Source organism: Phyllobates terribilis, unplaced genomic scaffold, assembly GCF_046119375.1.
Source record: "Phyllobates terribilis strain yellow unplaced genomic scaffold, ASM4611937v1 Scaffold_3__8_contigs__length_932513732, whole genome shotgun sequence".
Lineage (NCBI taxonomy): Eukaryota > Metazoa > Chordata > Amphibia > Anura > Dendrobatidae > Phyllobates > Phyllobates terribilis.
Genome location: NW_027362763.1, coordinates 910,322,042 through 910,394,130, shown reverse-complemented (window position 1 = coordinate 910,394,130; position 72,089 = coordinate 910,322,042).

Here is a 72,089-nt window from a genome sequence, read left to right as displayed (position 1 = left end):
GCGCCCCGAAGAAGGCGATCACAAATGCAGTAGACAGTAGTGTTGCTTCAAATTGTGAGTGTAATGTTAATAGTGTTAGGGATATGATGTGAGAAATCAGTTTTAGTGACACGGGACGGGACATCTACACTCCTGACTTGGCTGACCCCTTTTCCACCCTTTTATGGATTGTCTGATGATGAATCTTTGTCACATCTCCCCAATTCAGTAGTTGGAAGTGAAATGCTACTCCGGTCAGACACCGCTGCGCTGACGCCCCTGATATGCCCCTCATCATTAGCTGGTGGAGAAATTCTATGGTGACTTGTGATCTGGCTTGTTCACATTAGCCAATCCATCTGCCTGCTAGTAGTCGAGTCCACTCTTCCCATGCCTTACCGTATGCTTGCCACGTCGACGGGGCAACTGACGCTCTGATTAATGGCATCAACTATTCGCCACTAGATCACATAGGGAGGGTGGGCAACTGTTGCCCGATGGGTGGTCGTTGGGGTAGAGCTCTGTGAAAATCTGCCAATTGAATTGTGATAAAGCGTTAGCAGCAGCTTTAGACCCCTCAGCATCGTGGCTAGCGCGGACCCATACATTGTGGTTTAGGCACAGGAATGCTAGCCTACGTAGTATGCCTAGCACTGGGAGAGACGATGATGCCATCTTATTAATGCAGTGCGCTAGGCTGGTGTTTTTTGTTATGAAGCGTATATTTTTGTTAGCCAGGCGCGCGCCCCATATTTCTATTGCTACCACTATTGGGAAGAAAAATTATTTTCAGGGCTAGATACAGCTAAAATTATTATTAATTTAAAAGCTGGTGGAGCTTGGTATAGATGGCCTAATACAATGAGTACCACACACTGCTACAAGCCCAAATATTTTTTCAGAGCTAGATGCAGATAAAAATTATATTGAATTTGCAACCTGGTAGAGGTTAGTATTGATGGACTAATAGAACAAGTCCCACACACTGCTACAAGCCGAAATATTTTTTCAGAGCTAGATGAAGAAAAAAATTATATTGAATTTGAAACCTGATGGAGGTCAGTATAGATGGACTAATAGAACAAGTCCCACACACAGCTAGAAGCCCAAGTATTTTTTCAGAGGTAGATGCAGAAAAAAATTATATTCAGTTTGCAACCTGATGGAGGTCAGTATAGATGGACTAATAGAACAAGTCCAACACACTGCTAGAAGCCCAAATATTTTTTCAGAGGTAGATGCAGAAAAAAATTATATTCAGTTTGCAACCTGATGGAGGTCAGTATAGATGGACTAATAGAACAAGTCCCACACACTGCTAGAAGGCCAAATAATTTTTCAGAGGTAGATGCAGAAAAAAATTATATTCAGTTTGCAACCTGACGGAGGTCAGTATAGATGGACTAATAGAACAAGTCCCACACACTGCTAGAAGCCCAAATATTGTTTCAGAGGTAGATGCAGAAAAAAATTATATTCAGTTTGCAACCTGATAGAGGTCAGTATAGATGGACTAATAGAACAAGTCCCACACACAGCTAGAAGCCTAAATATTTTTTCAGAGCTAGATGCAGAAAAATATTATATTCAATTTGCAACCTGATGGAGGTCAGTATAGATGGACTAATAGAACAAGTCCCACACACAGCTAGAAGCCCAAATATTTTTTCAGAGGTAGATGCAGAAAAAAATTATATTCAGTTTGCAACCTGATGGAGGTCAGTATAGATGGACTAATAGAACAAGTCCCACACACTGCTAGAAGGCCAAATATTTTTTCAGAGCTAGATGCATAAAAAAATTATATTCAGTTTGCAACCTGATGGAGGTCCGTATAGATGGACTAATAGAACAAGTCCCACACACTGCTAGAAGACCAAATATTTTTTCAGAGGTAGATGCAGAAAAAAATTATATTCAGTTTGCAACCTGATGGAGGTCAGTATAGATGGAGTAATAGAACAAGTCCCACACACAGCTAGAAGCCCAAATATTTTTTCAGAGCTAGATGCAGAAAAATATTATATTCAATTTGCAACCTGATGGAGGTCAGTATAGATGGACTAATAGAACAAGTCCCACACACAGCTAGATGCCCAAATATTTTTTCAGAGGTAGATGAAGAAAAAAATTATATTCAGTTTGCAACCTAATGGAGGTCAGTATAGATGGACTAATAGAACAAGTCCCACACACTGCTAGAAGCCCAAATATTTTTTCAGAGCTAGATGCAGAAAAATGTTATATTCAATTTGCAACCTGATGGAGGTCAGTATAGATGGACTAATAGAACAAGTCCCACACACAGCTCGAAGCCCAAATATTTTTTCAGAGGTAGATGCAGAAAAAAAATTATATTCAGTTTGCAACCTGATGGAGGTCAGTATAGATGGACTAAGAGAATAAGTCCCACACACTGCTAGAAGCCCAAATATTTTTTCAGAGGTAGATGCAGAAAAAAATTATATTCAGTTTGCAACCTGATGGAGGTCAGTATAGATGGACTAATAGAACAAGTCCCACACACTGCTAGAAGCCCAAATATTTTTTCAGAGCTAAATGCAGAAAATTATTATATTCAATTTGCAACCTGATGGAGGTCAGTATAGATGGACTAATAGAACAAGTCCCACACACAGCTCGAAGCCCAAATATTTTTTCAGAGCTAGATGCAGAAAAATATTATATTCAATTTGCAACCTGATGGAGGTCAGTATAGATGGACTAATAGAACAAGTCGCACACACAGCTAGAAGCCCAAATGTTTTTTCAGAGGTAGATGCAGAAAAAAATTATATTCAGTTTGCAACCTGATGGAGGTCAGTATAGATGGACTACTAGAACAAGTCCCACACACTGCTAGAAGCCCAAATATTTTTTCAGAGCTAGATGCAGAAAAATATTATATTCAATTTGCAACCTGATGGAGGTCAGTATAGATGGACTAATAGAACAAGTCCCACACACAGCTCGAAGCCCAAATATTTTTTCAGAGGTAGATGCAGAAAAAAATTATATTCAGTTTGCAACCTGATGGAGGTCAGTATTAGTGTTGAGCCACCCCCGTAGTGTTCGAGTTCGGTTCGGTTCGTCGAACACCCGTGTGTTCGCCGAACTGTTCGTCGAACTGTTCGTCGAACTGTTCGTCGAACACCTTCGAACACCGTTAAAACCAATGGCAGGCAAACAAAAACACATAGAAACACATAGAAAACACCTTCAAAGGTGTCCAAAAGCTGACAAACTGCTCAGAAGACATAACTAACACATGGAAAAGTGACAAGTACATATAGTCATGCGAAAATAAAAGAGGTGGAGGAGTAAAAGGAGGGGGAGACACAGATATAGGCATGTCATGCCCTTCTAAAATCCAAAAAGTGAGAAGCCGACACGGCCAGTCCGTTCCTTCCCGTGCCACCTCCGTGTCGCCGGGTTTGTGCCAGAGCCGCGGTGGACCCTGACGGCCAGCCCCCCTCTCCTAATACTGGTGCCTGTCCGCTGGTGGGTCGAGCCCCCCGCGGTCGGGGGGGAGTAACATCTGCAGAAGAAAGACCATCTTCCAGCCAAACTAACATGTCAACTTCTTTTCGTGGACAATGTGATACGATCCCTTTGTTGCGGACACGCCCATCGCTACAAATTCCAGATGAGGCACAAAAACAGCAGGTGCTTCAGTGGATATCAAGTGCTCCTTCAAGTGGGCTCTCTTCCACCTCAACTTCAACATCACAAATACTCCAGTCCTCAGAGGTGTCACCCCAATCGCACTTGCTTCCTCACAGCTCCCAAGTCTCCAGCTGCCCGTCTGAGTATGGGGTAACACAGATGGTTGAGTCTGCACAGCTGTTTACTCATACTATAGCCTGGGAAACGGAGGTCTGCTCCAGAGCTTCTGTTAATCCAGACGAGGAAATGATCTGCACTGATGCCCAGAATCTTTATAAGTCGGATCCAGGACCAGATGAAGAAGGTTCTGAGCATAATGTAGACCCTCGTTCCCAAACTGTAACTCCTGTTGGTGGAGACAATGATGAAGACGATGATGAGACTCAAATACCTGATTGGAGCGACAACTTGACTTTTCGGTCAGGGCAGGAAGAGGTTGGCTTTGAGGACGACGGGTGTGATAACACACAGGGTGATGATGACAAGGTTGGAGATCCCACTTACTGTCAACCCACAGTCAGCCAGTCGATGAGGTCACCCGGGCCTTTGCCTGGCCTTTGGGATGTCGCGGTGGTCGGCTCCCTGGCCCGTACCCTGGGGTCACTCTTTAAAAGGGTGGATAATTGTTAATTTTATAAGAGTTTGTGACACCACCTGTGGTATCTGGTGAGAAGCACCAGCGCTGCAGCAGTCCACTGAGGCCCGTGATAAGGCAGCTCGATGGTATAGCTCCCCACAGGTGGAGCTAGGTCTCAGGGCAGCGTATGCAGGGGGAATGCAGGACAGGCGAGACCCAGCTGGGTCAGAGCAAGAACGGAAACGGACACGGTAGTCACTTCAGTACCTTTTACTGGAGGAAATTCAGGCACATCCTGGAGCACTGTAGGGTGAAGGGTGCATATCAGGATCCTCCCCAATGAGCGGGTGTAGGGCCTCCTGTTTCTTACCTCTGCGCAGTAAGTTTCTGACCTGCCTGGAGCTAGGCCTAACTTTGTCTCTGTCCTGCGCTGGCTGACCTTGTGGTAGGGCCTTCTCTTGAAGTTCACGCTCCCAGAATGCGGGGCCTAAGCGTCTCCTGGCTCTGTTACGTATCAGCACCTTAGCGATCCTGGGACTTGTAGTTCTCCAGGGATTCCGGTTATGCCTTACTGGGTCATAGAGATCCCGGTAAGCTCGGATCCGGTGTCCGGTAAATGCTTCGGGGTGAGCTGGTTAAGCTCCTCTGCCCCTTATGTACTAACTCGCCACTCGCCTTCGGCCTACTCGGGCCCTCAATAGGCTATACACACTAAAGGCAGCTTGCCGCGCTTCACCGATCTTATGGCGCCGGCACACCTTAAGCTCTATCTGGGCTCCCTGAATCTAGCTAGCAGGAGCCTCGTGCTCCACTGCTGAACTATTAACTGAGTTCTCTAGACTAGACTGAGCTCCACTGCAGACTGACCTCTCTTAGGTTTCTCTACTGCACTAACTCTTCAGAGGAACTGAACTGCCTAGCTCCACCTTCCCTATTTATATCCCTAATGGGCTCCCTCTGCTGGTCTGAGGTGGAAGGTGGAGATGTGTGAATGTTTATGGGGGCCTCTTGTGGAGGATTCCATCAATACACTCTTCTAGGATCTGTGATACCAAGCGCAGCGGGGCGTCACAGATGCTATTGACGACGAGGTTAGGTTGCGCCTTCCTGGACAGAGACGGAGTACTGGAAGCATGTCAACAACTGCATCCTCAACCACAACTCCGCCTCTGACCACAAGTCGTAGTGGCTCTTCAGGTCGCATGGGCTCTAAGCCTTGCATAGCCTGCGCATTTATTCAGATCGATAAGGATGACCCAACTCGTGTTATCTGTAATATTTGTCACCAAAAGCTAAGTAGATGCCAAAAAATCCATAGTTTGAGTACTTCATGCATGTACCGTCACATGGATATGAAGCATAAGTTGCAGTGGGAAGCTCACTGTGCTACAATGCGGCCTAGCAGGCTGGGCCAACCACCGTCTGCCCCATCTTGTGCATCCGCGGCCTCTTCATCCTCTGTGACTGGGGGGACAGCAGTCACACATGTTTTTGGACGCAGACCTGCCACCTCTTTACCTGCAACAGCCAGTGTGATTGGCAGGTCGTCAGTTCATTGGGAAGTGGAAACACCTGCTGGTGTTGAGAGCTCTCTGACATCGAGAGCACCACCTTTGGATCAAGGCAACCTAACATGTCCGCCTGCATCTTCCTCACAGACCGGCAGTTTGCCAGGGACACCCTACTCAACCCCGTCAAAGCACAACAGCCAGCCCTCGGTCCCTCAGATGTGGACAAGTTAAAGACCATTTCCTCCTAGCCATGAGAAAGCTAAGAGGTTGAATTTCACCATCTGCAAGCTGTTGGCTACAGAAATGCTGCCTTTCCGCCTGGAGGACACAGTGGATTTTTGAGACCTTATGTCCGTCGCAGTGCCCCAGTACCAGATGCCCAGTCGGCACTACTTCTCAAAGAAAGGTGTGCCTGCGCTCCACCAGCATGTCGCACACAACATCACCGCTTCTTTGAGAAACTCTGTGTGTGACAGGGTGCATTTCACCACAGACACTTGGACGAGTAGGCATGGACAGGGGCGTTACATGTCGCTGACAGGGCACTGGGTAACTATGGTGACAGCAGGACAAGGGGCTGCTGTCCAAGTCTTGCCGTCCCCGCGAGTTGTACGTCAATCCTCTTTATCTAGAAGTTCCTCCACTGCTTCTGCCTCCTCAACCTCCTCTCGGTCCTCCACCTGCACCCAAAGCCTGTCTGGTAATGCCACCTGCTTTCTAACTGCGCACCTCCTTACTATGCTGGCAGCAGGGCTCAACGGCATCAGTGTTTACTTTGAAATGTCCTGGAAATGTGAGTCACACAGCTGAGGACTTGTGGTCAGCTCTGGAGACCCAGTTTCATGAATGGTTGACTCCACTGGACCTGCAACCAGGGAAGGCCGTGTGCGACAATGCTGCAAACCTGGGTGCGGCCCTTCGCCAGGGCAATGTTACACACGTGCCTTGTATGGCTCACGTGTTGAACCTGGTTGTCCATAAATTTTTAGCCCACTATCCCGGACTAGATGGCCTTCTGCAGAGGGCACGGTCGCTGTGTGCTCACTTCCGCCGTTCGCATCCCGCAGCTCAACGACTTACATCTCTACAGAAGTCGTTGGGCCTGCCAGTTCACCGGCTGAAATGCGATGTGCCGACACGGTGGAATTCAACTCTGCACATGTTGCAGTGACTGTGGCAGCACCGACAAGCCCTGGTGCAATAGTTTCTGACGTATAGCCTGGGCCAGCGAGATCCAGAGGTGGGGCAAATCACACAGCAGGAGTGGTCTCAGATCAGGGACCTATGAAGTTGATGCGCCCCCTGGGCCGTGGGGTACCCGGAGCCGGGCCGGTAGACGCTGGGGGTTGTAGTCACTGTGGCGGTGACCCGGTCCGTGAGCCAGGGCGGTCAATCCAATGGTAATTTGTATATATGGATTTTATAATGTCCGACTACGCCACCTGTGGAGTGCGGCCAAAGGGGCCGCCGCTGCGGAACAGTCCTCTGAAGCTGGTGGTTTTGCTGCAATGGTATTATTACTCAACACAGGAAGAGTGTAGCTTCAGGGCAGTGTGGGTGGATGATGGTGGTTGTAGTGCAGGGAGTCAGTAATGAACACAGAGTCCGTGTGATGCAGTCCCAAGATCTTTACTCACAGTTGTTGCAGTCCAGATTACAGGTACCAGAGCTATCTCACCCGTCGTGCTGTGCGTACTCAGTGAGGTGCTCAGTCCACCCCCAGATAGCTCCGGAGTACTTAGCAGGACCCCCTTCTGTGTGTCCTTTCTCTGGCCTTCTCCCTGCACCTCACACCCAGTGACACTTCTATCCGGTATCCTCGGGCCTTGGCGGGCGACTTGTTTCCGTCCCCTGGGTCCTATGTGGCTACCTTCTTAGTGAGACTGGTGTGGACTTTTGCCTGCAGTACATGAAATGCTGCAGCCTCCGGTTTCTAGTTGAGCCTTGCTGTTTCTCCTCTAGATGAGGGACCGGTTCCCCTTATCTGGCCTGACCCCTCTACCTCCTGGTAGCAGCGGGAGTACAGGTGGCCTTCTGCACGGCCCGTAGCCCTAGGGTCCCTTCGGTTCCTGGAGCCTTCCTGCTCCCACTCCTCTCTTCTCTCCTTCAGTCCTGGGCCTCCCAGGCTAGGCCCGCCTCCGGAGCAGAGCTCATGCCGAGCCTCTGCTCCTGTCACTTTTCCTCCTCTGACTGGCTTGCTCTTTCTAAGATGGCTTCCTATTTATACTCTCCCTGTCATGTGCTCCCCTAAGCTGCTCCCCTAAGCACCCACTACATAGGATCCTCCCACCAGCTAGGGACCTGGGACTGTGCTCTCCCTTAGGACCAATCTCGCCCTAACCCCACTGCGGGTGTGTTGGATGCAGGTGTTAGGGTCCCGAGCCATACGCCTTCCTTACCTGAGGGTGAGATACCACACCTCTGGGTGAGATGCAGTAACTCTGTGGTGACTGCACCCTCAGGGGTGCCACACACCTTTCTGCACAGTTTTGAAATGGCGACGAAGATGTTTAGTGCTGACGACGATGCCATTATCAGCATAACTATTCCGGTGATTTACATGCTGGAGCACACATTAAACAGAATTCAGAGTCAGGTGGTCGGACAAGAGGAGGTGGAGGAAATAGAGGAGGAGTCGTATGCGGAAGGGATAACATCTCCAAGGTCCAGACGGTTGGCAGCACCAAGGAGGCAGGCATGGGAGGGTGGGGGAGAGGGATTAAACAGGGCGCATGGTAGCAGCCAAACTGTTGAGGAAGGTGCAGGAGCCAAGGAAGAAGTGGAGGATGAACTGGCGATGGGCATGGAAGACTCATCAGATGAGGGAGACCTTGATCACATTTCTGTTGTGCGAGGTTGGGGGGAGAGGGCAGAGGAAAGAAGCATGATTCTTACCTCGCTACCAACACAACAAGGACTTGGTCCTCCTGGATGCGCAAGACACATGAGTGCCTTCTTGCTGCACTACCTGCAACATGACCCTCAGATTGCAGAATTCGAAGTAATCTCGACTACTGGGTTGCCACACTCTTAGATCCCCGGTACAAAAGTAAATTTGCCGAAATAATTCCTGCCATAAAAAGGGATTGACGCATGCAGGAGTATCTGCAGACGCTGTTGCAGAATCTTACATGTGCTTTTTCACAAAACACCAGTGGTGCACGAAGTGAATCTCACAGTTCTAACTTGCCAACCGCGGGACTGTCGAGTCTTCATCACTCAAACCGTAACAGTAACACAGTATCTGCTGGTAACAGCAATTTTGTGAAATCGTTTCACCACTTTTTTAGACCAACCTTTGCAAGGCCACAGGAGACAAGAAGTCTGACACATAGTCAATGCCTAGAGAGGATGGTGCAGGAGTATCTCCAAGTGAACATCGAAGCCATGACTGTGTCACTGGACCCTTGCTCATTTTGGTATTCCAATCTGGAAAAATGGCCGGAGCTCGCCACTCACGCCTTGGAGATCTTGTCATGCCCTGCAGCCAGTGTTCTCTCTGAACGTGTGTTCAGCGCTGCTGATGGTGTGCTGACAGATAAGCGCACGCGGCTGTCCACTGAGAATGTAGACAGACTCACGTTCATAAAGATGAACAAATCATGGATTCGCAAGGACTTTTCTAATCCTGTGTTATCCTTGGGAGGCTAAAAGCTTGAGGATTTGGTAATATCACCTCACCAACCGTTTAAAGCAACTGTGGGGCAATTGATGCCACTTAACCCTAGAACGCATGACCATAAACATCTACACTTTCATATACCTGGGGCCTTTTAGGCCCGTGTGCAAATAACATTGAATAACTCAAACTCAAATGACAAACAACTATATACATGAAGAATACCTAGAGTTTCAAAATTCTAACTAAAGTAATCTTGCAGAAAATAGAAAACAATTAACAGGGCGGGACTGCGAGGCCCCAGGTATGCGTTCTAGGGTTAAGTGGTGTCTGTGCCACAATTTTGGGAAAAAATGGAAACTCTTTTTGGGGTCCCCTTGCTGTGTCTTACGTGACGTTGGCATCGTCAATTCCAGGTGGGTTGGGTCGCTCCCCCCCCCCTTTTAACTGTAAGAAACTACATACACTATGGCTTGGGGTAACACAGATGATTGAGTCTGAAGAGCTGTTTACTCAGAGGTCTGCTCCAAATCTTCAGTGTCTGCTAGTCAGCGTAGAATTTTTAACTGCATCTAGCCTAGGCAATACTTTGGGTGTAGTAGCCCAGCTGCGAAGCAAGCTGCACCGCCTGTGTATCTAATAAGAATTTTTAAATGCATCTAGCCTAGGCAGACTGTGGGGACCCCCAACCAAACCCAGACGCTCAGCCCCCCTACCGCCCCCCTTTCCTTGACAATACAATAATGTAACTCTTACAACTGGATGGGTGAGGATCGGTCACAGCTTTATTAACTCTTTATACTCATTCCATTAGATAGACATTTTATTTCTAAAATAATTCAGCTTGTTGCAGCATGCCCTGGGTCTCCACTCCGGCAACTTGGCCAACAAGTGTAACTCTCCAACATGTCCTTTCTATTTCCAGGCCACGGAGGATCCTGCGTACTCGTATGCAGGACTCTGACCCCCACACATCACTCTTAACGCTTTTTCCACTCCATCCTGGAGTCCTGACAGGAATATGTCCAGTCCAATATCCATTAAGTGAACACCGTCGGGCCGTATGAGGCCTGCTTTACCTCCTTCCAGTTGTCGGTGTCGTACCACTACACCGCCTCTGTCTCTTCTAAATTTTGCCATCCGAATATTTATTACCCGCCTTGTCCGTTCGATGGCCGTGATGTCTCGCGCACCTTGCCATACCGCTATCGGCACAATCTCTGACCATACTATAGCTAGTTTTGTGAAAAATTCTCTGAAGCGCTCAGTGTCTAGTTTCATTATTGCCATTAGTTATGCGCTCTTGTGATGACCTAGGTTGTTTCCCCCGGCCTGTATAACTAAGATGACCAGACATCTTGCCTCTCTCCCTACCTTGATTAACTCCATTAGTACCTGTGGCCATAGCAGGCCTCTAATACCTCTCCAGTTGAAATATGTGTTATGAAACTCTAATTTCCTCCCGCCTGGGCGGACTTTCGCCCTTTAATCTGCCCAATATATATACGAGTGGCCTATCACCCACACTGTTGGCTTAGCGTCACCTGTAAAAGAAACAAACCACGTTAGGATAACAAGTCCGGTCTTATGTATCTTGCCAAACACGTGGATCACCATCTCTCTATCCTCTGAACTTCCGTTTCTGACAGTCCTGCTCTTGCTGCTTCTGTGGCCGAGCCTATGCGGAATGAGTGTGTCCCGTAATCTTTGGGGTGGTTCCCTGCCGATGTTATTCATTTATTAAATATAGCTTGGAACTGGTATCTTGATAATGGCGTCCCATCAATGTGTGATAGGAACAAATTACTTTGTGATCTGATGGTTAGATATGGTTTTACTATTGTTACCCGACTCAGTGTACCGTTTGTGGGTTGTAGAAGTACCCAAGTCCCCCTGCCCGCTGGAACCATTTTCGATTTGTGTATGCGTAGACGTATTGCATTATTGCCTATGACTACGTCCTGGTGTAATAAGCCTCCACTGGTGCTAATTTTGGATTGAGGGACTAATTCGCTTATGCATAGCTCCCCGAAGAAGGCGATCACAAATGCAGTAGACAGTAGTGTTGCTTCAAATTGTGAGTGTCATGTTAATGGTGTTAGGGATATGATGTGAGAAATCAGTTTTAGTGACACGGGACGGGACGTCTACACTCCTGACTTGGCTGACCCATTTTCCACCCTTTTATGGATTGTCTGATGATGAATCTTTGTCACATCTCCCCAATTCAGTAGTTGGAAGTGAAATGCTACTCCGGTCAGATACCGCTGCGCTGACGCCCCTGATATGCCCCTCATCATTAGCTGGTGGAGAAATTCTATGGTGACTTGTGATCTGGCTTGTTCACATTGGTCAACCCGTCTGCCTGCTACTAGTCGTGTCCACTCTTCCCATGCCTTACCGTATGCTTGCCACGTCGACGGGGCAACTGACGCTCTGATTAATGGCATCAACTATTCGCCACTAGATCCCATAGGGAAGGTGGGCAACTGTTGTCCCGATGGGTGGGCATTGTGGAAGAGCTCTGTGAAAATCTGCCAATTGAATTGTTATAAAGCGTTAGCAGCAGCTTTAGACCCCTCAGCATAGTGGCTAGCGCGGACCCATACATTGTGTTTTAGGCACAGGAATGCTAGCCTGGGTAGTAGGCCTAGCACTGGGAGAGACGATGATGCCATCTTATTAATGCAGTGCGCTAAGCTGGTGTTTTTTGTTATGAAGCGTATATTTTTGTAAGCCAGGAGCGCGCCCCATATTTCTATTGCTACCACTATTGGGAAGAAAAATTATTTTCAGGGCTAGATGCAGCGAAAAATTATTATTAATTGAAAAGCTGGTGGAGCTTGGTATAGATGGCCTAATACAATGAGACCCACACACTGCTAGAAGGCCAAATATTTTTTCAGAGTTAGATGCAGAAAAAAATTATATTCAGTTTGCAACCTGATGGAGGTCAGTATAGATGGACTAATAGAACAAGTCCCACACACTGCTAGAAGGCCAAATAATTTTTCAGAGGTAGATGCAGACAAAAAATTATTTTGAATTTGCAACCTGATGGAGGTCAGTATAGATGACTAATAGAACAAGTCCCACACACTGCTAGAAGGCCAAATATTTTTTCAGTGCTAGATGCAGAAAAAAATTATATTCAGTTTGCAACCTTATGGAGGTCAGTATAGATGGACTAATAGAACAAGTCCCACACACTGCTAGAAGCCCAAATATTTTTTCAGAGGTAGATGCAGAAAAAAATTATATTCAGTTTGCAACCTGATGGAGGTCTGTATAGATGGATTAATAGAACAAGTCCCACACACAGCTAGAAGCCCAATATTTTTTCAGAGGTAGATGCAGAAAAAAATATATTCAGTTTGCAACCTGATGGAGGTCTGTATAGATGGATTAATAAAACAAGTCCCACACACAGCTAGAAGCCCAATATTTTTTCAGAGGTAGATGCAGAAAAAAAAATATTCAGTTTGCAACCAGATGGAGGTCTGTATAGATGGATTAATAGAACAAGTCCCACACACAGCTAGAAGCCCAATATTTTTTCAGAGGTAGATGCAGAAAAAAATATATTCAGTTTGCAACCTGATGGAGGTCAGTATAGATGGACTAATAGAACAAGTCCCACACACTGCTAGAAGGCCAAACATTTTTTCAGAGCTAGATGAAGAAAAATATTATATTCAATTTGCAACCTGATGGAGGTCAGTATAGATGGACTAATAGAACAAGTCCCACACACAGCTAGAAGGCCAAATATTTTTTCAGAGGTAGATGCAGAAAAAAATTATATTCAGTTTGCAACCTTATGGAGGTCAGTATAGATGGACTAATAGAACAAGTCTCACACACAGCTAGAAGCCCAAATATTTTTTCAGAGGTAGATGCAGAAAAAAATTATATTCAGTTTGATACCTGATGGAGGTCAGTATAGATGGACTAATAGAACAAGTCCCACACACTGCTAGAAGGCCAAACATTTTTTCAGAGCTAGATGCAGAAAAATATTATATTCAATTTGCAACCTGATGGAGGTCAGTATAGATGGACTAATAGAACAAGTCCCACACACAGCTAGAAGGCCAAATATTTTTTCAGAGGTAGATGCAGATAAAAATTATATTCAATTTGCAACCTTATGGAGGTCAGTATAGATGGACTAATAGAACAAGTCCCACACACAGCTAGAAGCCCAAATATTTTTTCAGAGGTAGATGCAGAAAAAAATTATATTCAGTTTGCAACCTGATGGAGGTCTGTATAGATGGATTAATAGAACAAGTCCCACACACAGCTAGAAGCCCAATATTTTTTCAGAGGTAGATGCAGAAAAAAATATATTCAGTTTGCAACCTGATGGAGGTCAGTATAGATGGACTAATAGAACAAGTCCCACACACTGCTAGAAGGCCAAACATTTTTTCAGAGCTAGATGCAGAAAAATATTATATTCAATTTGCAACCTGATGGAGGTCAGTATAGATGGACTAATAGAACAAGTCCCACACACAGCTAGAAGGCCAAATATTTTTTCAGAGGTAGATGCAGAAAAAAATTATATTCAGTTTGCAACCTTATGGAGGTCAGTATAGATGGACTAATAGAACAAGTCCCACACACAGCTAGAAGCCCAAATATTTTTTCAGAGGTAGATGCAGAAAAAAATTATATTCAGTTTGATCCCTGATGGAGGTCAGTATAGATGGACTAATAGAACAAGTCCCACACACTGCTAGAAGGCCAAACATTTTTTCAGAGCTAGATGCAGAAAAATATTATATTCAATTTGCAACCTGATGGAGGTCAGTATAGATGGACTAATAGAACAAGTCCCACACACAGCTAGAAGGCCAAATATTTTTTCAGAGGTAGATGCAGAAAAAAATTATATTCAGTTTGCAACCTTATGGAGGTCAGTATAGATGGACTAATAGAACAAGTCCCACACACAGCTAGAAGTCCAAATATTTTTTCAGAGGTAGATGCAGAAAAAAATTATATTCAGTTTGCAACCTGATGGAGGTCTGTATAGATGGATTAATAGAACAAGTCCCACACACAGCTAGAAGCCCAATATTTTTTCAGAGGTAGATGCAGAAAAAAATATATTCAGTTTGCAACCTGATGGAGGTCTGTATAGATGGATTAATAGAACAAGTCCCACACACAGCTAGAAGCCCAATATTTTTTCAGAGGTAGATGCAGAAAAAAATATATTCAGTTTGCAACCTGATGGAGGTCTGTATAGATGGATTAATAGAACAAGTCCCACACACAGCTAGAAGCCCAATATTTTTTCAGAGGTAGATGCAGAAAAAAATATATTCAGTTTGCAACCTGATGGAGGTCAGTATAGATGGACTAATAGAACAATTCCCACACACTGCTAGAAGGCCAAACATTTTTTCAGAGCTAGATGCAGAAAAATATTATATTCAATTTGCAACCTGATGGAGGTCAGTATAGATGGACTAATAGAACAAGTCCCACACACAGCTAGAAGGCCAAATATTTTTTCAGAGGTAGAAGCAGAAAAAAATTATATTCAGTTTGCAACCTTAAGGAGGTCAGTATAGATGGACTAATAGAACAAGTCCCACACACAGCTAGAAGCCCAAATATTTTTTCAGAGGTAGATGCAGAAAAAAATTATATTCAGTTTGCAACCTGATGGAGGTCAGTATAGATGGACTAATAGAACAAGTCCCACACACTGCTAGAAGGCCAAACATTTTTTCAGAGCTAGATGCAGAAAAATATTATATTCAATTTGCAACCTGATGGAGGTCAGTATAGATGGACTAATAGAACAAGTCCCACACACAGCTAGAAGGCCAAATATTTTTTCAGAGGTAGATGCAGAAAAAAATTATATTCAGTTTGCAACCTTATGGAGGTCAGTATAGATGGACTAATAGAACAAGTCCCACACACAGCTAGAAGCCCAAATATTTTTTCAGAGGTAGATGCAGAAAAAAATTATATTCAGTTTGCAACCTGATGGAGGTCTGTATAGATGGATTAATAGAACAAGTCCCACACACAGCTAGAAGCCCAATATTTTTTCAGAGGTAGATGCAGAAAAAAATATATTCAGTTTGCAACCTGATGGAGGTCTGTATAGATGGATTAATAGAACAAGTCCCACACACAGCTAGAAGCCCAATATTTTTTCAGAGGTAGATGCAGAAAAAAATATATTCAGTTTGCAACCTGATGGACGTCTGTATAGATGGATTAATAGAACAAGTCCCACACACAGCTAGAGGCCCAATATTTTTTCAGAGGTAGATGCAGAAAAAAAAAATTCAGTTTGCAACCTGATGGAGGTCAGTATAGATGGACTAATACAACAAGTCCCACACACAGCTAGAAGCCCAATATTTTTTCAGAGGTAGATGCAGAAAAAAATATATTCAGTTTGCAACCTGATGGAGGTCAGTATAGATGGATTAATAGAACAAGTCCCACACACAGCTAGAAGCCCAATATTTTTTCAGAGGTAGATGCAGAAAAAAATATATTCAGTTTGCAACCTGATGGAGGTCTGTATAGATGGATTAATAGAACAAGTCCCACACACAGCTAGAAGCCCAATATTTTTTCAGAGGTAGATGCAGAAAAAAATATATTCAGTTTGCAACCTGATGGATGTCTGTATAGATGGATTAATAGAACAAGTCCCACACACAGCTAGAAGCCCAATATTTTTTCAGAGGTAGATGCAGAAAAAAATATATTCAGTTTGCAACCTGATGGAGGTCTGTATAGATGGATTAATAGAACAAGTCCCACACACAGCTAGAAGCCCAATATTTTTTCAGAGGTAGATGCAGAAAAAAATATATTCAGTTTGCAACCTGATGGAGGTCTGTATAGATGGATTAATAGAACAAGTCCCACACACAGCTAGAAGCCCAATATTTTTTCAGAGGTAGATGCAGAAAAAAATATATTCAGTTTGCAACCTGATGGAGGTCTGTATAGATGGATTAATAGAACAAGTCCCACACACAGCTAGAAGCCCAATATTTTTTCAGAGGTAGATGCAGAAAAAAATATATTCAGTTTGCAACCTGATGGAGGTCTGTATAGATGGATTAATAGAACAAGTCCCACACACAGCTAGAAGCCCAATATTTTTTCAGAGCTAGATGCAGAAAAAAATTATATTCAATTTGCAACCTGATGGAGGTCAGTATAGATGGACTAATAGAAAGATGCTATGCCCAAAAGATTTTACTGCACTAGGTGCAGTAAAAAAATTGGTATTCTATACACAGGTGGTATATCTTGCAACACAGATAGGCTACTCCACTGACTAACACACTCTGCAATAGGCCAAAAAGGATTAGCTTTGCTAGATTCAGCCAAATGCTGTGAAAAAAACTTGCACAGCACTGGCACAGACCTGCCTGGCAAAAACTGATAGGAACTGATGTAACTTAGTCCTGAAAAGGACTGCAATTACAATTAGTCTTTACTCCCACAACCTATCTATTTAAGAGCACAGACCTGCCTGATAAAAGTCACAGGAAATGCTGTAACCTAGTCCTTAAAAGGACTGCAATCACAACTATTTCCTACTCCCAAGCTATCTGTAGATTTGTGCAAAAATTGGCTTGAAATTAACAAGGTATAGCGCACACAGCAACAGGGGTGCCGTCTAACACGCAGCTGCAGCAGTGAGAAAATGGTGGCGACGGGGAAAATGGCTGGGTCTTATAGGGCAAGGACATGTGACATACACTGCCAATGACACATGCCCTTGCTTGTGTGAAAAAAAACACTTCGCTCCATGTGTGCGCTGCTGATAGGCTGACAGATTGCACCTCCCCACTGTAAATGCGGGAAAGAGAAAAAAAAAATGGAGATCTTCATTATTCCTGCAGAGATCCATCCCCTGCCCCATCCCCCCGCCCCGCTGTACACTCAAACTGCGTATTAACATTCATTTTCATCATTACTGAGAAAAAATCCAGTTATGATTTTGGTGCACGAACAGTTATCGAACATAACCTCGAACAGCCGAATTTTTTTCAAATCGTTCGTGTTCGCAGAACGGCTCGACCACAGCCCAAAACAGCTCGAATTTGAGATTGTCGAACAGTTTGAGTCGAACAACACTCATCTCTAGTCATGTTGCCTTACACTGAAGAGGATATGCCCTTGAAATGGGTGTTTCAACAAGACAACGACACTAAATACACCTGTAAATAAGCAAAATCTTGGTTGAAGTTCAACAAAATTGAGATTATGGAGTAGCCAGCCCAATCCCCGGACCTTAATCCGATAGAACACTTGTGGAGTGACATAAAAAATGTGGTGTCTGAGGCAAAGCCAACAAATGCCCAAAAATTGTGGGATGTAGTCAAAGCATACTGGGCTGGAATAACAGTTGACAGGTGCCAGAAGTTGGTTGACTCTATGCAACACAGATATGAAGCAGTTCTAAAAAACTGTGGGTTAACAACTAAATATTAGGTTAGTGATTCACAGGAATGCTAAATCCTCACAAAAAAGAGTACATATTGTGAGTTTGTAAAGACAAATGCAGACACTGCTATTTTTTAGAACAGCCCAATGTTAATTTTTTGTTGTTTTCTGTAAAGTAGTTAAAATTATATACATTTTTCTTTATGTTTTGAATTAAAAATAGTGTGCAATGTTCCTAATGCATGGAAATAAAAACTAGTATAAAGATTTTGTGCTTAACTCATGTTTTTGAACACGCTGCTATTATTTTGAACAATACGATAAATGCTTCAAATCACAAAACAAATTTAAATATTAGACCAAGATAACACATGTAAACATAAAATGCAGTTTAAGGTCTTGATTATTAAGGGAAAAAAATGCAAACCTACAGGGCCCTGTGTGAAAAACTGATTGCTCCCTAAACCTAATAACTGGTTGGGCCACCCTTAGTAACAACAACTGCAATCAAGCATTTGCGATAATTAGCAATGAGTCTTTTACAATGCTCTGGAGGAATTTTGGCCCACTTGTACTTGCAAAATTGTTGTAATTCTCGCCACATTGGAGGGTTTCCGAGCATGAACCACCATTGTTAGGTCATGCCACAGCATCTCAATTGGCTTAAGGTCAGGACTTTGACTAGGCCACTCCAAAGTCTTAATTTTTTGTTTTTCTTAAGCCATTCAGAGGCGGACATGCTGGTGTGTTTTGGATCATTGTCCCGCTGTATAACCCAAGTGCGCTTCAGCTTGAGTTCATGAACAGATGGCCGAACATTCTCCTTCAGGATTTTTTGGTAGACAGCAGAATTCATTGTTCCATTTACCACAGCAAGTCTTCCAGGTCCTGAAGTGGCAAAACAGACCCAAACCATCACACTACTACCACCACCGTATTTTACTGTTGATATGGCATTACTTTTCTGATAGATCTCAATTACATTTTTTTCATTTGTTCCTGAGTTTCTTTCGATCGCAGCATGATGTCTAGCTTTTGAGGATCTTTTGGTCTACTTCATTTTGTCAGGCAGGTCTTAAGTGATTTGTTGATTGAGAACAGGTGTGGCAGTAATCAGGCCTGTGTGTGGCTAGGTAAATTGAACTCCGCTTCCCAAAGATGTGATAAACCACAGTTAGTTTATGTTTTAATGGGGGGGAGGCAATTACTTTTTCACACAAGGCCCTGTATGTTTGGATTTTTTTTCCCTTAATAATAAAGACCTTCATTTAAAAACTGCATTTTGTGTTTACTTGTGTTATCTTTGTCTAATATTTAAATTTGTTTTGTGATCTGAAACTTTTAAGTGTGACAAGCATGGAAAAGAATAAGAAATCAGGAAGACAGCAAACACTTTTTCACACCACTGTCAATATGGTTTTGCTGTTATCGTACTGACCCGAAGAATAAAGCTGCCTTATCACTTTTTCCATATGGTGAACGGCATAAAGAATAAAAAAAAAACAATTCCTGAGCTGCTGGTTTTTGATCATTCTGCCTCCCAAAAATCAGAATAGAAAGCGATCAAAAAATCTTATGTGTAGTGTTGAGCCACCCCCTTAGTGTTCGAGTTCGGTTCGGTTCGTCGAACACCCGTGTGTTCGCCGAACTGTTCGTCGAACTGTTCGTCGAACACCTTCGAACACCGTTAAAACCAATGGCAGGCAAACAAAAACACATAGAAACACATAGAAAACACCTTCAAAGGTGTCCAAAAGCTGACAAACTGCTCAGAAGACACAACTAACACATGGAAAAGTGACAAGTACATATAGTCATGCGAAAAGAAAAGAGGTGGAGGAGTAAAAGGAGGGGGAGACACAGATATAGGCATGTCATGCCCTTCTAAAATCCAAAAAGTGAGAAGCCGACACGTTCAGTCCGCTCCTGCCTGTGCCACCTCCGTGTCGCCGGGTTTGTGCCAGAGCCGCGGTGAACCCTGACGGCCAGCCCCCCTCTCCCAATACTGGTGCCTGTCCGCTGGTGGGTCGAGCGAGCCCCCCTGTGGTGGAGGCAGCTCTAAGCTTTTTAATTTAAATTGTCTCTCTAATTTGAATGAATACACTTTAAATCCATTTACAAGGATCTATTGGAGGGCAAGTCTCATGCCAGCAGCCGCGTAATTCCAGCTCCAGTAGCGTCCACTAAAGCTGCTGCAGTTAAAAAGCTTTTATAAGGATCGAGCTCGGCTGTCCACCGCAAGGCATCCTACTGCCAGTCCCAGCCCCTATGCCTTGGGGTGCCTCCTGATGCTCTTCACTGAGTATCCCGTGGTCCCGAAGCATTTCCTTTGAAAAAATTAAGTGTCCAAACTACAGGTGGTGTAGCTTGCTTAACAGCCGGGATAATCCGCTGACTAGCAGACACTGCTACTAGGCACAAAGTATTTCCTGGGCTAGATGCAGTTAAAAATTTGTAATTAGATACTCTCGTTGGATGCTGAGAAAGCATTCCATAGAGTCTCCTGGCACGCCATATATGATTCTCTTAAAAAGCTTGGGGTAGGGGTCTAGGGGACCCTTTTATAGCCAAAATCATGGCCCTGTATCACAATACGTCACCTAGGCTGAAGATAAATGGAACTGTAGCACCCTAAGGGCTCGGTTGCTACAGAGGTATTGCACCTCACCCAGAGGTGTGATATCTCACTCTCAGGTAAGGATGGAGTGTGGATCAGGACCCGACACCTGCATGCATTACACCACATTGCCGTGGGGCAGAGCGACCAATATGCCCCTGAGATGGGCACGACAGTCCCTGTCCCTGGCTGGAGTGGGGGGAGGGAACACTGAGGAAGGGGAACCCTGTAGTGCAGGAGCAGGGAGGAAGCAGTTCCTGGGTGTATTGAGAAAGGAGTATAAAAGGTGGGCACCATCTTAGTTCAGTGCAGAGAAGTCTGAGCAGAAGTGGCAGGGAGCAGGGGCTCTGCATGAGCTCTGCTCCGGAGGCGGGCCTAGTAACAGAGGCCCAGGCCTGGAAGAGGGAGAAGGAAGGAAGAGGAGCGGAGAAGGCTCCAGGAACGAGGAATGAAGGGATCCCAGGGGTGCGGACGGGCAAGTCGCCACCGCACGCCCGAATCCACCTGCGTGGAGGGGTCAGGCCAAAGGGGGAGACCGGTCCCCGAAACTAGTGGAGGCAGGAAACGACCCTCAGCTAGAAACCGGAGGCTGTGACATTTTATGTGGCGCAGCCCCTCGCTACACCCGCTAGGAAGGCACCACATAGGGTCAGGGAAACTGGCGCCAAGTTTACCAAGAGGAGGCCCGAGGCAGCCGGACAGAAGGGTTGGTAAGAAAGGCCAGACAAAGGACACACAAAGGGGGTCCTGTGAAGTGCTCCAAAGTTATCTGGGAGTTGTCTGAGCCCCTCACCTGGTGAGCACAGTACGACGTGGGCAGCCGTTACCTGCAGACGTGGTCTGGATAATAAGAACTGTGAGTAAAGGCCCTGGACTGCATCACTGACTCCGTGTCGTTACTGCTGCTGCCCTGCACCATCACCCCCAACCTCCGCATACACTGCCCTGAGGCTATACTCCTCCCGTGGGGAGTTATGCTATGCTCTGCTGCACCCACAACACCAGCCTCAGCGGTCTGCCCTGCAGCGGCGGTTCACTCTGACCGCAATCCACGGGTGGCGTAGTCGGACATTTAAACATCAAAATCACATAAATAGTTCCGCCAATGGTTTGACCACCCTGAGCCACGGAACAGGGTCGCCGCCACGAAGACTACAACCACCAGCATCCACCAAAAAGGGTCCGGCTCCGGGTGTCCCAAGGCCCAGGGGGTGCATCAGAACATTTTCATCACCTTTCACAATCACCAATGGGACAAGGCAGGGATGTCCTCTGTCCCCTCTCTTATACATCCTAGTGACGGAGCACCTGCTCTCATCAATTCGCCATAACCCCAATATTAGGTGGATTGAGGTGGGAGGCACCGAGTACAAGTGCTCTCTATTTGCTGATGATGTCCTAGTATATATCACTCAATCACATATATCCATCCATGCTGTTATGGCTGAAATAGATCACTTTGTTACATGGTCAAATTTTAAAATCAATGCAGCGAAGTCTGAGGCCCTCGATGTCTCCCTCCCCAAATCCATATAGGATTCCATCCAGTCCAACTTTCCCTTTGCCTGGCCCTCACAGGGTATCAAATACTTAGGAATTCCTATTCATAGAGACCTTTCCCATCTATGTTATCTTAATTTTGGGCCCTTTATTGAACAACTCCATACAGACCACGGTTGGCAAGTTAGAACTGTAAGATTCACTACGTGAACCACTGGTGTTTTGTGGAAAAGCACATGTACACTGTGTTCCAAATTATTATGCAAAAAGTGTTTAGGAGTGATAAGGGAAGAATTTGTTTGTTTGTCAGTTAAACTCATTGATGGTGATGTGTGTCAGGGCTCTTTATATCACTGTAAGCAATTGCAGACACCTGTGCTAATTAGTTTGGCAGGTGTGTCCAATGAAAGGCAAGACTACTTAAGAAGGCTGCCTCACATTATTAAGCAGCCTACATTTTCTGCCAAAATAGGAAAGAAAAAGGATGTGTCGGCTGCTGAGAAGCAACAAATTGTGTAGTGTTTAGGTCAAGGCATGACTACAATCAACATTGTGCGATGATCAGGATGAAGTGTCTTGGCAATCAAGAAGTATGTAGCTGATTCACAGTACACACGTGTGCGTGCTGATAAGGGCAAATTGAGGACTCTTTCCTACAGGCAATTACGTCAGGTTAAAAGAGCAGCGTCAAAAAAGCCTTGTCATAGCAGCAGACAAGTTTTTGAAGCTGCTGGTGCCTCCAACGTCCCCCGAACAACAAGATGCAGGGTCCTTCAGAGGTTTGCAGCTGTGCGTACGCCATCCTGTCGACCTCCTCTATCCACTTCACACAAGCAGAAACGGCTCCAGTGGGCCAAACATTACATGAAGACTGATTTCAAAACTGTTTTGTTCACGGATGAGTGCCGTGCAGCGCTCGATGGTCCAGATGGATGGAGTGGAGGATGGCTGGTTGATGGACACCCCACGCAAACACGGCTACAGCGCCAACAAGGAGGAGGTGGAGTAATGTTTTGGGCTGGAATCATGGGGAGAGAGATTGTCAGCCCCTTTAGGATCCCTGAAGGCGCTAAAGATGAACTCCATAATGTATGTGGATTTTCTGAAACAGCACTTCCTGCTATGGTTCAAGAAGAAGAACCGTGTATTTCACAGCAAGATCATTTTTTTGCATGATAATGCACCATCTCATGCTGCACATAAAACATCTGCATCTCTGGCTGATATGGGCATAAAAGGGGACAAACTTATGGTGTGACCCCCATGCTCCCCTGACCTCTACCCCATTCAGAACCTCTGGAGCATCATCAAAAGGAGTGTCTATGATGGCAGGAGGCAGTTCACATCTAAGCAACAGCTCTGGGAGGGTATTCTGTCCTCATGCAAAACAATTGAAGCAGAAACCATCCAAAACCTGACAAATTCAATGGACGAGAGAGTTCAGAAGCTCCTTTCGAACAAGGGGTCCTATCTGAAAATGTAACATCACCTAGAATAAAGTTTTGAGTTGAAAACTGTTTGATTTCAGTTTCTAATAACCTGATAATGCTTATAATTTCAAAAATGACCATTTTTTTGGTCTTTATTAAAATGAAAAGGTTGATCGAAAAGTTTGGGGGATCTAAGAGTGTGGCAACCCAGTAGTCATGATTACTTCGAATTCTGACAATATGAGGGTCATGTTGCAGGTAGTGCAGCAAGAAGGCACTTATGTGTCTTGCGCATCTCGGAGCCCCAAAATTATTTTCCGGGCTAGATGCAGCTAAAAATTATTATTAATTTTAAATCTGGTGGAGCTTAGTATAGATGGCCTAATAGGATCAGTGCTGCACACTGCTACAAAGCCCAAATTATTTTCCAGTCAAGATACAGATAAACATGATTAGTAATTTTAAATCTGGTGGAGCTTATTATAGATGGCCTAATAGAATCAGTGCTGCACACTGCTACAAAGCCCAAATTATTTTCCAGCCGAGATACAGATAAACATGATTAGTAATTTGAAAGCTTAAAACGGTTGGTAGGGTGATTTTAACCAATCATCAAGCTTTGACTCTCCCCAGGATGACACAGGGGTAGAAAAGTCATTTCGGATCCATGATTTGTTCATCTTTATGAACGTGAGTCTGTCTACATTATCAGTGGAGAGCCGCGTGCGCTTATCTGTCAGCACACCACCAGCAGCTCTGAACACACGTTCAGACAGAACGCTGGCTGCGGGGCATGACAAGATCTCCAAGGCGTAAGTGGCTAGCTCTGGCCATTTATCCAGATTGGAAGCCCAAAAAGAGCAAGGGTCCAGTGACACAGTCATGGCTTCAATGTTTACTTGGAGATACTCCTGTACCATCGTCTCTAGGCGTTGACTATGTGTCAGACTTCTTGTCTCCTGTGGTCTTGCAAAGGATGGGCTAAAAAAGTGGTGAAATGATTCCGCAAAATTGATGTTACCAGCAGATACTGTGGTTCTGATACGGTTTGAGTGCTGAACACTTGACGGTCCCACAGTTGGCAAGTTGGAACTGTGAGATTCACTACGTGCACCACTGGTTTTTTGTGGAAAAGCACATGTAAGATTCTGCAACAGTCTCTGCTGATACTCCTGCATGCGTGCATCCCTTTCTAAGGCAGGAATAATTTCTGCAAATTTACTTTTGTACCAGGGATCTAACAGTGTGGCAACCCAGTAGATTATTTCTAATTCTCACAATTCAAGGGTCATGTTGCAGGTAGTGCAGCAAGAAGGCACTCATGTGTGTTGCGCATCCAGGAGCACCAAGTCCCTGTTGTGTTGGTGGCGAGGTAACAATCATGCTTCCTTCCTCTGTCCTCTCCCCCCAACCTCGCACAACAGAAATGTGATCAAGGTCTCCCTCATCTGATGAGTCTTCCATCAGTTCGTCCTCCACTTCTTCCTGGGCTCCTGCACCTTCCTCACTAGTTTGGCTGCTACCATGCGCCCTGGTAAAACCATCTCCCCCACCCTCACATGCCTGCCGCCTTGGTGCTGCCGACCGTCTGGACCTTGCAGATGTTAGCCCTTCCGCATACAACTCCTCCTCCTCTACTTCCTCCACCTCCTCTTGTGCCACCACCTGACTCCGAATTCTGTTTAACATGTGCTCCAGCATGTAAATCACCGGAATAGTCATGCTGATAATGGCATCGTCAGCACTAAACATCTTCGTCGCCATTTCAAAACTGTGCAGAAGGGTGCATGGGTCCCTGATCTGAGACCACTCCTCCAGCGTGATTTGCCCCACCTCTGGATCTCGTTGGCCCAGGCTATACGTCAGAACGTATTGCACCAGGGCTTGTCGGTGCTGCCACAGTCGCTGCAACATGTGCAGAGTTGAATTCCACCGGGTAGGCACATCGCATTTTAGCCGGTGAAGTGGCAGGCCCAACGACTTCTGTAGAGATGTAAGTCGCTGAGCTGCGGGATGCGAACGGCGGAAGTGAGCACACAGTGACCGTGCCCTCTGCAGAGGGCCATCTAGTCTGGGATAGTGGGCTAAAAATTGCTGGACAACCAGGTTCAACACGTGAGCCATACAAGGCACGTGTGTGACATTGCCCCGGCGAAGGGCCGCACCCAGGTTTGCAGCATTGTCGCACACGGCCTTCCCTGGTTTCAGGTCCAGTGGAGACAAACACTCATGAAATTGGTTCTCCAGAGCTGACCACAACTCCTCAGCTGTGTGACTCACATTTCCCAGACATTTCAAAGTAAAAACCGCCTGATGACGTTGAGCCCTACTGCCAGCATAGTAAGGAGGTGTGCAGGATCCCTTCTGCGCAGTTAGAAAGCTTGTGGCATGACCAGACAGGCTTTGGGTGCAGGTAGAAGACCGAGAGGAGGTTGAGGAGGCAGAAGCAGTGGAGGAACTTTGACATAAAGAGGATTGACGCACAACTCGTGGGGACGGCAAGACTTGGACAGCAGCCCCTTGTCCTGCTGTCACCATAGTTACCCAGTGCCCAGTCAGCCACATGTAACGCCCCTGTCCATGCCTTCTCGTCCAAGTGTCTGTAGTGAAATGCACCCTGTCACACACAGAGTTTCTCAAAGAAGTGGTGATGTTGTGTGGAGCTGTGAAGCTGGTGGAGCGCAGGCACACCTTTCTTTGAGAAGTAGTGCCGACTGGGCATCTGGTACTGGGGCACTGCGACGGACATAAGGTCTCGAAAATCCTCTGTGTCCACCAGGCGGAAAGGCAGCATTTCTGCAGCCAAGAGCTTGCAGATGGTGAAATTCAACCTCTTAGCTTTCTCATGGCTAGGAGGAAATGGTCTTTTACTTGTCCACATCTGAGGGACCGAGGGCTGGCTATTGTGCTTAGACGGGGTTGATAAGGGTGTCCCCGGCAAACTGCCGGTCTGTGAGGAAGATGCAGGCGGACATGTTAGGTTGCCTTGATCCAATCACATATGGTGCTATCGATGTCGGACAGCGCTCAATACCAGCTGGTGTTACCACCTCCAAAGAAAATGATGACCTGCCAATCACACTGGCTGTTGCGGGTAAAGAGGTGGCAGGTCTGCGCCCCAAAACAGGTGTGACTGCTGTCCCCCCAGTCACAGAGGATGACTAGGCCGCATTGTAGCACACTGAGCTTCCCACTGCATCTTATGCTTCATGTCCATGTGCCGGTTCATGCATGAAGTACTCAAACTATGTATTTTTTGGCCTCTACTTAGCTTTTGCTGACAAATGTTAATGATAACACGAGTTGGGTCATCTTTATCGATCTGAAAAAATGCCCAGGCTATGCAAGGCTTAGCACCCATGCGACCTGAAGAGCCACCACGACTTGTGGTGAGAGGCAGAGTTGTGTTTGAGGATGCAGTTGTTGACGTGCTTCCAGTACTACGTCTCTGTCCAGGAAGGCGCAACCTGACCTCGTCGTCTCTAGCATCTTCCTCCACCTCCTCTGCTGACCTCATCTCTTGGCTGACTGTGGGTTGACAGTAAGTGGGATCTCCAACCTCATCATCATCACCCTGTGTGTTATCACACCCGTCGTCCTCAGAGCCAACCTGTTCCTGCCCTGAAAAAAAACTAAAGTTGTCGCTCCAATCAGGTATTTGAGTCTCATCATCGTCTTCCTCATTGTCTCCACCAACAGGAGTTACAGTTTGGGAATGAGGGTCTACATTATGGTCAGAACCTTCTGCGTCTGGTCCTGGATCCGACTCATAAAGATTCTGGGCATCAGTGCAGATCATTTCCTCGTCTGGATTCACAGAAGCGCTGGAGTCGACCTCTGATTCCCAGGCTATAGTATGAGTAAACAGCTCTGCAGACTCAACCATCTGTTCTACCTCATACTCAGACGGGCAGCTGGAGATTTGGGAGCTGTGAGGAAGCAAGTGCGATTGGGGTGACACCTTTGAGGACTGGAATATTTGTGATGTTGAAGTTGATGTGGAGGAGAGCCCACTTAAAGGAGCACTTGATATCCGTTGAAGCACCTGCTGTTTTTGTGCCTCATCTGGAATTTGTAGCGATTGGCGTGGCCGTAAGAAAGGGATCTTATCACATTGTCCGCTAAAAGAAGTAGACATTTTAGTTTGGCTGGAAGATGGTCTTTCTTCTGCAGATGTTACTGTTGCTTTAACACCTACCCCACGGACACAACCTTTTTTCCCCTTCCCAACACGCCTATTCCCCTTTCCACCAGCAGCAGGCCTTTTTCCACTCATTTTGGTGGTTAATAGTGTTGAGCATTCCGATACTGAAATATCGGGTATCGGCCGATATTCGCGGTATCGGAATTCCGATACTTAATTCCGATACTATTGCAATATCGTATACCGGAATCGGAAGTTCCCATAATGCAATGAGACATTTTCATTTTATTCAGCCAATGAGGATCCTAAGAAGTGTGGGCACATCCTGTTAGGCATGTAGGCATCTTAACTAATGGCATGGCTGTGATTGGCTGCTGAAATGATGTCATGATGCACTATAAAAGCCACCGCCGCCATTTTGAGCTCACTCTGCTGTGAATTCAGTTAGGGATAGGACGCTGTTGTTCTGAGGGACAGTTTTAGCTACCTATTTGCTCTATACTGCTTTACCCAAGCTACTTTCTAAATCACTGTGCCTTGCAGTGCTAGTGCACAGTTCCCTGTGCTGTTCACCGCTATCTGCAAGGTCTGTGTGTGTGAGTGCAGCTCACCCTGTAGTGTGTGCTTCAGCCAAGTCTGGTTGTAGTGCACTCAGTGTGTGTCACTGCCTCATACATTGTCCTTTTTTGCCAATTCATAATTTTTCCTGATATCTCCTATTAGTGTGGTGGTTCCATCTGTATTCAGCTAAATTGGTTCCAAACACACTATATAGGAGTAGATAGAGAAATTTTTTTCCGTCTTGCAGCACTAGTGCACAGTGCTCTGCATCTGTACTGTTCACCGCTGTCTGCAAGGTCTGGTGTGTGAGTGCAGCTCACCCTGTAGTGTGTGCTTCAACCCCGTCTGGTTGTAGTGCACTCAGTGTGTGTCACTGCCTCATACATTGTCCTTTATTGCCAATTCATAATTTTTCCTGATATCTCCTATTAGTGTGGTGGTTCCATCTGTATTCAGCTAAATTGGTTCCAAACACACTATATAGGAGTAGATAGAGAATTTTTTTCCGTCTTGCAGCACTAGTGCACAGTGCTCTGCATCTGTACTGTTCACCGCTGTCTGCAAGGTCTGGTGTGTGAGTGCAGCTCACCCTGTAGTGTGTGCTTCAACCCCGTCTGGTTGTAGTGCACTCAGTGTGTGTCACTGCCTCATACATTGTCCTTTATTGCCAATTCATAATTTTTCCTGATATCTCCTATTAGTGTGGTGGTTCCATCCATATTCAGCTAAATTGATTCCAAACACACTATATAGGAGTAGATAGAGGAGCCTTTCTGCAGCATTGGGCCCTGCAGCCCCAGCCAGATTAGTATTAGCCTATTTTTTGCAGCCTCATCTATTGCATTGTAGGTTACCTTCCTACATTGTAATAGCTACAAAAAGTTTGTGATACTATCGTTATTACATCTTTAGGCACATCCAGTGTCTTTTTGTGACAAAAAAAACCTAAATAAAGTTCACCAAACACTCCACTTTACAGTTGTGTAGGCCACATTAGCTCATATTAAAGTCTAGTCCACACTTTATAAAATTAGTGTTTCTTATACCTGTTAGCAGCTGTTCAGGAATAAGCACACTAAGCCCTTAGTACTTTTCTGCCTATCTTTATCAGTCTACCAAGATGAAGAAGGCAGGGAGTAAGGCATGTGGTCGTGGTCGTGGGCGTGGGCGTGGAGTTTCTGCAGGGAGAGGACGTGAGGATTCTGTGCCTGCAGGGAGAGGACGTGGGGATTCTGTGCCTGCTGCGGGCACCAGTGACTCAGCATCCCCCAGTTTTACCAGGGAACAGTCCTTTATGCGCAGCTTTGTAGGAGCTAGCCGTACCCCACTGCTGCGCGAGGACCAAATTGAAGCCGTTGTCGGATGGATGGCAGCTAACGCATCGACTTCAATTAGTTCCAGATCCTCTCAGGTCCTGAGCACTGAAGAGCACCCATCTGTCTCTTCACCACCTGCCAAATTGCCCAGGCAGTCAGAGAGCCCTGGACAGGAGCCATCTCTACTTCTGTTCTCTGAATCTCTTGGCTTGGAAAGAGGGGGCCAGCCAAGCAGAATTCGAGAATTTGAAGAAGAGGTAGTATGCAGTGATGCGCAACCGTTTTGTCTCTCTGAATCTGAAGAGGCGGGTGGGCCAGTGCCTATGGTCAGCAGCACACCTCAGTACGCATCTGATGATGAGACTCAGGTGCCACTTTCTGGTGCGTACTGTGCTGTCGAGACTACCCAGGAGAAGCAGTTGTTTGAAGAGGGTGGTGTAGATGATGAGGTCCTTGACCCATCATGGCGTGAGGGACAGGAAGGTGGTGGGAGCAGCTCTGAGGAAGAGATTCCCCGAACGGCCCAAAAAGGAGGGAGAGGGAGGGGGCAGACTTGGTTGCCTGTAGCCTCCACTTCGGCACCCATTAGGAGCATGGCTCTTCCAAAATCCAAAGCGGGCGCTCCCAAGACTTGCAGTGCCTGGTCCTTTTTTGACACAGTTGCAGATGACATTTGCTTTGTCAAATGCAAGCTGTGTAATCAGAAGGTGAAAAGAGGGAAAAGTGTCAGCAACCTCAATACCACAAATATGTGGAAACATGTGCGGACCAAGCACGTGGTGGAGTTACACAAACACACTGAAGACCTAGGCCAACCTACAGCGCCACCTACCACCTCTTCAGCTCGTGTTGTAGCCTCTTCCTCCAGCTCACACACAGCTGGTTCGGCTTCCTCACAGGATCGCCATGGAAGAATCTCTGGCACTGTTGTACAGAGACACAGTGTAATTCCACCCACAGCACCACTTTCCCAGTCATCCTCACACTCCCAGGCCAGTCTACAGCCATCGTTAGCACAGGCATGGGAGAAAAGGCGCCCATACTCGGCAAACCACCCCCGAGCACAGGCTCTGAATGCTGGCATTGCTAAACTACTGGCCCTTGAAATGCTATCATTCAGGCTGGTGGAGACTGACACATTCCGTAACTTTATGGCATTGGCAGTCCCACAATACAACGTGCCCAGCCGCTTTTATTTCAGCAGGCAAGCCGTCCCTGCCCTGCAACATCATGTGGAGGGAAAAATTAAACATGCGCTACAAAACGCCGTCAGTAGCAAGGTCCACCTGACCACTGATGCGTGGACCAGTAAGCATGGACAGGGACGATACCTTTCCCTCACTGCCCATTGGGTAAATGTTGTGGAGCCGGGTACAGATCTTGAGAGTGGCGCTGTACGTGTTCTGCCAACTCCAAGGATTGCAGGAATCCAGTCTGTACACATTGACTCCTCCTCATACTCCAGTTCCTCTGAATCAGCGCTGCAGGAGCCGTCACGGTCTACCTCCACATCGACCCGTGAACGGTTACCTGTTATGATGACCGATATGAGCACAGCCGTGGCCAAACGTCAACAGGCCGTATTAAAATTAATTTCTTTGGGGAATCGAAGCCACACAGCGCAGGAGCTCTGGAATGCCATCAAGCAGCAGAGTGACGTGTGGTTTGTGCCAGCGAATCTCCAGCCAGGCATGGTAGTGTGTGACAATGGCCGAAATCTGGTGGCAGCTCTGGGCCTAGGCAACCTCACTCACATCCCATGTCTGGCACATGTGCTCAACTTGGTCGTGCAGAGTTTTTTGAGGGACTATCCGGATCTTGATGCACTGCTTCACAAGGTCCGCATAGAGTGCGCTCACTTGCGGCGTTCCAGCAATGCAAGATCACGCATTGCAGCTCTGCAGCGCCGATTATGTCTTCCGGAACATCGCATCATATGTGACCTACCCACCAGGTGGAATTCAACGTTACATATGTTGGAGAGGTTGTGTGAGCAGCAGGCAGCAGTAATGGAGTACCAGCTGCAGCAGGCGCAAACAAGTCGCAGTGCGCGCCGTTCACACTTCACCACCACTGAGTGGGCCTCTATGAAGGACATTTGCCACGTTTTGCGTGCCTTCGATTATTCCACGCGGATGGCGAGTGCAGATGATGCACTAGTCAGCATGACTATCCCCCTTATCTGCCTGCTTGAAAAAACACTGCAAGCACTAAGGGACGAGGTTTTGGAAGAGGTGGAGGATGAGGAGTCACAAATGCCATCTGCTTCTCTACAGTCTGCGCAACGTGGTTCCTCACAAAGGCCTAGGCAGGGGACACTTTGTGAGGAGGATGAGGAGGAGTCAATGGATGAGGAAGACATCTGTCCAGAGGAGGGAGGTACACAATGCTCTAGTAGTCAGTATCTAGAGCGAGGGTGGGGTGATGCAGAGCAGGCAGAGATCACGCCTCAAGCAGGGGACAGCGTTTCTTGGCCAGTTGGCAGTCTGCAGCACATGGTTGATTTCATGCTGCAGTGCCTCAGAAACGACCGCCGCATCGCCCACATTCTCAACACGGCTGATTATTGGGTGTCCACCCTCCTAGATCCTCGCTACCGGGACAACTTACAAAGCCTCATAACACCATTGAACCGGGAGCGTAAAATGCGGGAGTACCAAGACGCACTGGTGCATTCCATCATGTTCTCCATTCCAACCGAGAGCAGTGCTGCTAGTGCTTTACAAAGCAGCTCAGTGCGTCGAGGCAGTGGAGGAAGCTCTGCACAAAGAGGGAGCAGAAGCAGCGCCTCAGCACAAGGCAAGACCAGTATGGCCGAAATGTGGCAAAGTTTTGTGTCCCCGCCGCCACAAATGTCTACACCATCACAGACAGCTCCAGTCAGCAGGAGGCAACGTTTCCGTCAGATGGTGACAGACTACATGTCTTGCCCTCTTAGTGTACTCCCAGACGGCTCTTCTCCCTTCAAGTTTTGGGTCTGTAAGCTGGATACATGGCCAGAGCTTAGTCAGTATGCACTGGAGGTGCTAGCTTGCCCTGCTGCTAGTGTATTATCGGAACGCGTCTTTAGTGCCGCAGGTGGTGTACTAACAGACCGTCGCATGCGACTATCCTCCGATAACGTTGACCGGCTTACTTTTCTCAAAATGAACAAGGCCTGGATCTCTCATGAATTTGCCAGTCCTCTTCCAGAATAAATAATTGGTTGGCAACAGTATCCAGGTCTCCTGTTCTGTTCATGTTTCTACCACCTGAACTGTAATCCCTGAGCTCCAACACCGCCAGTTGGCGCTCGGAAGTGCCGTCTGCACAGTCAACACTTGCTGCCGTGTTATTGGGGTTCAGTAACGTCAGCTGTTCTCCTGCTGTGCGGACGGCAATTTCTCCTGATTTGTCCACATCCACTGTACTACACATTTTAAAGTTGCTCCAATTACTCCTCTGGCTCCTCTGTTTTCATTCTTATCCCTGGGCTCCAGCACCGCCAGTTGGCGCTCGGAAGTGCTGTCTGCACAGTCAACACTTGCTACCATGTTATTGGGGTTCAGTAACGTCAGCTGTTCCCCTGCTGTGCGGACGGCAATTTCTCCTGCTCTGTCCACATTCTCACTACTACAGATTTTAAAGTTGCTCCAATTACACCTCTGGCTCCTCTGTTTTCATTCTTATCCCTGGGCTCCAGCACCGCCAGTTGGCGCTCGGAAGTGCCGTCTGCACAGTCAACACTTGCTGCGGTGTTATTGGGGTTCGGTAACGTCAGCTGTTCCCCTGCTGTGTTCACGGCAATTTCTCCTGCTCTGTCCATATTCACTGTGCTACTTATTTAAAACTTGCTCCAATTACACCTCTGGCTCCTCCGTTTTTAGTATTTACCCTGGGCTCCAGCACCGCCAGTTGGCGCTCGGAAGTGCCGTCTGCACAGTCAACACTTGCTGCCGTGTTATTGGGGTTCAGTAACGTCAGCTGTTCTCCTGCTGTGCGGACGGCAATTTCTCCTGCTTTGTCCACATCCACTGTACTACACATTTTAAAGTTGCTCGAATTACACCTCTGGCTCCTCTGTTTTCATTCTTATCCCTGGGCTCCAGCACCGCCAGTTGGCGCTCAGAAGTGCCGTCTGCACAGTCAACACTTGCTACCATGTTATTGGGGTTCAGTAACGTCAGCTGTTCCCCTGCTGTGTTCACGGCAATTTCTCCTGCTCTGTCCATATTCACTGTGCTACTTATTTAAAACTTGCTCCAATTACACCTCTGGCTCCTCCGTTTTTAGTATTTACCCTGGGCTCCAACACCGCCAGTTGGCGCTCGGAAGTGCTGTCTGCACAGTCAACACTTGCTGCCGTGTTATTGGGGTTCAGTAACGTCAGCTGTTCCCCTGCTGTGCGGACGGCAATTTCTCCTGCTCTGTCCACATTCTCACTACTACAGATTTTAAAGTTGCTCCAATTACACCTCTGGCTCCTCTGTTTTCATTCTTATCCCTGGGCTCCAGCACCGCCAGTTGGCGCTCGGAAGTGCTGTCTGCACAGTCAACACTTGCTACCATGTTATTGGGGTTCAGTAACGTCAGCTGTTCCCCTGCTGTGCGGACGGCAATTTCTCCTGCTCTGTCCACATTCTCACTACTACAGATTTTAAAGTTGCTCCAATTACACCTCTGGCTCCTCTGTTTTCATTCTTATCCCTGGGCTCCAGCACCGCCAGTTGGCGCTCGGAAGTGCCGTCTGCACAGTCAACACTTGCTGCCGTGTTATTGGGGTTCAGTAACGTCAGCTGTTCTCCTGCTGTGCGGACGGCAATTTCTCCTGATTTGTCCACATCCACTGTACTACACATTTTAAAGTTGCTCCAATTACTCCTCTGGCTCCTCTGTTTTCATTCTTATCCCTGGGCTCCAGCACCGCCAGTTGGCGCTCGGAAGTGCTGTCTGCACAGTCAACACTTGCTACCATGTTATTGGGGTTCAGTAACGTCAGCTGTTCCCCTGCTGTGCGGACGGCAATTTCTCCTGCTCTGTCCACATTCTCACTACTACAGATTTTAAAGTTGCTCCAATTACACCTCTGGCTCCTCTGTTTTCATTCTTATCCCTGGGCTCCAGCACCGCCAGTTGGCGCTCGGAAGTGCCGTCTGCACAGTCAACACTTGCTACCATGTTATTGGGGTTCAGTAACGTCAGCTGTTCCCCTGCTGTGTTCACGGCAATTTCTCCTGCTCTGTCCATATTCACTGTGCTACTTATTTAAAACTTGCTCCAATTACACCTCTGGCTCCTCCGTTTTTAGTATTTACCCTGGGCTCCAACACCGCCAGTTGGCGCTCGGAAGTGCTGTCTGCACAGTCAACACTTGCTGCCGTGTTATTGGGGTTCAGTAACGTCAGCTGTTCCCCTGCTGTGCGGACGGCAATTTCTCCTGCTCTGTCCACATTCTCACTACTACAGATTTTAAAGTTGCTCCAATTACACCTCTGGCTCCTCTGTTTTCATTCTTATCCCTGGGCTCCAGCACCGCCAGTTGGCGCTCGGAAGTGCTGTCTGCACAGTCAACACTTGCTACCATGTTATTGGGGTTCAGTAACGTCAGCTGTTCCCCTGCTGTGCGGACGGCAATTTCTCCTGCTCTGTCCACATTCTCACTACTACAGATTTTAAAGTTGCTCGAATTACACCTCTGGCTCCTCTGTTTTCATTCTTATCCCTGGGCTCCAGCACCGCCAGTTGGCGCTCGGAAGTGCCGTCTGCACAGTCAACACTTGCTGCCGTGTTATTGGGGTTCAGTAACGTCAGCTGTTCTCCTGCTGTGCGGACGGCAATTTCTCCTGCTTTGTCCACATCCACTGTACTACACATTTTAAAGTTGCTCGAATTACACCTCTGGCTCCTCTGTTTTCATTCTTATCCCTGGGCTCCAGCACCGCCAGTTGGCGCTCGGAAGTGCCGTCTGCACAGTCAACACTTGCTACCATGTTATTGGGGTTCAGTAACGTCAGCTGTTCCCCTGCTGTGTTCACGGCAATTTCTCCTGCTCTGTCCATATTCACTGTGCTACTTATTTAAAACTTGCTCCAATTACACCTCTGGCTCCTCCGTTTTTAGTATTTACCCTGGGCTCCAACACCGCCAGTTGGCGCTCGGAAGTGCTGTCTGCACAGTCAACACTTGCTGCCGTGTTATTGGGGTTCAGTAACGTCAGCTGTTCCCCTGCTGTGCGGACGGCAATTTCTCCTGCTCTGTCCACATTCTCACTACTACAGATTTTAAAGTTGCTCCAATTACACCTCTGGCTCCTCTGTTTTCATTCTTATCCCTGGGCTCCAGCACCGCCAGTTGGCGCTCGGAAGTGCTGTCTGCACAGTCAACACTTGCTACCATGTTATTGGGGTTCAGTAACGTCAGCTGTTCCCCTGCTGTGCGGACGGCAATTTCTCCTGCTCTGTCCACATTCTCACTACTACAGATTTTAAAGTTGCTCCAATTACACCTCTGGCTCCTCTGTTTTCATTCTTATCCCTGGGCTCCAGCACCGCCAGTTGGCGCTCGGAAGTGCCGTCTGCACAGTCAACACTTGCTGCCGTGTTATTGGGGTTCAGTAACGTCAGCTGTTCTCCTGCTGTGCGGACGGCAATTTCTCCTGATTTGTCCACATCCACTGTACTACACATTTTAAAGTTGCTCCAATTACTCCTCTGGCTCCTCTGTTTTCATTCTTATCCCTGGGCTCCAGCACCGCCAGTTGGCGCTCGGAAGTGCTGTCTGCACAGTCAACACTTGCTACCATGTTATTGGGGTTCAGTAACGTCAGCTGTTCCCCTGCTGTGCGGACGGCAATTTCTCCTGCTCTGTCCACATTCTCACTACTACAGATTTTAAAGTTGCTCCAATTACACCTCTGGCTCCTCTGTTTTCATTCTTATCCCTGGGCTCCAGCACCGCCAGTTGGCGCTCGGAAGTGCCGTCTGCACAGTCAACACTTGCTGCGGTGTTATTGGGGTTCGGTAACGTCAGCTGTTCCCCTGCTGTGTTCACGGCAATTTCTCCTGCTCTGTCCATATTCACTGTGCTACTTATTTAAAACTTGCTCCAATTACACCTCTGGCTCCTCCGTTTTTAGTATTTACCCTGGGCTCCAATACCGCTAGTTGCTGCTCAGAAGTGCCGTCTGCACAGTCAACGCTTGCTCCAGTGTTATTGGGATTCAGTAACGTCAGCTGATCCCCAGCTGTGTGTCCGGCAAATTCTCCTGCTTTGTCCACATCCACTGTAGTACGGATTTAAAACCTCCTCCAAATACACCTCTGGCTCTTCTGTTTTTAGTATTTACCCTGGGCTCCAGCACCGCCAGCTGGTTCTCGGCAGTTCCATTGGCTCTTGTACCTTCTGCTACCCATCCGGGTTCCAGTACCGTCAGCTGGTTCTCGGCAGTGTCTTTGGCACGGGTACTCCCTCCTGCCCAGCCTGGTTCCAGCACGCCAGCTGTTTCCGGGTAGTGTCAACGTCACTTTGCCTCCAATGCGTTGTCCTGTCGTGTTGCGGTCGGGTTAGCCGACTCTATGGTGCCTGCAGTTTAGGTGACTCCTATGTGGGCTGCGGGATCTGGCAATGAAGGCTGGTTCCATAGTGCCAATAGGACAAGCACCCTCTGTAGGACTGTGGGTTTTGGTAACTGCGGCCGGCTCGCGGCCTTGAACTTTTTTTTTACATGGGTACCTTCTGCTACCCATCCGGGTTCCAGTACCGTCAGCTGGTTCTCGGCAGTGCCTTTGGATTAGGTGCCTCCTTCTCGGTATCCAAGTTCCACCAACGTCTGCTGGTCCTTGGTAGTGCTTTCTGGCACAGGTACCTCCTGCTTAGTAACCGAGTTCCAGTAACATCAGCTGGTCCTCGGTAGTTCCATTGGCTCTTGTACCTTCTGCTACCCATCCGGGTTCCAGTACCGTCAGCTGGTCCTCGGTAGTTCCATTTGCTCTTGTATCTTCTGCTACCCATCCGGGTTCCAGTACCGTCAGCTGGTCCTCGGTAGTTCCATTTGCTCTTGTATCTTCTGCTACCCATCCGGGTTCCAGTACCGTCAGCTGGTTCTCGGCAGTGCCTTTGGATTAGGTGCCTCCTTCTCGGTATCCAAGTTCCACCAACGTCTGCTGGTCCTTGGTAGTGCTTTCTGGCACAGGTACCTCCTGCTTAGTAACCGAGTTCCAGTAACATCAGCTGGTCCTCGGTAGTTCCATTGGCTCTTGTACCTTCTGCTACCCATCCGGGTTCCAGTAACATCAGCTGGTCCTCGGTAGTTCCATTGGCTCTTGTACCTTCTGCTACCCATCCGGGTTCCAGTACCGTCAGCTGGTTCTCGGCAGTGCCTTTGGATTAGGTGCCTCCTTCTCGGTATCCAAGTTCCACCAACGTCTGCTGGTCCTTGGTAGTGCTTTCTGGCACAGGTACCTCCTGCTTAGTAACCGAGTTCCAGTAACATCAGCTGGTCCTCGGTAGTTCCATTGGCTCTTGTACCTTCTGCTATCCATCCGGGTTCCAGTACCGTCAGCTGGTCCTCGGTAGTTCCTCAGCTTTCTTGTACCTTCTGCTACATTTCCAAGTTCAAGCTTTTTGAAATGGTTCTTGGTAATCACTCTGGATCTCCCTGACGAGGACCCTGAAGACGAGGACCCTGAAGACCAACCCTAAGAAGACGAGGACCCCGAAGACAATGACCCTGAAGACGAGGACCCTGAAGACCACCCCGAAGAAGACGAGGACCCTGAAGACCACCCCGAAGAAGACGAGGACCCTGAAGACCACCCCGAAGAAGACGAGGACCCCGAAGACGAGGACCCAGAAGACCAACCCGAAGAAGACGAGGACCCCGAAGACGAGGACCCCCGAAGACGACGACCCTGAAGACCACCCCGAAGAAGACCAAGAAGATGACCCTGAAGAAGTTGACCAAGAAGACAAAGAAGAGAAGACAAGCACCAAGATACAGAAAAACAAGAGACAGAAAACCAAGAAGCAGAAATACAAGAAGCTGCAGAACAAAAAGCGGAAGAACATTAAGCATAAGACTAAAAATCAGAGCAAAAGATAATATCTAAATTATAAGCAGAAGATGACTAAGCAGTGTATGGGGGTGAGTCCGTTCCTCCTCGTGGTGCCCCTGGAAAAGACCTGCTGCTGCAGGCCAAACTGAACGCGGACAAATCCTGTTGTAAATCTTTTGTGACGGGCAGAACGAAAGGTGTAATGTCCAACCTTTTATAGATAACAACTACAGGAATGCCTGTCACAAATAAGAATATGATGAAGAAGAAGAATATGAAGAAGATGAAGAAGTAGAATATGAAGAATGTAAAAAAAAGAATAATACGAAGAAGGTGAAGAAGAAGAAGGTGAAGAAGAAGTGGATGAAAAAGATGCTGAGGATGATGAAGGAGAAAGTGTGGGAGAAGTAAAAAAGAAGGTGAAGAGCATGGAAGTAGTGAAACATAAATATCTGACAAAATATAAAAATACTTAACATAGTTAATATTTCCGTAACTCAGAACATAATAAAAAAATATTAATTCCTGCTATTCCATTTGACTGGGCTAAACCTCTATGCCTTTATTGTCTCCCCCACCTCCCTCAATACATTCTACATTATTCTTAGTTGTTTTCCTTCATGTAGAAATAACCTACAAGGAAAGAAAGGGTTTATTTTAATTCCGATATTTATGTCCCATTGACTTGCATTGGTTTCCGGTATCGGAATCGGCGATATCCGATACTTTTTCGGTATCGGTCCGATCCAATCCGATCCGATATTTCCCGATATCGGAAGGTATCGCTCAACACTAGTGGTTAACTAATTCACAACTCTGGAGTTGTTTGCACAAAAAAACAATGGATGGGAACCGAGCAGAGCTGAGTGGCCAAACTGTGGTATTAAGCCAAAACTATTGGCTGGGTTAGATGCAGAAAAAAATTATATTCAATTTGCAACCTGATGGAGGTCAGTATAGATGGACTAATAGAACAAGTCCCACACACAGCTAGAAGCCCAAATATTTTTTCAGAGGTAGATGCAGAAAAAAATTGTATTCAGTTTGCAACCTGATGGAGGTCAGTATAGATGGACTAATAGAACAAGTCCTACACACAGCTAGAAGCCCAAATATTTTTTCAGAGGTAGATGCAGAAAAAAAATATATTCAGTTTGCAACCTGATGGAGGTCAGTATAGATGGACTAATAGAGAAAGTCCCACACACTGCTAGAAGGCCAAATATTTTTTCAGAGCTAGATGCAGACCAAAAATTATTTTTAATTTGCAACATGATGGAGGTCAGTATAGATGGACTAATAGAGAAAGTCCCACACACTGCTAGAAGGCCAAATATTTTTTCAGAGCTAGATGCAGACAAAAAATTATTTTTAATTTGCAACCTGATGGAGGTCAGTATAGATGGACTAATAGAGAAAGTCCCACACACTGCTCGAAGGCCAAATATTTTTTCAGAGCTAGATGCAGATAAAAATTATTTTTAATTTGCAACCTGATGGAGGTCAGTATAGATGGACTAATAGAGAAAGTCCCACACACTGCTAGAAGGCCAAATATTTTTTCAGAGGTAGATGCAGAAAAAAATTATATTCAGTTTGCAACCTGATGGAGGTCTGTATAGATGGATTAATAGAACAAGTCCCACACACAGCTAGAAGCCCAATATTTTTTCAGAGGTAGATGCAGAAAAAAAATATATTCAGTTTGCAACCTGATGGCGGTCAGTATAGATGGACTAATAGAGAAAGTCCCACACACTGCTAGAAGGCCAAATATTTTTTCAGAGCTAGATGCAGACAAAAAATTATTTTTAATTGCAACCTGATGGAGGTCAGTATAGATGGACTAATAGAGAAAGTCCCACACACTGCTAGAAGGCCAAATATTTTTTCAGAGCTAGATGCAGATAAAAATTATTTTTAATTTGCAACCTGATGGAGGTCAGTATAGATGGACTAATAGAGAAAGTCCCACACACTGCTAGAAGGCCAAATATTTTTTCAGAGCTAGATGTAGAAAAAAATTATATTCAGTTTTCAACCTGATGGAGGTCAGTATAGATGGACTAATAGAACAAGTCCCACACACAGCTAGAAGCCCAAATATTTTTTCAGAGGTAGATGCAGATAAAAATTATTTTTAATTTGCAACCTGATGGAGGTCAGTATAGATGGACTAATAGAGAAAGTCCCACACACTGCTAGAAGGCCAAATATTTTTTCAGAGCTACATGCAGACAAAAAATTATTTTGAATTTGCAGCGTGATGGAGGTCAGTATAGATGGACTAATAGAACAAGTCCCACACACTGCTAGAAGGCCAAATATTTTTTCAGAGCTAGATGCAGAAAAAAATTATATTCAGTTTGCAACCTGATGGAGGTCAGTATAGATGGACTAATAGAACATGTCCCACACACTGCTAGAAGCCCAAATATTTTTTCAGAGCTAGATGCAGAAAAAAATTATATTCAATTTGCAACCTGATGGAGGTCAGTATAGATGGACTAATAGAATGATGCTATGCCCAAAAGATTTTACTTCACTAGGTGCAGTAAAAAAATTGGTATTCTATACACAGGTGGTATATCTTGCAACACAGATAGGCTACTCCACTGACTAACACACTCTGCAATAGGCCAAAAAGGATTAGCTTTGCTAGATTCAGCCAAATGCTGTGAAAAAAACTTGCACAGCACTGGCACAGACCTGCCTGGCAAAAACTGATAGGAACTGATGTAACCTAGTCCTGAAAAGGACTGCAATTACAATTAGTCTTTACTCCCACAATCTATCTATTTAAGAGCACAGACCTGCCTGATAAAAGTCGTAGGAAATGCTGTAACCTAGTCCTTAAAAGGACTGCAATCACAACTATTCCCTACTCCCAAGCTATCTGTAGATTTGTGCGAAAATTGGCTTGAAATTAACAAGGTATAGCGCACACAGCAACAGCGGTGCCGTCTAACACGCAGCTGCAGCAGTGAGAAAATGGTGGCGACGGGGAAAATGGCTTGGTCTTATAGGGCAAGGACATGTGACATACACTGCCAATGACACATGCCCTTGCTTGTGTGAGAAAAAGCACTTCACTCCGTGTGTGCGCTGCTGATAGGCTGACAGATTGCACCTCCCCACTGTAAATGCGGGAAAGAGAAAAAAAAATGGAGATCTTCATTATTCCTGCAGAGATCCATCCCCTGCCCCTCCCCCCACCCCGCTGTACACTCAAACTGCGTATTAACATTAATTTTCATCATTACTGAGAAAAAATCCAGTTATGATTTTGGTGCACGAACAGTTATCGAACATAACCTCGAACAGCCGAATTTTTCTCAAATCGTTCGTGTTCGCCGAACGGCTCGAACACCGCCCAAAACAGCTCTAATTTGAGATTGGCGAACAGTTCGAGTCGAACAACGCTCATCTCTACTTATGTGCCAGAAAATGGTAGCAATAAAAAGTCAACTTGTCTGTAAAAAACAAGCCCATACATAACTTTGTCGGCAGAAATATAGAAAAATTGTAGCTCTCAAAATACGGTGATGCAAAAACTTGTTTTTGCAAAAAAAAAGGTGTTTTTTTTTTTTAAGCGTGTGACAACAGTCAAACATGAAAAAAAGATTTAAACCTTTTGTATCTTTGTAATTGCACCAGCCGGAAGAATAAAGTCGCCTTATCACTTATACTGCACAAGGAAAGGCGCAAAAAAATAAATAGAAGAACAAATTATTGACCTGCTGTTGATTTGTTCATTCTGCTTCCCAAAGATTTTAGCAAGGCTTGGCTCACATTTATCCTGCGCTCTACGCTGAGCCCTTACACCGGAGATTCTGTGTAAATCTCTGAAATATCTGATTCTGACAGAACCCCTGGCGACTGATTCCCTGTAATGAAGCAGATGGAGGCACTGTGGATACAGTCTGGCCTATGATCCGGCGGCGTCAGTCTTTTTAAACGTGCATAAATGCACAGTCAGTCACAGTTTTTTGTTCCTCTGAAAAGGACACTGCTTGTACAGAGGCCAGACGGAATGCAGGGTAATTCTGCTGCCTCCTAGGGAATAGGTCCCTTAGGGGTTTCATCTGAATCACGTCATTTGGAGATTTGGATGCATACCCTGATGTAAGTGCTCAGCATAGAGCATAGGGTAAATGTGATCCAAAATTTTATGTAAAATGTTCCCATTAAAAGCTTCAACTCCCACAAAAAAAGCAAGTCCCCACTCAGGTCCATCATCTGTCAATGGAAATATAGTGGGCTTCCATGTTACTGGTAGCACAAAGGCTCTGAGAAAGTGCTATGGCTCCTCCCTCTCTCAAAAGAAAGCCAGCAAATTCTGTACTCCCAAATCCAAATGCCCCCATCCCTTCTTAGGCCCACTGTGTATCTAAACCACATTTGGCATCTCTGATTACATGTATGGTATTCTCACACTCACTAGAAATTATACAACAAACTATAATGTCCATTTTGTCCTATTAGCCCTTATAAAAAATAAAAACTTGGGGCTAAAAAATATAATTTTTCTTTCTTCACTGGCCAATGGTATGCAATTCTGGGAGGCACATGTGATGTCAATATGCTTACTGCACCCCTAGATGAATTCATTGAGAAGTGTAGTTTGTAAAAATGGGGTCACTTATGGAGGGGCTTTACCAATATGACATGGCACCCTCAATCCATTCCAGCAAAATCTGAACTCCAATAAGGCGCTTCTTCCCTTTTGAGCTTTGCACTATGCCTCAAAAGTAGCTTTTGACCACATATGGGGTATTTGCGTACTCAGGAGAAATTGCATAACCAATTGTATGGTGCATTTTCTCCTATTATCCCTTCTGAAAATTGAAAACTTGGGGTTAAAGTAAAATTTTAGTGGAAAAATTGGTAATTTTCTATTGACCCAGCCCAATGTTATATAATTCTGTGAATCACCTGTAGGTTAAAAATGCTCACTACACCCTTAGATCAATTCCTCAAGAAGTGTCATTTCCAAAATGAGGTCAATTTTGGGGGATTCTGCTGTTTTGGCATGTCAAGGGCTCTTCAAATGTACTCCAGAATTCAATTGGTGCTCTTTCCCTTCCTAGCCCCGACGTGCACCCAAACAGTAGTTTCCTACTACATATGGGGTACTCAGGAGAAAATTGCACAACAAATTTTTTGGTCCATTTTATCCTGTTACCCTTATGAAAATGAAAAATTTGGGATTAAAACAACATTTTTGCAGGAAAAATGTGTTTTGTTTTTTTTGTGTTTTTTTTTTTATTTTCAAGGTTCAAACTTTATAAAATTGTGTGAAGCACTTGTGGGTTCAAAGTGCTCACCACACTTCTTGATAAATTCCTTGAGAGGTTTAATTTTTTAAAATGGGGTCACTTGTTTATGCACATCAGGGGCTCTACAAATGTGAGATGGACAATTTTGTGCTTCAAAATTGAATGGTGCTTTTTCCCTTTCGAACCCTGCTGTGCACGCAAACAGTAGTTTTTCACCACATATGGCGTATCCGTGTGCTCAGGAGAAACTGCAAAACAAATTGTATGATCCTTTTTTTCCTGTTACCCTTTTGAAAATGCAAAATTTGTGGCTAAAGCAATATTTTTGTGGGAAAAAAGTAAAATTTTTAATGTTTCCTTCAACATTGCTTTAATTCCAGTAAAGGGTTAATAAGCTTCCTGAATGTGGTTTTGAGCACTTTGAGGGATGTAGTTTTTAAATTGGTGTTGCTTTCGGTTATTTTTTTGTCATATAAACCCCTCGATGTCACGTCAAATGGGATGTGGTCCCTGAAAAAAATGTGATTTTGTTGTAAAAATGAGAAATTGCTGATAAACTTTTAACTCTTTAACTTCCTAATAAAAAAAAAATATGTTTCAAAAATTAGGCTGATATGAAGTAGAAATGTAAATATTTTTTATTAAGTATTTTGTGTAAAATAACTATCTGGTTTAAGGTCATAAATTTGCATAGCTTGAAATTTGATAAATTTTCAAAAACATTTTTCTTAATTTTTGATATTTTTAGAAATGCTCACATCATATCGACCAAAATTTACCGCTAACATAAAGTACAACTTTTCACAAAAAACAGTCTTAGAATAACTGGGATCCATTGAAGCGTTCCAGAGTTATTACCTCATAAAGTGACACTGGTCAGAATTTAAAATTGGCCTAGTCAAGAAGGTGAAAACAGACTGGGGAGTGAAGGTGTTAAGACCTCGACCTTTCCATCATGATGCAGTCTAACATGCTTTATTAGCTTTGTAGCACTAATTCCAGTTGTAATATATTTAAAATGCTTTTTGTGCCTCCTACATAGGCAATGAATGGTTACTTGTATATATAAAAGGCCTCAAAGGGACAGAGAGCCACATATACAAGGATTTCTGCTTTGCACAAGATAAATTTTGACCCAGTGGGTTATGCCTAATGTTCAAATAACACTTTTTCATTGCATTATTTCTACAATTCTAGCACAACCCTAACTCTAGCACAACCATAACCCTAACTCTAGCACAACTCTAAACCTAGCATAAACCTATCCCTAGCACAACCCTAACTCTAGAGTTTATTTTTTACGCCTTTCCTCGTGCCGTATAAGTGATTAGACGACTTTATTTTTCGGGTCGATGCGATTACAGCGATACCAGATTTATAGCGTGTTTTGACAGCTGTCACACACTAAAAGACTCTTTTTTTTTTTTGCAAAGACTAGTCTTTGCTAGAGATGAGCGTTGTTCGACTCGAACTGTTCGCCAATCTCAAATTCGAGCTGTTTTGGGCGGTGTTCGAGCCGTTCGGCGAACACGAACGATTTGAGAAAAATTCGGCTGTTCGAGGTTATGTTCGATAACTGTTCGTGCACCAAAATCATAACTGGATTTTTTCTCAGTAATGATGAAAATTAATGTTAATACGCAGTTTGAGTGTACAGCGGGGTGGGGGGAGGGGCAGGGGATGGATCTCTGCAGGAATAATGAAGATCTCCATTTTTTTTTCTCTTTCCCGCATTTACAGTGGGGAGGTGCAATCTGTCAGCCTATCAGCAGCGCACACACGGAGCGAAGTGCTTTTTCTCACACAAGCAAGGGCATGTGTCATTGGCAGTGTATGTCACATGTCCTTGCCCTATAAGACCAAGCCATTTTCCCCGTCGCCACCATTTTCTCACTGCTGCAGCTGCGTGTTAGACGGCACCGCTGTTGCTGTGTGGCTATACCTTGTTAATTTCAAGCCAATTTTCGCACAAATCTACAGATAGCTTGGGAGTAGGGAATAGTTGTGATTGCAGTCCTTTTAAGGACTAGGTTACAGCATTTCCTACGACTTTTATCAGGCAGGTCTGTGCTCTTAAATAGATAGATTGTGGGAGTAAAGACTAATTGTAATTGCAGTCCTTTTCAGGACTAGGTTACATCAGTTCCTATCAGTTTTTGCCAGGCAGGTCTGTGCCAGTGCTGTGCAAGTTTTTTTCACAGCATTTGGCTGAATCTAGCAAAGCTAATCCTTTTTGGTCTATTGCAGAGTGTGTTTGTCAGTGGAGTAGCCTATCTGTGTTGCAAGATATACCACCTGTGTATAGAATACCAATTTTTTTACTGCACCTAGTGAAGTAAAATCTTTTGGGCATAGCATCATTCTATTAGTCCATCTATACTGACCTCCATCAGGTTGCAAATTGAGTATAATTTTTTTCTGCATCTAGCTCTGAAAAAATATTTGGGCTTCTAGCAGTGTGTGGGACTTGTTCTATTAGTCCATCTATACTGACCTCCATCAGGTTGCAAACTGAATATAATTTTTTTCTGCATCTAGCTCTGAAAAAATATTTGGCCTTCTAGCAGTGTGTGGGACTTGTTCTATTAGTCCATCTATACTGACCTACATCACGCTGCAAATTGAAAATAATTTTTTGTCTGCATCTAGCTCTGAAAAAATATTTGGCCTTCTAGCAGTGTGTGGGACTTTCTCTATTAGTCCATCTATACTGACCTCCATCAGGTTGCAAACTGAATATAATTTTTTTCTGCATCTAGCTCTGAAAAAATATTTGGCCTTCTAGCAGTGTCTGGGACTTTCTCTATTAGTCCATCTATACTGACCTCCATCAGGTTGCAAATTTAAAATAATTTATATCTGCATCTAGCTCTGAAAAAATATTTGGCCTTCTAGCAGTGTGTGGGACTTTCTCTATTAGTCCATCTATACTGACCTCCATCAGGTTGCAAATTAAAAATAATTTTTTGCCTGCATCTAGCTCTGAAAAAATATTTGGCCTTCTAGCAGTGTGTGGGACTTTCTCTATTAGTCCATCTATACTGACCTCCATCAGGTTGCAAACTGAATATATATTTTTTCTGCATCTACCTCTGAAAAAATATTGGGCTTCTACCTGTGTGTGGGACTTGTTCTATTAATCCATCTATACTGACCTCCATCAGGTTGCAAACTGAATATAATTTTTTTCTGCATCTACCTCTGAAAAAATATTTGGGCTTCTAGCTGTGTGTGGGACTTGTTCTATTAATCCATCTATACAGACCTCCATCAGGTTGCAAGCTGAATATAATTTTTTTCTGCATCTACCTCTAAAAAAATATTTGGGCTTCTAGCTGTGTGTGGGACTTGTTCTATTAGTCCATCTATACTGACCTCCATCAGGTTGCAAACTGAATATAATTTTTTTCTGCATCTAGCTCTGAAAAAATATTTGGCCTTCTAGCAGTGTGTGGGACTTTCTCTATTAGTCCATCTATACTGACCTCCATCAGGTTGCAAATTAAAAATAATTTTTATCTGCATCTAGCTCTGAAAAAATATTTGGCCTTCTAGCAGTGTGTGGGACTTTCTCTATTAGTCCATATATACTGACCTCCATCAGGTTGCAAACTGAATATATATTTTTTCTGCATCTACCTCTGAAAAAATATTGCTCTTCTAGCTGTGTGTGGGACTTGTTCTATTAATCCATCTATACAGACCTCCATCAGGTTGCAAACTGAATATAATTTTTTTCTGCATCTACCTCTGAAAAAATATATGGGCTTCTAGCTGTGTGTAGGACTTGTTCTATTAGTCCATCTATACTGACCTCCATCAGGTTGCAAACTGAATACAATTTCTTTCTGCATCTACCTCTGAAAAAATATTTGGGCTTCTAGCTGTGTGTGGGACTTGTTCTATTAGTCCATCTATACTGACCTCCATCAGGTTGCAAATTGAATATAATTTTTTTCTGCATCTAACCCAGCCAATAGTTTTGGTCTAATACCACAGTTTGGCCACTCAGCTCTGCTCGGTTCCCATCCATTGTTTTTTTGTGCAAACAACTCCAGAGTTAACCAATTTAGTTAACCAAAATGAGTGGAAAAAGGCCTGCTGCTGGTGGAAAGGGGAATAGGCGTGTTGGGAAGGGGAAAAAAGGTTGTGTCCGTGGGGTAGGTGTTAAAGCAACAGTAACATCTGCAGAAGAAAGACCATCTTCCAGCCAAACTAAAATGTCTACTTCTTTTAGCGGACAATGTGATAAGATCCCTTTCTTACGGCCACGCCAATCGCTACAAATTCCAGATGAGGCACAAAAACAGCAGGTGCTTCAACGGATATCAAGTGCTCCTTTAAGTGGGCTCTCCTCCACATCAACTTCAACATCACAAATACTCCAGTCCTCAAAGGTGTCACCCCAATCGCACTTGCTTCCTCACAGCTCCCAAATCTCCAGCTGCCCGTCTGAGTATGAGGTAGAACAGATGGTTGAGTCTGCAGAGCTGTTTACTCATACTATAGCCTGGGAATCAGAGGTCGACTCCAGCGCTTCTGTGAATCCAGACGAGGAAATGATCTGCACTGATGCCCAGAATCTTTATGAGTCGGATCCAGGACCAGACGCAGAAGGTTCTGACCATAATGTAGACCCTCATTCCCAAACTGTAACTCCTGTTGGTGGAGACAATGAGGAAGACGATGATGAGACTCAAATACCTGATTGGAGCGACAACTTTAGTTTTTTGTCAGAGCAGGAACAGGTTGGCTCTGAGGACGATGGGTGTGATAACGCACAGAGTGATGATGATGAGGTTGGAGATCCCACTTACTGTCAACCCACAGTCAGCCAAGAGATGAGGTCAGCAGAGGAGGTGGAGGAAGATGCTAGTGACGATGAGGTCAGGTTGCGCCTTCCTGGACAGAGACGTAGTACTGGAAGCACGTCAACAACTGCATCCTCAAACACAACTCTGCCTCTCACCACAAGTCGTGGTGGCTCTTCAGGTCGCATGGGTGCTATGCCTTGCATAGCCTGGGCATTTTTTCAGATCGATAAAGATGACCCAACTCGTGTTATCTGTAACATTTGTCAGCAAAAGCTAAGTAGAGGCCAAAAAATACATAGTTTGAGTACTTCATGCATGAACCGGCACATGGACATGAAGCATAAGTTGCAGTTGGAAGCTCAGTGTGCTACAATGCGGCCTAGCCGGCCGGGCCGACCACCGTCTGCCATATCTTGTGCATCCGCGGCCTCTTCATCCTCTGTGACTGGGGGGACAGCAGTCACACCTGTTTTGGGGCGCAGACCTGCCACCTCTTTACCCGCAACAGCCAGCGTGATTGGCAGGTCATCATTTTCTTTGGAGGTGGTAACACCAGCTGGTGTTGAGCGCTGTCCGACATCGATAGCACCACCTTTGGATCAAGGCAACCTAACATGTCCGCCTGCATCTTCCTCACTGACCGGCAGTTTGCCGGGGACACCCTTATCAACCCCGTCTAAGCACAATAGCCAGCCCTCGGTCCCTCAGATGTGGACAAGTAAAAGACCATTTCCTCCTAGCCATGAGAAAGCTAAGAGGTTGAATTTCACCATCTGCAAGCTCTTGGCTACAGAAATGCTGCCTTTCCGCCTGGTGGACACAGAGGATTTTCAAGACCTTATGTCCGTCGCAGTGCCCCAGTACCAGATGCCCAGTCGGCACTACTTCTCAAAGAAAGGTGTGCTTGCGCTCCACCAGCATGTCGCACACAACATCACCGCTTCTTTGAGAAACTCTGTGTGTGACAGGGTGCATTTCACCACAGACACTTGGACGAGTAGGCATGGGCAGGGGCGTTACATGTCGCTGACTGGGCACTGGGTAACTATGGTGACAGCAGGACAAGGGGCTGCTGTCCAATTCTTGCCGTCCCCACGAGTTGTGCATCAATCCTCTTTATGTCAAAGTTCCTCCACTGCTTCTGCCTCCTCAACCTCCTCTCGGTCTTCCACCTGCACCCAAAGCCTGTCTGGTCATGCCACAAGCTTTCTAACTGCGCAGAAGGGATCCTGCACACCTCCTTACTATGCTGGCAGTAGGGCTCAACGTCATCAGGCGGTTTTTACTTTGAAATGTCTGGGAAATGTGACTCACACAGCTGAGGAGTTGTGGTCAGCTCTGGAGAACCAATTTCATGAATGGTTGTCTCCACTGGACCTGAAACCAGGGAAGGCCGTGTGCGACAATGCTGCAAACCTGGGTGCGGCCCTTCGCCGGGGCAATGTCACACACGTGCCTTGTATGGCTCACGTGTTGAACCTGGTTGTCCAGCAATTTTTAGCCCACTATCCCAGACTAAATGGCCCTCTGCAGAGGGCACGGTCGCTGTGTGCTCACTTCCGCCGTTCGCATCCCGCAGCTCAGCGACTTACATCTCTACAGAAGTCGTTGGGCCTGCCACTTCACCGGCTAAAATGCGATGTGCCTACCCGGTGGAATTCAACTCTGCACATGTTGCAGCGACTGTGGCAGCACCGACAAGCCCTGGTGCAATACGTTCTGACGTATAGCCTGGGCCAACGAGATCCAGAGGTGGGGCAAATCACGCTGGAGGAGTAGTCTCAGATCAGGGACCTATGCACCCTTCTGCACAGTTTTGAAATGGTGACGAAGATGTTTAGTGCTGACGATGCCATTATCAGCATGACTATTCCGGTGATTTACATGCTGGAGCACATGTTAAAAAGAATTCGGAGTCAGGTGGTGGCACAAGAGGAGGTGGAGGAAGTAGAGGAGGAGGAGTTGTATGCGGAAGGGCTAACATCTGCAAGGTCCAGACGGTCGGCAGCACCAAGGCGGCAGGCATGTGAGGGTGGGGGAGATGGTTTTACCAGGGCGCATGGTAGCAGCCAAACTAGTGAGGAAGGTGCAGGAGCCCAGGAAGAAGTGGAGGACGAACTGATGGAAGACTCATCAGATGAGGGAGACCTTGATCACATTTCTGTTGTGCGAGGTTGGGGGGAGAGGACAGAGGAAGGAAGCATGATTGTTACCTCGCCACCAACACAACAGGGACTTGGTGCTCCTGGATGCGCAACACACATGAGTGCCTTCTTGCTGCACTACCTGCAACATGACCCTCGAATTGTGAGAATTAGAAATAATCCTGACTACTGGGTTGCCACACTGTTAGATCCCCGGTACAAAAGTAAATTTGCAGAAATTATTCCTGCCATAGAAAGGGATGCACGCATGCAGGAGTATCAGCAGAGACTGTTGCAGAATCTTACATGTGCTTTTCCACAAAACACCAGTGGTGCACGTAGTGAATCTCACAGTTCCAACTTGCCAACCGTGGGACCGTCAAGTGTTCAGCACTCAAACCGTAACAGAACCACAGTATCTGCTGGTAACATCAATTTTGCGGAATCATTTCACCACTTTTTTAGCCCATCCTTTGCAAGGCCACAGGAGACAAGAAGTCTGACACATAGTCAATGCCTAGAGACGATGGTACAGGAGTATCTCCAAGTAAACATTGAAGCCATGACTGTGTCACTGGACCCTTGCTCTTTTTGGGCTTCCAATCTGGATAAATGGCCGGAGCTAGCCACTTACGCCTTGGAGATCTTGTCATGCCCCGCAGCCAGCGTTCTGTCTGAACGTGTGTTCAGCGCTGCTGGTGGTGTGCTGACAGATAAGCGCACGCGGCTCTCCACTGATAATGTAGACAGACTCACGTTCATAAAGATGAACAAATCATGGACCCGAAACGACTTTTCTACCCCTGTGTCATCCTGGGGAGAGTAAAAGCTTGATGATTGGTTAAAATCACCCTACCAACCATTTTAAACTTTCAAATTACTAATCATGTTTATCTGTATCTTGGCTGGAAAATAATTTGGGCTTTGTAGCAGTGTGCAGCACTGATTCTATTAGGCCATCTATAATAAGCTCCAAGAGATTTAAAATTACTAATCATGTTTATCTGTATCTTGACTTGAAAATAATTTGGGCTTTGTAGCAGTGTGCAGCACTGATCCTATTAGGCCATCTATACTAAGCTCCACCAGATTTAAAATTAATAATAATTTTTAGCTGCATCTAGCCCGGAAAATAATTTTGGGGCTCCGAGATGCGCAAGACACATAAGTGCCTTCTTGCTGCACTACCTGCAACATGACCCTCATATTGTCAGAATTCGAAGTAATCATGACTACTGGGTTGCCACACTCTTAGATCCCCCAAACTTTTCGATCAACCTTTTCATTTTAATAAAGACCAAAAAAATGGTCATTTTTGAAATTATAAGCATTAGCAGGTTATTAGAAACTGAAATCAAACAGTTTTCAACTCAAAACTTTATTCTAGGTGATGTTACATTTTCACATAGGACCCCTTGTTCGAAAGGAGCTTCTGAACTCTCTCGTCCATTGAATTTGTCAGGTTTTGGATGGTTTCTGCTTCAATTGTTTTGCATGAGGACAGAATACCCTCCCAGAGCTGTTGCTTAGATGTGAACTGCCTCCCGCCATCATAGATACTCCTTTTGATGATGCTCCAGAGGTTCTGAATGGGGTAGAGGTCAGGGGAGCATGGGGGTCACACCATAAGTTTGTCCCCTTTTATGCCCATATCAGCCAGAGATGCAGATGTTTTATGTGCAGCATGAGATGGTGCATTATCATGCAAAAAAATGATCTTGCTGTGAAATACACGGTTCTTCTTCTTGAACCATGGCAGGAAGTGCTGTTTGAGAAAATCCACATACATTATGGAGTTCATCTTTAGCGCCTTCAGGGATCCTAAAGGGGCCGACAATCTCTCTCCCCATGATTCCAGCCCAAAACATTACTCCACCTCCTCCTTGTTGGCGCTATAGCCGTGTTTGCGTGGGGTGTCCATCAACCAGCCTTCCTCCACTCCATCCATCTGGACCATCGAGCGCTGCACGGCACTCCTCCGTGAACAAAACAGTTTTGAAATCAGTCTTCATGTAATGTTTGGCCCACTGGAGCTGTTTCTGCTTGTGTGAAGTGGATAGAGGAGGTTGACAGGATGGCGTACGCACAGCTGCAAACCTGTGAAGGACCCTGCATCTTGTTGTTCGGGGGACATTGGAGGCACCAGCAGCTTCAAAAACTTGTCTGCTACTATGATAAGGCTTTTTTGCCTCTGCTCTTTTAACCTGACGTAATTGCCTGTAGGAAAGAGTCCTCAATTTGCCCTTATCAGCACGCACACGTGTGTACTGTGAATCAGCTACATACTTCTTGATTGCCAAGACACTTCATTCTGATCATCGCACAATGTTGATTGTAGTCATGCCTTGACCTAAACACTCCACAATTTGTTGCTTCTCAGCAGCCGACACATCCTTTTTCTTTCCCATTTTGGCAGAAAATGTAGGCTGCTTAATAATGTGAGACAGCCTTCTTAAGTAGTCTTGCCTTTCATTGGACACACCTGCCAAACTAATTAGCACAGGTGTCTGCAATTGCTTACAGTGATATAAAGAGCCCTGACACACATCACCATCAATGAGTTTAACTGACAAACAAACAAATTCTTCCCTTATCACTCCTAAACACTTTTTGCATAATAATTTGGAACACAGTGTACATGTGCTTTTCCACAAAACACCAGTGGTTCACGTAGTGAATCTTACAGTTCTAACTTGCCAACCGTGGTCTGTATGGAGTTGTTCAATAAAGGGCCCAAAATTAAGATAACATAGATGGGAGAGGTCTCTATGAATTGGAATTCCTAAGTATTTGATACCCTGTGAGGGCCAGGCAAAGGGAAAGTTGGACTGGATGGAATCCTATATGGATTTGGGGAGGGAGACATCGAGGGCCTCAGACTTCGCTGCATTGATTTTAAAATTTGACCATGTAACAAAGTGATCTATTTCAGCCATAACAGCATGGATGGATATATGTGATTGAGTGATATATACTAGGACATCATCAGCAAATAGAGAGCACTTGTACTCGGTGCCTCCCACCTCAATCCACCTAATATTGGGGTTATGGCGAATTGATGAGAGCAGGTGCTCCATCACTAGGATGTATAAGAGAGGGGACAGAGGACATCCCTGCCTTGTCCCATTGGTGATTGTGAAAGGTGATGAAAATGTTCTGATGCAACCCCTGGGCCTTGGGACACCCGGAGCCAGACCCTTTTTGGTGGATGCTGGTGGTTGTAGTCTTCGTGGCGGCGACCCGGTTCCGTGGCTCAGGGTGGTCAAACCAGTGGCAGAACTATTTATGTGGTTTTGATGTTTAAATGTCCGACTACGCCACCCGTGGATTGCGGTCAGAGTGAACCGCCGCTGCAGGGCAGACCGCTGAGGCTGGTGTTGTGGGTGCAGCAGAGCGTAGCATAACTCCCCACGGGAGGAGTATAGCCTCAGGGCAGTGTATGCGGAGGATGGGGGTGATGGTGCAGGGCAGCAGCAGTAACGACACGGAGTCAGTGATGCAGTCCAGGGCCTTTACTCACAGTTCTTTTTATCCAGACCACATCTGCAGGTAACGGCTGCCCACGTCGTACTGTGCTCACCAGGTGAGGGGCTCAGACAACTCCCAGATAACTTTGGAGCGCTTCACAGGACCCCCTTTGTGTGTCCTTTGTCTGGCCTTTCTTACCAACCCTTCTGTCCGGCTGCCTCGGGCCTCATCTTGGTAAACTTGGCGCCAGTTTCCCTGACCCTATGTGGTGCCTTCCTAGCGGGTGTAGCGAGGGGCTGCGCCACATAAAATGTCACAGCCTCCGGTTTCTAGCTGAGGGTCGTTTCCTGCCTCCACTAGTTTCGGGGACCGGTCTCCCCCTTTGGCCTGACCCCTCCACGCAGGTGGATTCGGGCGTGCGGTGGCGACTCGCCCGTCCACACCCCTGGGATCCCTTCATTCCTCATTCCTGGAGCCTTCTCCGCTCCTCTTCCTTCCTTCTCCCTCTTCCAGGCCTGGGCCTCTGTTACTAGGCCCGCCTCCGGAGCAGAGCTCATGCAGAGCCCCTGCTCCCTGCCACTTCTGCTCAGACTTCTCTGCACTGAACTAAGATGGTGCCCACCTTTTATACTCCCTTCTCAATGCACCCAGGAACTGCTTCCTCCCTGCTCCTGCACTACAGGGTTCCCCTTCCTCAGTGTTCCCTCCCCCCACTCCAGCCAGGGACAGGGACTGTTGTGCCCATCTCAGAGGCATATTGGTCGCCCTGCCCCACGGCAATGTGCTGTAATGCATGCAGGTGTCGGGTCCTGATCCACACTCCATCCTTACCTGAGAGTGAGATATCACACCTCTGGGTGAGGTGCAATACCTCTGTAGCAACCGAGCCCTCAGGGTGCTACAGTTCCATTTATCTTCAGCCTAGGTGACGTATTGTGATACAGGGCCGTGATTTTGGCTATAAAAGGGTCCCCTAGACCCCTACCCCAAGCTTTTTAAGAGAATCATATATGGCATGCCAGGAGACTCTATGGAATGCTTTCTCAGCATCCAACGAGAGTATCTAATTACAAATTTTTAACTGCATCTAGCCCAGGAAATACTTTGTGCCTAGTAGCAGTGTCTGCTAGTCAGCGGATTATCCCGGCTGTTAAGCAAGCTACACCACCTGTAGTTTGGACACTTAATTTTTTCAAAGGAAATGCTTCGGGACCACGGGATACTCAGTGAAGAGCATCAGGAGGCACCCCAAGGCATAGGGGCTGGGACTGGCAGTAGGATGCCTTGCAGTGGACAGCCGAGCTCGATCCTTATAAAAGCTTTTTAACTGCAGCAGCTTTAGTGGACGCTACTGGAGCTGGAATTACGCGGCTGCTGGCATGAGACTTGCCCTCCAATAGATCCTTGTAAATGGATTTAAAGTGTATTCATTCAAATTAGAGAGACAATTTAAATTAAAAAGCTTAGAGCTGCCTCCACCACAGGGGGGTTCGCTCGACCCACCAGCGGACAGGCACCAGTATTGGGAGAGGGGGGCTGGCCGTCAGGGTTCACCGCGGCTCTGGCACAAACCCGGCGACACGGAGGTGGCACAGGCAGGAGCGGACTGAACGTGTCGGCTTCTCACTTTTTGGATTTTAGAAGGGCATGAGATGCCTATATCTTTGTCTCCCCCTCCTTTTACTCCTCTACCTCTTTTCTTTTCGCATGACTATATGTTCTTGTCACTTTTCCATGTGTTAGTTGTGTCTTCTGAGCAGTTTGTCAGCTTTTGGACACCTTTGAAGGTGTTTTCTATGTGTTTCTATGTGTTTTTGTTTGCCTGCCATTGGTTTTAACGGTGTTCGAAGGTGTTCGACGAACAGTTCGACGAATAGTTCGGCGAACACACGCGTGTTCGACGAACCGAACCGAACTCGAACACTACGGGGGTGGCTCAACACTAGTCTTTGCATCGCCATATTTTGAAAGCTATAATTTTTCCATATTTCGGCCGACAGAGTCATGTGATGGCTTGTTTTTGCGGAACGAGTTGGCGTTTTTAATGGTACTATTTTCAGGCACGTGACATTTTTTGATTGTTTTCTATTCTGATTTTTGGGAGGCAGAATAAACAAAAACCAACAATTCAGGAATAGTCTTTTCCTTTTTTTTTTTTTTTTTATGCCGTTCTGTGTGTAGTAAAATTGATAAGGTAGCTTTATTCTTCGGGTCAGTACGTTTACAGCGGTACCACATTTATATCGTTTTTTATGTTTTGACGCTTTTACACAATAAAAACTTTTATAGAAAAAAAAAAATTTTTGCATCACTTTATTCTGAGAGCTATAACTTTTGTATTTTTCGACTGATGGAGCTGTATGGTGGCTTGTTTTTTGCAGGACAAGGTGACGTTTTCAGTGGTACCATGTTTATTTACATTTTGTCCTTTTGATCGCTTTTTATTCCATTTTTTGTTTGGCAGTATAATGACAAAGCATCGTTTTTTGCTTTGTTTTTTATTTTTATTTTTTACTGTGTTCACTAGAGGGGTTAACTAGTGGGACATTTTTATAGGTCAGTTCATTCCAGATGCAGCGATACCAAATATGTTTGTTTTTTTCATAATGCTATTTATTGATGGGTACAATATATTTTTATTTTTACAATTTTTTTTTTTTCACTTTCTGATTCTTTTACACATTGTCCCACAATGGGACTTTCACCTTTTGCAGTCTGAACGCCTGTATAGCACAGGAATGCAGCACCATCCCTGTTGGCTGTCAGCGCTGCTAAGGGAGAAGATACTGTGATTGTGCACTGCGCATGATCAAAGTATTTTCCTGGTGTCAGGTGACCCGGATGTTGTGACATCCAGGTCACATGACAACCACGGGACGCCGGAGAGGAGGTGAGTACCAGCGCTTAACTCCTCTTGCCACTGGACTGCTGTGATCGACTTCAATCGCAGCATTTCGGGGGTTAATGTTCTGGGAGTGGTGCGGGACCGACAATCAGCTGACACCCAGCGGCAATTCTGCCCGCACATCCTGTGTGCGGGCGGAATCGCCGATGCATACTAATATGTATCTGGTCCATAAGGCTCAGGCCGCAGATACGTATTAGTACATATCATGTCGGAAAGGGTTTAAAGGGGTTTTCCCACAATGAAAGGTTCATTAATCAATAGATCTTGGAATAATAATAACTTCCACAATTGAATTTATTTGAAATAAAATGTTCCTGTGCTGAGATAATCTTATAAATGTGCCCCTGCTATGTACAGTGTAATTGCTATGTCTGCATGATCAAACACAGCCATTGCACAATTCACAGCAGGGGCAAATTTATAAGTTTATCTTAGCACAGGAACATTTTATTTAAACACATCCAATTGTGGAACTTATTATTATTCCAAGATCTATTTATTAAAATGAACTTTTGTTTGTGGGAAAACCTCTTTAAGGAACGCCGACAGTAAGGTAAAAAGAAGAAGAAGAGCTGGCATTTTACTTGTTAGTTACATCTTTATTTGTAAAGAGCTGCAAAGTATGTTGGCACTATATAAATAAGGAGTTTTATTAACATAACTAATGACTCGAGCCATTTTGCCCACAATTTCCTTTTTTAAAAAAAATTATATTACAAAACAAAGACATACTTATCAGACATCTTGCCACCTGGGCACTTTTTTCTAGAATGTAAGGCTACCATTATTTCATTTTAATATGAGTTTATTAGCTTTCAATAATAATGAGCAGCATGGTGGCTCAGTGGTTAGCACTGCAGCCTTGCACCACTGGGTCCTGGTTCCAAATCCCATCAAGGACAACCTCTGCAAGGAGTTTGTATATTCTCCCCATGTTTGGTGGGTTTCCACCAGGTACTCCAGTTTCCTCCCACATTCCAAAGACATCCTGATAGGGAATGTAGATTGTGAGCCCCAATGGGGACAGTGATTATCATGTCTGTAAAGCACTGTGGCATTAATGGAACTATATAAGTGAGTAAAATAAATAAATGGTATAATTGTTTTGGAATACAGATTATGTGTTGGGCTGAAATGCTCAGAATGAGTGACTAGTCTGCAGTTTATTAGGTAAGCGAAAAGCTGTATTTTTTTATTAAATACATTATATGAGGCTCAGCTTAGTAATAAATTAACCAGTGAGCTTTCAGGTTGGCATGGCAAGTTGTCTTTAGACAGTTACTATGAGACTGCTTTCTTCCGGCAGGTTAGATGAGTGACGTATTATCATCATTTATTTATATGCTGCATCTGAACGAAGATAAGCTTCACACAAAAAGGGCATGGTAAGTGGTAAATCCACTCCAATTTTATCATCTTTTCTATAATTTCACCCTGAATTTTTCTTTCTATGACATTCTATAGTCTACTCTGGAACCTGCTATTCAGTTGTATATAAGCTGTATTCACAAATGCATTCCTAGTGTAATAACTAAGGTTCCGGCAGCTGCTTCATCAGGATTTTTTGCAGCAATATTGCCTAGTTTCTACAGTGGACTAGCGTCATTATTATTATAATTAGAAGCCATATAATTTATACTGCATGTATGGTAAAGATCGTTCAGGGCAGATACAGATTAATAGAAGACATGCATTAGAAAAATAATCCATTTAATATGTGTGTGTGATTTTATAAAAAAAAAAAAACTTGCATATTAATATTCCCTTTAAAAACCAGGCAATTTTTCATTTTTTCCACGTTTTCCTTGCTTTCTTTCAAGAGGTATTTCTTTTTTATTCTATTATCAACATAGAAATGTGAGGATTTGTTTTTTTGGAGTAAGTTGTTTCGAACAGCACCATTCATTTTACCATATATTGTACTGAAACACGGGAAAAAAATTCCAAGTGTGATGAAATGGTGAAAAAAATGCAATTCCGTCATTGTTTTTTAGGGTTTTGTTTTTACGGCATTTATTGTGCAGTACAAATTACCTGGAAATCTGATTGTCCAGGTCAGGCTAATTGTGGTAAGCCCTAACATGCATTATTTTTTTTTCTATTTATGTGATGAAAAAAACCCATTGCTCTGCCCCATCTATTTGGGGTCCATTGACACATAGAATGGTGAGATATTATAGATAAGGACCATCCTGATTGGTTACACCTTGTCGCAGTGGGATGGTTTTTTCGCTTTTTTGATTAAAAATGTCAACTAAGTCCACTATGTTTTTTTACATGTGTTATTATTTATTTACTTACTGCATTGTTTCTACGCACTGTTTTTATTCTAGGCTATACATATTTGATAGTGCTGCTTTTCCAAGTAACCTAAACTGTAAAATAAATATTTTATTAAGGTGACTCCTATAAGAAAAACAAATGCCTTTAACCCTACATCCTAGAAAAAGACTAAAAAGTGATCAAAAAGTACCCCGAAAATAATACCCATAAAAACAACAAGTCATACACAAAAAAACTTAAAATAATGTTTATACTGAATACCAGCTCCCTAATAATAAACATTGAAGATTATGACCTAGAAGATAAAAATTAGACTATATATATATTTTATGTTTTAATAATTTTTCTGAATAAAAGGACTTGAAATTTGCAGAATGGCTTGTATATTTTTTACACTATTTTTTTAGGGGACGATATTAAGAACAATTACAGTTCTGATGTTTTTTTCATGTCATTCTAGTGTCATGTCATGATAGGATATTATGGCTAGTATATTTTATGGATTGGTAAGATTGGAACAGTATCATATATGAGGCTTAGATTTTTTTATTCACTATTTAAAAAAAAGATACAATAAAATATTTTTTTATAAAAATAATGTTTTTTATTTATGGGGAGAGTTTTATTTGTTGTTGTTGTTGTTATTATTATTATTATTATTATTATTATTATTATTATTATTATTATTTTGTTGGATATTTGATTAAATAAATATAATTATTTTGAATAGGTAATATTCCAAAGCAATATTGCCTGCTATTAAGTTTTAATAGGCAAATGCTCTGACAGTCTACGGTGCCATAGCATGACATTGCTTCTTCTGGCCCACTGAAGTGACAGTTTGCAATCAGATCCTGGCAAGTAATGAAGTCAGGAAACACTGCCATATTCAAAGGGTGCTTTCACATTGCATTCAGGCACCTGTTTGATGGCCGCATCGGAGCTTGTGTCCGAACCCCCCACAAAATACAGTCTACTTCATCTAAGTGTCCACCTCCAATAGGCGTACACTCCAAAAAATGATGCATGACAGTGCACAAGTCCACTCTTTGTCGGCACCATTACACTCTATAGCACTGTTGGTGCATACGTGCGAATCGTGTGCTGCGAGGGGTTTGGACGCAAGCTCCGAAGGGGCCAACGAATGGGTGCCTGAACGCAATGTGAAAGCAGCCTAACCTAGCAGTCTAGACTATCTACACTGTTATCTGGTAGTACTGTGTAATAGTGACATTATCTAGATTGAACATTCCTCCAAAATTGATGAAAAGGCAAAAAGAAAATTAGTCTGGGAGGGTGCAAGAGGCCTCCAGCAACATTAAAATAACTGCAGGAATTTCTGATGAGTAGTGCTTGTGTACTGCATGTGACAACAATCTCCCGTACTCTTCATATCTCTGACCTGTGGGGTAAGGGGAGAAGATAGAAGAATTTTCATACAAAAACACCCATCAAGTCCGCCAAAAACATGTAGGAAAAGCCAACACTGTGCATCACCAAAAGAACACCGTATCCACAGTGAAGTGTGGTGGTGGCAGCATTATGCTTTGGGGCTATTTTTAGGCAGCTGGATCTGAAGCTTTAGTCAAGGTAGAGGGAATTATGAACAGTTCCAACTATCAGTCAATTTTGCAACAAAAATTTCAGGCTTTTGCTAATAAGCTGAAGATGAAGAGGAATTTCACCTTTTAGCATGACAATGAGCATAAGCATTGCTCCAAATGAACAAAAAATGGCTTAGCCAGAAGAAGATCAAAGTTTTGTAATGGCCCAGCCAAAGACCGGACCTGAATCCAATTGAAAATCTGTGGGATGACCTGAAGAGGGCGCTGTACAAAGGTGATGCCCTCACAGTCTGACAGATTTTGGCCGCTACTGCAAGAAAGAGTGAACAAAGACTGCCATTTCTAGATGAGCCATGCTGATTGACTTCTACCTAAAAAGACTGAATTCTATCATAAATTCAAAGGGTACTTCAACAAAATATTATTTTAACGGTGTGTACATTTTTGCACCAGCACATCATTTTAGTTCTTTATTTTTCTTTTTCCACCCGAAAAGATTTCAGTTTATTTTTCATTCACATTATACATATTATGGGTGACATTAAAGGTGGAAAAAGTTCTGAAGTTATTCTTTTTGGTATGATTTTTTTACATGACAAAAGCCTGGACTATTTTTTTACGTGTATATAGCCTCATGCTTTGCACATACAGTATCCCTGTGAGATCATTCTCCCTGCAATATATTAGGTTCGATCCCGACGAGACATTTTAAACAAATTCACATGCACACACTTTTTACTTTTCTTTTTGCATAACTTTTTATATTTAATTTTCTTCCTTTATCAACTTTATTTACTTATTAATAAAATGATATATACAGTATGTGTTCTTAGTGGTATATCCCCTCTTGATGTATGAGCTTTATCCCCGATCACATGTGACTGTATATATCCCTCCCCTCTCTCCCTAGCACCTTTTATTTAATTTTTTTCATGTATTTAACCGCATTCACTGCTTTCATTTGTGGTTGTCCTGAAGAAGGAATCGCAGTGACTCTGAATCTCATTGACATTAAAGCCACATTTCATTCTCCATCCTAGGTTGTCATTTATCCAGCAGCGCAGGATACTTCCATCGCATATTTCACAAAAAGAGGACTGGCATTTTAACTATGTATTATGAATTACTGGTGACAATTTTATTGCAGGATGGACGCTCATTTTAATGTAACATTTATCACCTATGCAATTGACAATTGTTACCGACTTGAAGTCAATAACAATTGCAATTCACCTTAGTATCCTATACAAAGCTTCTAGCCTTTTCAAAGCTGCTGAAAAGCCATATTCCACATCTCTCAATTGTAATTAAAGTTGTACTCAAAAGTTTACATACCCATGCAAAAACGCTACAAAAACGCTACGTGGGCACATAGCCTTATTGTCAAACTACAAGCGCATCTTCCTGTGTAAAAAGAACTTGTAGTAGAATTAAAACCCTAGCCCCCCTATGCACACTAAGCGATCTTTCACAGATCATTCAGTGCTCATCTGAAGCATGGTCTGGATGTATAAATAGGCTATTTAATGACCGGCGATGGGCAGGCTTGTTGCAGTTCGGCAGTTGTTTAACATTGCTTAGCACACAATGCCCTTAGATATAAATGATACAAGTAAACTGCTGCTTTTGTTCTGATCCTTTCTTTATTTTGGTGTCAGGTTTAGGGGGTGATTAGTAATTGAGGAATGGTTTAGTGTTCATGGTCTATTATTTCAGACAAAAGCTGAGTGGGAAAGCCTCTTTGGCAAAAGTTCTATAAGGCCATGGCCCCACTATCAGTATTTGGTCAGTATTTGATCAGTATTTTTTCTCAGGAGTGGGATACAAAACCAGGAGTGGGTGATAAATGCAGAATTGGTGACTTGTTTCTATTATACCTTTTCTCTGATTGTTCCTCATCTGGTTTTGGCTCCCACTACTGAGAAAAAATACTGACCAAATACTGACCAAATACTGATAGTGGGGCAGTGGCCTTAAGCCCCCGTCTCACATAGCGAGATCACTGCTGAGTCACGGTTTTGGTGATGCAACAGCGACCTCACCAGCGATGTCGCTATGTGTGACACTTTGCAGCGATCAGGCCCCTGCTGTGAGGTCGCTGATCGCTGCAAAGTGTCCTGGACCATTTTTTGGTCGTTGCCCTCCCGCTGGTCAGCACACATCGCTGTGTGTGACCAGCGGGAGCAGCGATCAGGCTGGTAACCATGATAAACATCGGGTTACTAGGGGCACACGTGCCCCTAGTAACCCGTTGTTTATCATGGTTACGAGCCTGCTAAAGTGAGCGGTAACCTCCCGCTCACCGTAGCAGAGTGGTAACCATGATAAACAACGGGTTACTAGGTGCGCGTGTGCCCCTAGTAACCCGATGTTTATCATGGTTACCAGCCTGCTCCTGTTTCAGCAGGCTGGTAACCGGAGCAGGACATCGTGGAAAGATTCTTTCCACGATGTCGCTGCTCCCCTGATCGTTGGTGAGCCTGCCTGTTTGACAGCTCACCAGCGACCACATAGTGACGCAGCAACAATCCCTGACAGGTTGTATCATTGTTGGGATCGTTGCAGCGTCGCTAAGTGTGACGGGGCCTTAACAGTCAGGCTCAGAATAATGAGGAGGAGGTGGGAAGAGGTGATCTCCAAGGACTCATAGAGGGAAATCCTTTAAATTTTACTCTAAAATGTGATTGCAGTATGATGCAACTATGGTCCATGTACAATTTCTATATTTAATGTTAATGATATTGACTTTTTTTATAGGAGATAATGGATTCCTTCTCTTACTGTGATATCCGCTCAGTGTTTATAACCAAGACAATCGACCGGATTATATCCCCAATGGCGGTACAGCTCTGTCACTTGATCATTTCCCTGGAGTGTGATGGCAACAAGTATGCTGTGATGAGTGGTGACCTGGAACAGTTGGCTCAGGAGTTATCCAAATTTACAGAGCATTTTGCAAACACTTCACTCAGGTTTGGTGTTTTTCTCAATACAATAATATAAAACACATAGAAATGTATAAAAATTAATAGAAATGACTGTAAATAAGAAATTTCAGCATCAATTTTCGGCACAAATTCAGTTATTGTTTGGCATGAACCACTCTTTTTACTTTTCTGGGATTTTATATTCAATCTGTTTTATTAAACATCAATTAAGCATTAATTATTAATCATTTTACATTTCTTTTCTGGGATTTTAAACATTTACTTTACAATTTCAATAACTTTCTAACAGTAAAATCACAATGATGACAGGAGATTAAATTATCTGGGCCTGAAATCACAGAGTTAAAATAATTGTCAGGCAAAGTGAACATTGCGCTTGTGATCACTGGCAGACATATACGCTCAGAATGTGTATGGTGGGCAGCGGCTACACCTTCATAGATACCTAGACCACCATGAGGACCCATTGTGAAAAAAAGTATACCGCAGACGCTCTGTGTAGGAAGGAGAGGTCCACTGCATTTTCATATGAATGCAAAAAAATGGTGGTATTTAGATACATACCTTGCCAGAAGAACAACAAATGAACACACTTTTGGCCTCTGTTTGGTAAACATAGACCTATGACAGCGTTAAAGTATAGACCAGAAAGCGTTCCCACCATTTACTTTCAGCTAAGTGTGGCATGAAGCTCTCTTAGGCTAAGTGCCCACGATGCAGAAATGCTCTGGATTTTTTCTACAGCTCCCTGGCAACAAAAACGCATGCGGATTTTACATGCGTTTTTCCTGCCAGGTAGAAGCGTTTGTGAAGCGTTTTTGCATGCATTTCCGCATGCGGGTTGTAAAGCGCTTTTCCAAGCGATTTTACCATCACTTGGAAAAGTGCTTGACAACTAGGTCACACTATATAAATCCATGCAACAGGCATGGATTTATATAGTGTGACCAAGTTACAATGCTGCAAATGCAGCATCAATAGTAAAAAAAAAGAATAAAATGGTAAAAAATGAAAAAATATATTTTACCTTCCGATGGCCCCCGGTCTCCTTCTCCGGTGTCTTCGACGGCTCTTGGTGGTGTAAAAGGACCTTCCATGACGTCATTTAGCCATGTGACAGGTCACGCGACCGCTGATGTCGGTGGTCGCGTGACCTGTCACATAACTAAATAACGTCATGGAAGGTCCTTTTACACCACCGCGAGCCACCGAAGACACCGGACACACCGTACAGGAGACCGGGGGCCATCAGAAGATGAGTATAATGCTTTTTTTATTTAAATTCTTTTTTTTTACAGATACTATGGTACCCAGGTCTGGAGGAGAGTCTCCTCTTCTCCAGACCCGGGTACCATCCGCGCATTGAATCGCTTAATATCCGCATGTGTGCATGTAGTCATGCGGATATTATGCGATTCAATGCAAGTCAATGGCGGCAATTACGCCACGTTTCCGCAAAATTAATGGACGTGCTGCGGATTTTTCCACAATGATAATCGAACTATCATTGGGGACCATTGCAGACCTTCATAGAATCATAGAATCATAGAATGGTAGAGTTGGAGGGGACCTCCTGGGTCATCTGGTCCAACCCCCTGCTCAAAGCAGGATTCACTAAATCATCTCAGGCAGATATCTGTCCAGCCTCTGTTTGAAGACGTCCATTGAAGAGGAACTCACCACCTCTCGTGGCAGCCTGTTCCACTCATTGATCACCCAAACTTTCAAAAAGTTTTTTCTAATATCTAATCTGTGTCTCCTCCTATTCAGTTTCATCCCATTGCTTCTAGTCTTTCCTTGTGCAAATTAGAATAAAGATGATCCTTCTACAATGTGACAGCCCTTGAGATATTTGTAGACAGCTATTAAGTCTCCTCTCAGTCTTCTTTTTTGCAAGCTAAACATTCCCAAATCCTGTAACCGTTCCTCATAGGACATGGTTTGCAGACCGGTCACCATTCTGGTCGCTCTTCTCGGAACTTGCTTCAGTTTGTCGATGTCTTTTTTAAAATGCGGTGCCCAAAACTGGACGCAGTATTCCAGATGAGGTCTGACCAAAGAGGAGTAAAGTCCGATAATGATCTAGACTGTATTCTTCTGTTAATACATCCCAGAATTGTATTTGCCTTTTTTGCTGCTGCATCACACTGTTGACTCCTGTTCAGTCTATGATCTATTAGTATACCTAAGTCTTTTTCACATGTACTGTTGCTTAGCTCTATTCCTACCATTTTGTATATGCTTTTTTCATTTTTATTGCCCAGATGTAGTACTTTGCATTTTTCCCTGTTAAAAACCATTCTGTTGGTTACAGCCCACTGCTCCAGTTTATTTAGGTATTTTTGAATCCTCTCTCTTCTCTAGTATTAGCTATCCCTCCTAGCTTTGTGTCATCAGCAAATTTAATCAGTTTACCCTCAATTCATTCATCAAAATCATTGATAAAGATGTTGAACAATACAGATCCCAGGACAGAGCCCCACTTGAGACATTCATCCAACTGGATGTGAAGCCATTTATGACTACTCTTTGAGTCCGATCACTAAGCCAGTTATGAATCCACCTAACAGTTGCCTTGTCCATTCCATACTTGGTAATTTTTTCAATAAGGATGGTGTGAGATACTTTGTCAAATGCTTTGCTGAAGTCAAGATATACTATATCTACAGCATTTCCCTGATCCACCCAGTCAGTGATTCTGTCATAGAAGGAAATTAAGTTAGTCTGACATGACTTGTTAGTTACAAACCCATGCTGACTCTGGTTAATCACTTCATTCTTATCCAGGTACTTACATACATGTTGTTTTTGAAGATAGGAACAACATTTGCTCTTCTCCAGTCTTCTCCAGCGTTTTTTAAGCATTTCTGCGGCGGAATTGCCGCAGCAGAAACGCTTAAAAAACGCATAGTGGGCACGCAGCCTTAGCCTATGGCCAGTTTCACACATCTGAAAAATGCATTTTAGTTCAAAATTTTCAAAATCCCTATTATCAGTGACTTAATTCTATCCAGAGGCTGAAAGTCCCATATAGACCTAATAAGTCTTATATATCTTGCAGTTATCTAATCTATGCAATCTTGTGCCTGTAAATTTGTAGCACTGATTTATTTATTTTTTGCAGTGGCTAGAGGTGGCCGATAATGTAAACAGCAGAGCGGGCCATACTATGCTATGCCTATGACTCCCAGAGAAGTGAAGTGGCATTATGGAAACATAGCAACTTGCGTATTTTCTTTAATTTTGGTGTTACAGAAACAGCATAGCATTGGGACAATATATAGTCTGCAGATAAATGTGGTCGGTTTTTATTTACACTTAATGTTAGTCCTATGCTTTTGAAAGGACGTGTGACTGTCTTACCCTGTTCCTGCCCCTGAAGACAACAGACACACTGTGTGAATACCGTCGTGTGGTTTTATTTGTGAAAGTAACATGTGTCTAATGTAATGTGATATAATGTATTATGGTGATGTACAGGATAAAGTGTTAATGCATAATGTGAATACAGCATACGGGTAAGCTCAGGACAGCATAGAATATAGCATAAGGATAATAGGTTAGCATGTTAGATAGGAAATGGTTGAGGTTAGGATTAGCCCAGTGGGAGGGCACTAGTGCTGATAAGAAGGGGGGCACATCCTGGTTAGAGAGAGTTCAGTGTCAGCCAGCAAAGTGTGGAGTGGGTTCAAATTCAAGTGGGGTGGGTTGCTAGGGGCAGTATGTGCCAAACGTTTCAGGCAGTGGGCGACCAAATGGAGTTCCCTGATGGACGTCTGGAGCCTAGGGTTAGGGCCAGTTAACATGGAGTGGGCCTGGTCTTCCGACAGCACGAGGTCGGTGGATATGGAGTTACATGGGGGTAGGTAGCCGATCCTGGGTGCACTGCTGGAGTGGACAACGAATCCCTGGGACTGATGGAGTAAGAGGGCTTAGGGGTAGTCCAGAATGAACATGTGGCAGAACAGAAGAGGAGTTGTGCTAAGCAGGAAGGAAATGTGAATTGCTGTGCCCTATCCCACCTCTATCCACCTGATGACGGTTTAGTAAAAGTTTATGGCCCCACTATCAGTATTTGGTCAGTATCGTTTATTGGGAGTGGGAGCCAAAACCAGGTGAGGGACAATCAGAGAAAAGGTACAGTGGGGGAAATAAGTATTTGATTCCTTGCTGTTTTTGTAAGTTTGCCCACTGACAAAGACATGAACAGTCTACAATTTTAAGGGTAGGTTAATTTTAACATTGAGAGATAGAATGTCCAAAACAAAATCAAGAAAATCACATTGTATGAATTACATAAATTTATTTGCATTTTGCAGTGAGAAATAAGTATTTGATCCCTCTGGAAAACAACACTTAATACTTGGTGGCAAAACCCTTGCTGACAAGCAAAGCAGTCAGACGTTTTTTGTAGTTGATGATGAGGTTTGCGCACGTGTCCGGAGAAATTTTGGGCCACTCCTCTTTGCAGATCATCTCTAGATCATTAAGACTTTGAGGCTGTCCCTTGGCAACTCAGGACTTTAACTTCCTCCATAAGTTTTCTATGGGATTAAGGTCTTAAGACTGGCTAGGCCACTCCATGACCTTTGAGTCACTCTTTTGTTGCCTTGGCTATATGTTTTGCATTATTGTCTTGCTGGAAGACCCAGCCACGACTCATCTTCAATGCTCTCACTGAGGGAAGGAGGTTGTTGGCCAAAATTGCGCGATACATGACCCCATCCATCTTCCCTTCAGTACGGTGCAGTCGTCATGTCTCCTTTGCAGAAAAGCACCTCCAAAGTATAATGTTTCCCCCACCATGCTTCACAGTTGGGACGATGTTCTTAGGGTTGTACTCATCCTTCTTCTTCCTCCAAACACGGCGAGTTGAGTTAATGCCAAAAAGCTCAATTTTTGTCTCATCTGACCACAGTACCTTCTGCCAATAAATCACACAATCATCCAGGTGTTCATTGGCAAACTTCAGACGGGCCTGCACATGTGCTCTCTTGAGCAGGGGGACCTTGCGGGCACTGCAGGATTTTAAACCCTTAAGGTATAATGTGTTACCAATGGTTTTCTTGGTGACTGTGGTCCCAAGTGCCTTGAGATCATTAACAAGTTCCCCCCGTGTAGTTTTAGGCTGATCTCTCACCTTCCTCATGATTAGAGATGAGCGTTGTTCTACTCGAACTGTTCGCCAATCTCAAATTCGAGCTGTTTTGGGCGGAGTTCGAGCCGTTCGGCGAACACGAACAATTTGAGAAAAATTCGGCTGTTCGAGGTTATGTTCGATAACTGTTCGTGCACCAAAATCATAACTGGATTTTTTCTCAGTAATGATGGAAATTAATGTTAATACGCAGTTTGAGTGTACAGCGGGGTGGGGGGAGGGACAGGGGATGGATCTCTGCAGGAACAATGAAGATCTCCATTTTTTTTTTCTCTTTCCCGCATTTACAGTGGGGAGGTGCAATCTGTCAGCCTATCAGCAGCGCACACACGGAGCGAAGTGCTTTTTTTCACACAAGCAAGGGCATGTGTCATTGGCAGTGTATGACACATGTCCTTGCTCTATAAGACCAAGTCATTTTCCCCGTCGCCACCATTTTCTCACTGCTGCAACTGCATGCTAGACGGCACCGCTGTTGCTGTGTGCGCTATACCTTGTTAATTTCAAGCCAATATTCGCACAAATCTACAGATAGCTTCGGAGTAGGGAATAGTTGTGATTGCAGTCCTTTTAAGGACTAGGTTACAGCATTTCCTACGACTTTTATCAGGCAGGTCTGTGCTCTTAAATAGATAGATTGTGGGAGTAAAGACTAATTGTAATTGCAGTCCTTTTCAGGACTAGGTTACATCAGTTCCTATCAGTTTTTGCCAGGCAGGTCTGTGCCAGTGCTGTGCAAGCTTTTTTCACAGCATTTGGCTGAATCTAGCAAAGCTAATCCTTTTTGGCCTATTGCAGATTGTGTTAGTCAGTGGAGTAGCCTATCTGTGTTGCAAGATATACCACCTGTGTATAAAATACCAATTTTTTTACTGCACCTAGTGAAGTAAAATCTTTTGGGCATAGCATCATTCTATTAGTCCATCTATACTGACCTCCATCAGGTTGCAAACTGAATATATTTTTTTCTGCATCTACCTCTGAAAAAATATGTGGCCTTCTAGCAGTGTGTGGGACTTTCTCTATTAGTCCATCTATACTGACCTCCATCAGGTTGCAAATTCAAAATAATTTTTTGTCTGCATCTAGCTCTGAAAAAATATTGGGCTTCTAGCTGTGTGTGGGACTTGTTGTATTAGTCCATCTATACTGACCTCCATCAGGTTGCAAACTGAATATATTTTTTTCTGCATCTACCTCTGAAAAAATATTGGGCTTCTAGCTGTGTGTGGGACTTGTTCTATTAATCCATCTATACAGACCTCCATCAGGTTGCAAACTGAATATATTTTTTTCTGCATCTACCTCTGAAAAAATATTGGGCCTTCTAGCAGTGTGTGGGACTTTCTCTATTAGTCCATCTATACTGACCTCCATCAGGTTGCAAATTCAAAATAATTTTTTGTCTGCATCTAGCTCTGAAAAAATATTGGGCTTCTAGCTGTGTGTGGGACTTGTTGTATTAGTCCATCTATACTGACCTCCATCAGGTTGCAAATTAAAAATAATTTTTATCTGCATCTACAGTACCTCTGAAAAAATATTTGGGCTTCTAGCTGTGTGTGGGACTTGTTCTATTAGTCCATCTATACTGACCTCCATCAGGTTGCAAATTGAAGATAATTTTTATCTGCATCTAGCTCTGAAAAAATATTTGGCCTTCCAGCAGTGTGTGGGACTTTCTCTATTAGTCCATCTATACTGACCTCCATCAGGTTGCAAATTAAAAATAATTTTTATCTGCATCTAGCTCTGAAAAAATATTTGGGCTTCTAGCAGTGTGTGGGACTCATTGTATTAGGCCATCTATACCAAGCTCCACCAGCTTTGAAATTAATAATAATTTTTAGCTGCCTCTAGCCCTGAAAATAATTTTTCCCACTAGTGGTAGCAATAGAAATATGGGGCGCGCGCCTGGCTAACAAAAATATACGCTTCATAACACAAAACACCAGCCTAGCGCACTGCATTAATAAGATGGCATCATCGTCTCTCCCAGTGCTAGGCCTACTACGCAGGCTAGCATTCCTGTGCCTAAAACACAATGTATGGGTCCGCGCTAGCCACTATGCTGAGGGGTATAAAGCTGCTGCTAACGCTTTATAACAATTCAATTGGCAGATTTTCACAGAGCTCTTCCACAACACCCACCCATCGGGCAACAGTTGCCCACCCTCCATATGGGATCTAGTGGCGAATAGTTGATGCCATTAATCAGAGCGTCAGTTGCCCCGTCAACGTGGCAAGCATACGGTAAGGCATGGGAAGAGTGGACACGACTAGTAGCAGGCAGACCGGTTGACCAATGTGAACAATAGAGATGAGCGTTGTTCTACTCGAACTGTTCGCCAATCTCAAATTCGAGCTGTTTTGGGCGGTGTTCGAGTCGGTCGGCGAACACGAACAATTTGAGAAAAATTCGGCTGTTCGAGGTTATGTTCGATAACTGTTCGTGCACCAAAATCATAACTGGATTTTTTCTCAGTAATGATGAAAATTAATGTTAATACGCAGTTTGAGTGTACAGCGGGGCGGGGGGAGGGGCAGGGGATGGATCTCTGCAGGAACAATGAAGATCTCCATTTTTTTTTCTCTTTCCCGCATTTGCAGTGGGGAGGTGCAATCTGTCAGCCTATCAGCAGCGCACACACGGAGCGAAGTGCTTTTTTTCACACAAGCAAGGGCATGTGTGATTGGCAGTGTATGTCACATGTCCTTGCCCTATAAGACCAAGCCATTTTCCCCGTCGCCACCATTTTCTCACTGCTGCAACTGCGTGTTAGACGGCACCGCTGTTGCTGTGTGCGCTATACCTTGTTAATTTCAAGCCAATTTTCGCACAAATAAACAGATAGCTTGGGAGTAGGGAATAGTTGTGATTGCAGTCCTTTTAAGGACTAGGTTACAGCATTTCCTACGACTTTTATCAAGCAGGTCTGTGCTCTTAAATAGATAGATTGTGGGAGTAAAGACTAATTGTAATTGGAGTCCTTTTCAGGACTAGGTTACATCAGTTCCTATCAGTTTTTGCCAGGCAGGTCTGTGCCAGTGCTGTGCAAGTTTTTTTCACAGCATTTGGCTGAATCTAGCAAAGCTAATCCTTTTTGGCCTATTGCAGAGTG